The sequence below is a fragment of the Miscanthus floridulus genome, chromosome 9, assembly GCF_019320115.1.
Source record: "Miscanthus floridulus cultivar M001 chromosome 9, ASM1932011v1, whole genome shotgun sequence".
NCBI lineage: Eukaryota > Viridiplantae > Streptophyta > Magnoliopsida > Poales > Poaceae > Miscanthus > Miscanthus floridulus.
In genome coordinates this window covers 107177279-107249367 of record NC_089588.1, presented here as the reverse complement: position 1 = coordinate 107249367, position 72089 = coordinate 107177279, and the positions used below count along the sequence as shown (strand labels likewise).

The 72089-nt window shown below is 45.6% G+C and overlaps 2 protein-coding genes, 1 non-coding gene and 1 pseudogene across 6 annotated transcripts; 3 read left to right on the top strand and 1 right to left on the bottom strand.

The window, feature by feature from the left end:
- The first annotated feature begins 24833 nt into the window (after positions 1-24833).
- LOC136484656 (small nucleolar RNA R71) lies at positions 24834-24940 on the top strand. The gene has a single exon (XR_010766157.1). It is a non-coding gene; the product is annotated as a small nucleolar RNA R71 (small nucleolar RNA).
- Positions 24941-29422: 4482 nt separating this feature from the next.
- On the top strand, positions 29423-34509 carry LOC136484069 (transcription factor BHLH062-like). 3 transcript variants are annotated; one of them, XM_066481230.1, is made up of 5 exons: positions 29423-29599; positions 30421-30522; positions 32009-32103; positions 33214-33341; positions 33733-34509. In XM_066481230.1, the coding sequence occupies exons 2-5, from the start codon at positions 30437-30439 to the stop codon at positions 34249-34251; spliced, it is 828 nt and encodes a 275-aa protein (XP_066337327.1). In that variant the 5' UTR covers positions 29423-29599; positions 30421-30436; the 3' UTR covers positions 34252-34509. The 3 variants fall into 3 exon arrangements, with proteins under 3 accessions (XP_066337327.1, XP_066337328.1, XP_066337330.1); XM_066481231.1 differs by having other exon boundaries at positions 29424-29599; positions 30421-30510; XM_066481233.1 differs by lacking the exons at positions 29423-29599; positions 32009-32103 and having other exon boundaries at positions 30430-30510.
- Positions 34510-36902: 2393 nt separating this feature from the next.
- On the bottom strand, positions 36903-43877 carry LOC136484068 (vacuole membrane protein KMS1-like). 2 transcript variants are annotated; one of them, XM_066481228.1, is made up of 8 exons: positions 43691-43877; positions 42032-42243; positions 41724-41802; positions 40426-40728; positions 38891-39048; positions 38498-38614; positions 37492-37677; positions 36903-37393 (listed from the first exon to the last, which is right to left on the bottom strand). In XM_066481228.1, the coding sequence occupies exons 1-8, from the start codon at positions 43764-43766 to the stop codon at positions 37223-37225; spliced, it is 1302 nt and encodes a 433-aa protein (XP_066337325.1). In that variant the 5' UTR covers positions 43767-43877; the 3' UTR covers positions 36903-37222. The 2 variants fall into 2 exon arrangements, with proteins under 2 accessions (XP_066337325.1, XP_066337326.1); XM_066481229.1 differs by lacking the exon at positions 38498-38614.
- Positions 43878-49132: 5255 nt separating this feature from the next.
- Positions 49133-60680, top strand: LOC136480515 (xylanase inhibitor protein 2-like; annotated as a pseudogene).
- Positions 60681-72089: the final 11409 nt, after the last annotated feature.

Genomic DNA, 72089 nt, shown 5'->3' with positions numbered 1-72089 from the left:
TTTTGAAGAGCGGCAGTGCCACCCTATAGGCCGGTAGTGCCGCCCTCTGTTCTGATAGAGTTTTGAGTTGAATTTTACAGGCCTATTCACCCCCCTCTAGGCCTTCTTTATCTTCCTGGAGATCCTATAGACGACATAGATGCAACCTAGGAGGTGGTGGTGAACAGACAAAGCAATGGGAGGCTAACATAGGGGTCCATAGGTCGGGTGGCCTCTAGGTAGGGCTGTCTGGCCCCACATGTTAGAGACATGGGCTCTGCTTCGATGATTCACCTTCTGGAGTCTTCTAGAGTCTTCCCACGTCGATTACGCGATGAAATTCCGTAATTTGCTTTGACGAATAGGTCCCCCTTGACAGTTTTCTAGATAAACCCTGCTGAAAACACAGATTCACCAAAACTCATGGAATTTATTAGTTTAATCCCCTATACCTATGTTTGGTGATGGAATTAAGTATAAATATAGGTTATGTTGATGATTTATAATTGATGTTAGTGACCGTCAACAGTTATATAGGCCGAAGCGTCAATCCTGAGTCCTTGGATCAAACCGACTTGAATAAACGACATAGATGCAATCTAGGAGGTGGTGGAGAACAGACGTAGCGACGAGGGCTGACATATGGGCCCTAGGGGCCGGGCGGCCTATAGGTGGGGCCGGCCAGCCACTCAGGCTCTGCCTCGGTGTGGAGTCCTCTCGAGTCTTCTAGAACCTTCTGGTGTCTGTTTTGCTGCGGATAAGCGCAATTAATTCTGACATCTAGGTCTACCTTGACGATTTCTGAATAAACCCTATAGAAAATATAGATTCACCAAAAACTCATGGAATTTTTTAGTTTAAACCCCTAAGTCTTTGTTAGTGATCCTTTTTTATGCATTTATTCAAGTTATGTTGACGGTTTATAGTGGTTGTTAACTACCATCAACAAGCTCCCTCAAGCTTAACCTTTGCTAGACCCTTAGCAAAACTAAATTCAGCAAATGGATCAGGAGTTGCATCAAATATTTTCACTCCTCAAAAGTACACATGCGCTCAACAAAGAATTCTCCTCTGGATTAAAGTCCACTGAACTGACTTTCAAACTTACCCATATTACCTTCAATCATGCGGCTTTTGAGCTTTCACTTGGGTCTTGAGCAATTGAAAGATAGAACAATCAAGTCAAGCACTATGTCTCAAGTTCTTTGTTTAACCTTTATTTAAGAGTTTTTGTAAGTTTTTAAAATAAAACTCAGAGATTACATTGTATGACACTCTGAAGTCTCTCATATATATGTAGTATTTATGGATCCTTACCAAGGCAATAATGATGTTATGTCTTTTCTTCTCTTACATCTAAGGCTTATATGGAGCTCATAGGAGTGGTAAATGTATAAGAGAGCATACTTGCAATACATATATTGTAAAGTCAAACAATGGATCCAAAGAAAGTTAAGTCATACAATCAAATCATGATGTGCATGTGTGTGGAATATGGTGGATATAAATATGGTGGCTAGCCCAATTCTACTATGCTCCTTGAAAATATCTCTCATTTGAAACTTGGAAACATTTGCTAGAGAGCAGGTCGATCTATGCAATGTGAAGGTTTTAGTCATGGATTTTTGTTTCTAGGGGGAGTATGAAGGGTTTAGAAAGGTTTTTGATGATTAAATCAAAGTGATTTTGAATTTCACCGGTTGGATGATTTTGGGGAGAGCGGCAATGCCGCCCAAGGGACCATTAATGGCACCCCTAGCAGATTCTAACTGCTATACTCAATCTCATTAAAATGATGAAGTTCAGAATGAGTTGGATTCATTTATCAAAATTGTTTCTAAAGTTTTTCATACTCAATCTTTCAAATCCAAGGCTAGGGTTTCATATATCTATTTTTAGACTGTGATTATGAAATTGTGATGATGGATAGACATTGTTGGAAGTAGAATTTAACCAGAATGAGAAGGTTGAAAATGAACTAGTGAAGCAACTGAGGGAGGCAGTGCCGGCCTCGGGGGCAGCAGTGCCGCCCTACCATGCTGATTCCAAATCTAGCAAAGCTTCCTGTGTCATTTTCAAAATTCTTTTCTTGTTAAAACCTGCTTGCAACTGTTTCTAACTCATTATCTTATATAGTTTCTTATCAAGTCTCATTTAATTGCATAGATGGACCGAGGAAAAAGGAAGGTGATGTCAACTAAGCAAAAGGTCAAGAGAGGCAGGGGACAGGCAAGCTATATTCCCAGTGACAGAAATCTTGATGAAGACCTTGCTGAAGAAGAAAGAATTCAGAGGATGGGAAGGACCATTCGTGTGTGGCCTGATTCTCCTCTGCACATTTCAGAGTTTGATAGCAGCTACATGAGAGAAAACACTGATAGGTTCAACCTCAATCCTCCCCAAAACAGTGACAATCATATAGTTCTTGATTATTCCATGAGTTGGAAGAAGACAAGTGAAGCTAGAGAGATTGATCCTTACTCCTCTAACAGGTCCAGTGGAATTGATTATAGATTTTAGAATGATTTCCAATCAGATTTTTATGCCACAGCCATCCTGTCTAAGCCAAAGGGCAAGATCAACAAGATGCACTACATTGATTTTGGTGACTTGCAGAGCAGGGATGATCATGAGTTTGCTGCAGCCATCAAGACCTGTGACCGCTTTGAGATGACAGATATCATGAGTTTCAAGCATGATTGGAACATGGAGATTCTTGCACAGATCCATGCCACTTACTATTGGAACAGGGAAGTGGATGACTGATGGGTGACATTATCGCATTGATTTTGTCACCTTCTGTCGTATTCTTGGTTTTGGACACATCCACAGGGGATATGAGAGGATTCATAATGTACGTCGTCTTGAGCCAGTGGAAGTAAGCTTCATGTGGGAGAATCAAAATCTTGCAGTTCCTGATTGGTCAAGGACCAAGCTCAAGAGCTTCTATTATATCATGAACAATCTTTTTAGGATCACTCTTAACCCCAAAGACAATGCAATAGATTTGAATGGCTACATTGCTAATGTGTTGTCTAGGTTTCCTAGTAGTGAAAAGTTTAATGTTCCAAGGTTTATTTGGATTGAGCTAGCATATGCTATGGATGATGGGAGGAGATCTTTGCCCTATGCTCCTTACCTCATGTTTGTGATTGAGAGAGTGACTGGCATGTGGTTCCCTAAGGATTGTGAGCACACTGTTCATAAGATCAAAAAGACCCATGGTGACTTAGGGGGACTTGGGTCAGCTACTCAGCGCACTTGTTCTGGAAGACATGGAGATAGTGGGGCAGTAGGCTTTCACTCTTCTGGAGCTACACATAGAGATATTCCTGAGCTGTCCAGGGCTAGGGAACAAAAGAAGAAGTCAAAGTGGGGGAAGATGAGTGCATGGATGAAGGCAATCTTTGCTCATTGTGCATATGCTTCACAGACTGCTTATGAGGATAGAATGGAAAATAGGGAAGCAGTGAGGCATGCTAGGGAGATGGTAGGGCTACCACCCCTTCCACCAGTGCAGTCACCACCTCCGTTTCCTAACTTGCCTCGCCTTTTTTCCTCTGACGAGGAGCAGGATCAGCCACATAAGCACCATTATGAACTACCAGATGATCAGCAGTATGGGCACTCATATGAGTTGTTCAGTCAGTACTACGGGTACCCATAGGGGCAACATTTTGAGCAGCCCCAAGGCAACAGGACCTTGGTGTAGAGATTCACTCCACAGAGGCCGATCCATAGGTTCAGGTAGCCTTATTTTGCACATATTCTAGGAGACCGTGTCCTCCGATGGATCAGCCAGGTCCTTCTACTTTAGCTGGGGCAACTCCTCCGCGACGTTCAGCACGCTTCACTTCACACACCCATGTTGCAGGACATGCCCGCGTCGACTCCGACAATGACGAGTGACTTTTCTTCTTTTTCTTCTTTTTTGGTACTTGATGCCAAAGGGGGAGAACATTAGAGGGATCAACAGATTTTCAACGCCATGAGTTCTCTGCAGCTGCGCTTTATGTCCAGATCCTATGAGAAGTAGTTGTTAGGTTGTGAGTTTGAGAGTCGCTCAAAACTCTATTTTATGTAATAAGCTACTTTGTGACTTAATTTGCTTCGGATATGGACATGTATTCATGGTTACTATTTTAGCTTGTCATATTCTGAGTTTAGATTGTTTTATATTTAAATGATCTGCTATAGGAACCTGATTGCTACCTGACCAATATAGTCAGGCCGGCAGTGCCGCCCTCTGAGGCCGGCAGTGCCGCCCTGTGCTATATCAGCCAGGGTCTTGTGTGCTTGAACTGATATAACCTGTCATATGCATCACGTTTATTCCTGTGACACTTTGTTCAACACCCCACAGTAGGCATGGATGTAGGGGGAGGTTCCCATCACACCTAAAATGTGAATCATGGCCTTTCATGCCAAATTGAGAATTCAAATCTCTATTCACATATTTAGGAGGAGGCTCCTACACCCATGGTTTGAAAATCTTAGTTTAGATTTCATATCTTTTGTAAGCTCTAATTGGGTTGTCATCAATTACCAAAAAGGGGAAGATTGTAAGTGCAATCAAGTCCTATTGTGGGTTTTGGCATAGATGACCACCAAATTAGAGGACTAATGAGATTTATCAAGATGACAAGCAGGGAATCGAAAAATGAGGATGATGTATAGGTTGCAGGTGTCCTAATTACAAAAGGTGGCTAGACCTAGCTCAAAGGAGGTTTAAATTCTTTTATGTTTTGAAATTGAGTTTAGGGAAAGTCGTACTATTAAGAAGGATTTTAGGACAGTTGGTCAACTGTTGAACCAGATGCTCAAATTCTTAGAGTTACATCCTCTCACCTAGTCAAAATAGCCAGCCAAATTTCACCTCAACTTACCTATTTTAGCTAGGGCGGCAGTGCCACCCTTAACCGACCGTTGGACCCAAGGGGTATTTATACCCTTCAGGCTCAGCCCACAACGGTCATCTACTTCACTCAGCCGTTCTGCTCAAAATAGAAAGAACCAAAGCTCACCCTCTCTCCTCCATTGTTGCTCCTCCATCCCTCAAGCAAATCCTTGATTCTAACCATCAAAACTTGAGAGAAAAGGCAGCAAAACTCGATTGGAGAGCAGATCCACTGATTCCCAAAGTCTAAGAGCATTTGGTTCATGTTTGGCTGGTGGTTCTAGGGTTTGTTACTCTTGGAGCTTGCTCCTAGCCAGCTAGGAGTCGCCCTTGGGATTGCCAACTCATGTGGTAGCCTTGGGAGGTTTGTAACCTCATTCTCGAAGCTAAGAAATTACCTCTCACTTCAAGAGATCATCCTCTTGATTTGAGATCAAGGGTAAGGCAAGCCTTTGTGGCAAGCCCAAGCCTTTTGTGGCTTCCTCAACAACGTGGACTTAGGCAAACCTTTGTGGTGAGCTGAACCATGGGATAAATCTTGTGTCTCGCATGCTTCATCTTGTTTATTTGCTGGTTTAGCTCTTTGCTAGCTGGTGTTAGGGTTTTGGTTGCTCGATCCACTCTTGTGTGGAGTTTCTGTGGTATTCAGTCTTCGAACTGGATCTTATCTTTCTATTGTAGGATTAAGCAGCTAATGGGGTCAGGTTCATCTCTGTAAAATCTCAGCTATGTTAGATTTATTTTTGAAGAGCGGCAGTGCCACCCTATAGGCCGGTAGTGCCGCCCTCTGTTCTGATAGAGTTTTGAGTTGAATTTTTACAGGCCTATTCACCCCCCTCTAGGCCTTCTTTATCTTCCTGGAGATCCTATAGACGACATAGATGCAACCTAGGAGGTGGTGGTGAACAGACAAAGCAATGGGAGGCTAACATAGGGGTCCATAGGTCGGGTGGCCTCTAGGTAGGGCTGTCTGGCCCCACATGTTAGAGACATGGGCTCTGCTTCGATGATTCACCTTCTGGAGTCTTCTAGAGTCTTCCCACGTCGATTACGCGATGAAATTCCGTAATTTGCTTTGACGAATAGGTCCCCCTTGACAGTTTTCTAGATAAACCCTGCTGAAAACACAGATTCACCAAAACTCATGGAATTTATTAGTTTAATCCCCTATACCTATGTTTGGTGATGGAATTAAGTATAAATATAGGTTATGTTGATGATTTATAATTGATGTTAGTGACCGTCAACAGTTATATAGGCCGAAGCGTCAATCCTGAGTCCTTGGATCAAACCGACTTGAATAAACGACATAGATGCAATCTAGGAGGTGGTGGAGAACAGACGTAGCGACGAGGGCTGACATATGGGCCCTAGGGGCCGGGCGGCCTATAGGTGGGGCCGGCCAGCCACTCAGGCTCTGCCTCGGTGTGGAGTCCTCTCGAGTCTTCTAGAACCTTCTGGTGTCTGTTTTGCTGCGGATAAGCGCAATTAATTCTGACATCTAGGTCTACCTTGACGATTTCTGAATAAACCCTATAGAAAATATAGATTCACCAAAAACTCATGGAATTTTTTAGTTTAAACCCCTAAGTCTTTGTTAGTGATCCTTTTTTATGCATTTATTCAAGTTATGTTGACGGTTTATAGTGGTTGTTAACTACCATCAACAAGCTCCCTCAAGCTTAACCTTTGCTAGACCCTTAGCAAAACTAAATTCAGCAAATGGATCAGGAGTTGCATCAAATATTTTCACTCCTCAAAAGTACACATGCGCTCAACAAAGAATTCTCCTCTGGATTAAAGTCCACTGAACTGACTTTCAAACTTACCCATATTACCTTCAATCATGCGGCTTTTGAGCTTTCACTTGGGTCTTGAGCAATTGAAAGATAGAACAATCAAGTCAAGCACTATGTCTCAAGTTCTTTGTTTAACCTTTATTTAAGAGTTTTTGTAAGTTTTTAAAATAAAACTCAGAGATTACATTGTATGACACTCTGAAGTCTCTCATATATATGTAGTATTTATGGATCCTTACCAAGGCAATAATGATGTTATGTCTTTTCTTCTCTTACATCTAAGGCTTATATGGAGCTCATAGGAGTGGTAAATGTATAAGAGAGCATACTTGCAATACATATATTGTAAAGTCAAACAATGGATCCAAAGAAAGTTAAGTCATACAATCAAATCATGATGTGCATGTGTGTGGAATATGGTGGATATAAATATGGTGGCTAGCCCAATTCTACTATGCTCCTTGAAAATATCTCTCATTTGAAACTTGGAAACATTTGCTAGAGAGCAGGGGCTATCTTATTCATTTCTTTATTTCTTTTTTTCAGGCAGGCATCTGAGTACCATTATTTTAATATCTTGGACACTTGTCCATTTTTTCTCAATTCTTTTTATTTTTTTCTTCTCTTTTCTTTTTTTATGAATAACTTTTGCATAGTCCATGCCTTTTTCTGCAACAAAACTTTTGAGAGATAGCAACAAGAACTTGGAACATTTATTTGGTGGAAAACCTATCAAGCATGTTTTTGGCATTTTCTCCCAGTGTAGGAGTAGTGCATATATGGGTGATGTGTACATGATCTTGATTTTAAGAGCATGAAAAACTCTCATAAGGCATCAACAAAGCTTGACCAAACTCAATGCAATTCAAGCAGCACATATGAGTGGAAGTTTTCCTAGTCTAAATATCATATTTGGCTCTGGTAGAAATTCAAGTTTTTTCATACAGTATCTCATCATGTTACATTTTTATATTTTTTAAAAGATAAATCTCCTAAATTCAAGTGTCACTTGGAATAAGATAAATAGTAGCTCAGACCTTCTTATATCATATGCGTCAATTACCTAGACTTAGATCAAGCATATGCTACCCACGAGTTTCAAGTTCAGAGCAAATTCCCATATCAAATCAATTTTATCTAAAACTCGGGAGAATTCAAGACTAAAAACTAGGTACTTGAAAGGAATTATAACAGAGCAACTATTCATCATTTCCATCATGTGAAATCATCTTCAAGTTTTTTTATCTAGCTCTTAAAAACTAAAACTCATCTTAAACAAACTTAATTAAACTTAAACTATATACACACTCTTTTTATTTTTTAACTTGAAAAATAAACTAAAGAAGACAATAAAATGCTAGGAAGAGACAACTTACCTTTGGTAAATGGGGGCTCCTCCCCCAAGCTGGGTATTGCTACGGTCTCTCAGAAAGGTGGGTCGATGTGGAGACCCTGGAACAAGTATCGCCAATTCTTGTTTTCCTACTCCTGGTGCTGTTGAATGACGGCGAGGCATTCTCCTGCTTTCGCTTTTCATTGGGTGTGTTGGTGAAGTTGGTTTTGGATGTTATGATGTGTCTCCTCGATGGTGGTGAGCCTGTTATCGAGGTAGGGGCGCTCCATCTGCTGCTCATGATAGCCCATGGGCTGGTCATGGTAGCCATAGGTAGAGAAGGACATACGTCTTCCCTGATGGCCACTTGAGACTTCTTTATATGGCTGCTGCTGATAGTAGTCGAAGTTGCCATCCTACCATTGCGCACTTGAGCCCTGATGCCAGGAGCTCTCAGTGTGCTAAGGAGTGGGCTGTTCCCAACCAGCATGCTTGGGCTGGTGCATGTGGGAAGAACCCCGCTAGTCCCTGCCTAAAGGCAGGTCCTTCAGGAATGGGGTCGTCGACATAGTACCGGGGCTACGGGTTGCGCGTGAGTCTCGCAGAAGCGCTCCGGCGAGGCGCTGCTTCCTTTTTCTGCAAATCAAAGACAAAAGACTACACCATATGCAGACCAAGGTTTTGGTCTAGTAACAGGATTTCATTTGTATAATCCATATACATCATGACAAGCTTCCCGTTTTTACCCTTTTTTAACATGTGTGCTTGGTTAAAATATTCATAATCGATAAGCCAATGGGGAATGCCATCGATGTAAGCAACAGAAGCATTTTCTAAAAGACCCAAATTTTTAGCTATGCGGGTGACTAAAGAAGTACACCCAACATCTCACTTAAGATCAGGAATTTTTTTCCATTGTTTCATCATAAACTGGACTAGTGAAACCTTTCTTCTTTTGACCATGGCATAGAGTAGCTTAAGTTCATCATTCCTAACAGTGTGAAAATCATTCATAGGAAAAAGAGAAAAACCTAGCCATTTATGCATGAATTACAAAGTAGGGTGATGAATTTCATTAGTATGGGGATGGTAGCAAGTAAGTTCTTTAGATATTTCCCTCCAAAATTTCATTCTATCAAAGTTTTGTATAGCAGTGTCCACATCAATCACACATTGTGCATGAAATCCTAGAAGTTCACTAAACTATTTCCATGGGATAGAAAAATCTTTTTCAAAAAGTCTAAATAATACTTCCGAATCAGTGGGTTTCAAGGTGCATAAAAATTCAGTAGTCCAAAGCTTAGATCCTGGCTCATTAATTTCCTCAACATCCTCCCATCCTGCAATCTTAAAAATGAGTTCAAATTTAGTCTTCAGCTTCTTGTAGATGTCCTATGTATCATCCCGGAGCTTGAGCTACTTCTCTTGTAAGAGAATGTTTCTCTTCGCGGGGGCTGAACGGGATGACGCTCTAGCAGCGGGAGATGGAGGATCAACCTCCATGTCGGTGCTTGCCCAGGACAACGAACTTCTCGTTGAGCGGAATGACACCGCACGCTTGAGCTTTCCGATGATCTTGCTCATTTTCCTACAAAATAGACAAAAGACAACACAACTCGTGGAACGGGATTAGGAGAATAAAATGTTAGCGGTTAGCCGTCCAAAAGTCACTTGTCTAGAGGGTTAGTCGTTCGAGATTGCCTAAAGAATTTTTCTAATCAATATTTTGGGATGACTTCCACCCTAATTCTTTTTTTAATTTTCTCTCTTGATTTGGACAGCATTACCACTCTTAAACCCTCTCTTTCTTGCTCAAATTTTAGCAGCACCTCTCTCTCTCTTACTCAAGATTTTAGTAACACTTCCACTCTCAACTTTCTCACCCTTTTCTCTTACTCCAACACTACATCTACCAAGAGAATTTTCAACTACAAGATTTGGAATTGGAAATTTGAACTCAAGAAGCTGGATTGCGGTGTGAGTGAGTGAGTTGAGCAGCTAGGAGGGGAGGTATTTATAGGGGGGAGAGCAGTAGACCGACAGGCCAAGTGGTGGGGCCAGCTAGCCCCACATCATGGCCAAATGGCCTCTCCATTTTCCTGATGATCTCTTGCTTCGTGGTTAAGGAAAATATCTGCTCCTTTGGTGCTTCTTTCGATGGAGATACGACCAGAATGGCTGGTGGAGAGATGATGGAAGTGATAGTGGTGGTTGAGTGGAGATGGAGGTAGAAATGGAGGTAGAAGTGATGGGTGGTGGTTGAGTGGGTCCCATGTGTCTCCTGTATTTCTACCGTATACACATGTATATAAATGCAATAAAAATATTTTATGAAACTATGAAATATAAGAAGATGAATGATGGTATTTTTAAATTTTTATGCCTCCATGATAAATATTTCTTATAGGGTTTTTACACTCTGTAAGTTTATTTACATGGGGCTTGAATTTTCATAATGCCATGATGAGAATTTTTTATATTTTTATAATGCAGGTGTGCCAAAGTAAAATATAATGCAAAAAATAATTATAGATAACTACCGAGTTACCTCCCGGCAAGGGTTAGGAATTTTGAGTCTGCCGAACCAGATTTCTCCGTTCAGGTTTATTCCTCAGTTGCATTAGTAGGTCTCGGAGATGGAGACCCTGATACTTGCTTCTCACACCATTCCAAATTGGAGCATTGTTCCGGTCTCGGTTTGAAAACGAATTGGTCTTTCTTGCCATTGATATGGAATTTGATTTCTCTAGCTCCGACATCAATGTACATATTTGTAGTACTCAAGAAGGGTCTTCCAAGTATGAGGGGTGTCTTCATGTCCTCCTGCATGTCAAGTACTACAAAATCCACAGAACAAAGAAGTTTCATATTTTTTACCAGAATATTCTTGGTGATTCCTGTAGGGTAGTGGACCGATTGGTCGGCTAGTTGCAAACACATCGATGTTGGTGTAAGTGTTGAGTAGTTGAGCTTGTCGAAGACCTTCTTGGGTATGACACTAACGCTTGCTCCAAGATCGCATAACATGTTCTCAAAGTTCTGGCTTTCGATTGAACAATCGATAGTGGGACACCCCGGATCCTTCTTGACAGGTGATGTGTTTAGGATGGCCGCACTACACTCCTCCATCAACTTGATTACTTCAGTGGTGGGCAATGGTCTTTTGTTGTTGAGAATGTCTCAGAGATACTTTGCATAGGTGGGAACCTGTATGGCATCTAGTAGAGGAATATTGATATATAACTTTTGAATTACCTCTATAAACTTATCAAACTACTCATCCATTTTGGCTTTTTGATTTCTGCATGGAAACGGTAGGAACGTAGTGTCATGAAAATCTTGTTGTAATTCTCGCTCTTGTGGCTCAACTTCTTCAACTTCATCGTTTCTCTTCTCATCTTCCTACATTACCACTTGTGTCTTACATGTCCTTGTCGGATACGACGGATCACGAGTAGACTTGCCACCTCTTGTGGTTATAGTGTTGACCTTTTTAAGGTTAGTAGCAAAAGGCAGAGTAGTGGCCAACTGTCGACAGAATATCATCGGCAGTCCACCGAGGGGTATCCTGCGATGGTAGATTGATCGGCAGAGGAGCGTGTAATCAAGAACAAGAAGGCAACAGAGACACACGAGTTATACAGGTTCAGACCGTCAGTATGATGTAATACCTTACTCCTATGGTCTGTTGGTTTGTATTAGCTATCGTATGATTTGCCGTGATTTCATAGGGGTCCCTGCCCGCCTTATATAGTCTGGGGGGCAAGGTTACAAGTCGGTTAGATCTGAGAGATAACCGGAAAGTAATAACAGATTACAAGAAACATGGGATCGTACGTATCCTATCAGATCTCGTAACGTCTTCAGGATATCCTCTCCGTGCCTTGCGAGCATCGCCGAGCAGAACCGTGCCCCATAAGGCTCCTTCTTGCGGGCTGGGCCACCCCTAGAGGCATAGCCCATGTGACCTGCTGTGGGTATCTGGGGTCGTACCCCCCACAGCTAGTCCCCGAGCGCCTTGTACCTATTGTGCAACGCCGTCTTGAGACTTTCTGAGCAGGTGTGAACCAAAACCGAGCTGTCCAAATCGTGGTCCGACCACCATAAGGAGTCGCCGAGCGGTTGTGAGCAGCTGCCGAGCAGCGTATGACATCGTCGAGTAGTGTGTTCTGAGCACGGCTTGTCATAAGGGTGTAAGGAGCTCAAGTCCAAAATTAAAAATTCCTACATGGTAAAGGGAAGTGTGCCCACTTAGAATCCGAAAACGAGGGTAAAGATACCTAGTTTTACCTTTTAGAGGCTCGGAGTCTTTCAGAAAAGCAAACACATTCACCGCAAGGTGAAGTGTGCCCACTTAGTCCCCGAGCCTGACAGTAGGTGACGTAGTCACGTGGTGCCAGGCTCAGAAATTAGCAAACCGTCCGAGCAGGCAGCCAGTCCCCGTGTTTCTAGCGTAGATATCAGATAAAGCAAACCGCGGCGAGAAATTCGGAGTAATGGCTGTATAGTATCAGTTACTAAGCCTCAATAAAATGCGGAGAATTCGAAGAATAAGTGGCGGCGATAAATGAGCGGCGTGGGCTAGTGTGACGTGATAGCCCAAGTTTTGGCCCATTAAACCATTTTGGAGGAGTCGAAGTAGCGCTGATCGCGGGAACGGTTTCCCAAAAACCCTCAGATTCAAGGGAGAGTGGGGAAAGTGCTTTATAACCGCGCCGCCACATACATTGCCTCCTACCTCTGTCAAGCCGTCCTATTTCCTTTCTTTGCACTCCCTGCGCTCCACATTCCTCACCAATCGCAATCATTCGCCTCCAACCCTAGGACCAATCCATAGGAAATGGCGCCGAAAAAAGGAGCCGCAAAGCCGAAGAAAGTGGCCACCGGAGCCAGCCACGACGAGGAGTGGGTGCCATCGAAGACGTCGGCGGCGAATCTCGATAGGATGGTGGCGGCGGGCGTTCTCCCAGTCTGCCTCACTGCTGGATGGCGGCCGGCTAGTGGTGAGCCCTTCCCAACACCACATACTGATGAGGCTGTTGTGTTTGAAGATTATTTCAGGCGAGGGTTAGGGTTTCCTGTCCACCCCTTTCTGAGGGATCTTATGGAGTTTTGGGCGATTAGCCTCTACAACCTACACCCCAACACCATACTGCATGTGTCCATCTTTATCCATTTCTGCGAGGCATTTCTTGGTGTTCTTCCACACTTCAACCTCTTCAGGCATCTGTTTTGTCTGAAGAAGAAGGGGGGCAGCGATTCAAAGGTGGTCGGCGGCGTGTACCTACAGCTCAGGGATGGGATGGCTAGTGAATACATCAGCGTTCCGCTCAATACCTCCCTGAAAGGTTGGAACTCTAGATGGTTCTATATCAAACAAAGTCACCCAATGATTCGATGCGACGTCCATCACATCCCGGTTAACCATAGTAACTGGTCGGAGAGACCCAACAACGCTGACATGGAGCAAGTAATGGAACTTCTAGAATTGATTAAGGGCGTGGAGCTTAGGGGTGAACTGGTTGCAGCTAGCTTCATAGTGCGGCGCATCCAACCCTACAAAGAGAGGGCCCACCCGGCATTCGACTTTAAAGGTGATAACGACGGTACCCGTGAAAGCACGGACCGCCTGACGAAGAAAGAAGTAATAGATCGTGCCATGGATCTATTTACTTCCAATGTCTCATTCAGCTGGCCAAAAGGAACGAAGGCTTTCAACTGCGGCAATCCACCTCCTCAGGTAACCCTTTCACTTCGCATCGACTAGGCATCAATTACCGAGCATAGGACTGACTTACTTATGAAAAGATCCATTCGCAGGATAGGGCAATATATTTTTCAAACGTGCCGAGAGCCGATTGGCCGAAAGGAGTAGATCCTCGGCGGCCGCTGCAGCCCGAAGAGGATGAACCGAGCTCCTCGTCGGATAGTCCATCCCCAGTGTTAGAGAAGGTCCACGGGAAAAGACCGGCAGTAGATGAGCCGATCCAAAAAAGGAGAAAAACCGCCAGCTCTCATGCACACAAACCAGGCGGCATCTCTCTTGGAGAGGACCGAGCAGTTCGGCCATGACGAACGGCTGTGCTTGAGTGGTCGGACGATGACGAGGACCAGTCAGCGCTTCCGCCGAGCACGACGGAGGCACCGGCGGATGCTGACGCTCCCAAGCATCGAGCACAGGAAAGATATGGTTGGGCAACGACGGATGTCCCCGTGATGCAAACTACCGAAGTCCCCGAACAACGCACAGAAGGGGGTGCCCCCGGATACCAAGAAGAGCGGCAGCCCGCTGCAGAGGCGCAGGACTCCTCCCATAAAGCCGACCAAGCAGCCGCGCCTAGAGGGTTAGGCAGGCATCGCCGATTCAAGAAAATCAATCGGAAGAACAAACCGTAAGTATATTTTCCTTGGAGTAATAATATTGTTCCTTGATTTCTCCTTGTTACTGAGAAGCCGATATTACGTAGTGCGATGCCGAGGCCCGTGACCTCAGAAGAAAAAATGACGACTGCTCCCGTCCTGGAGTCCCCTAGTGCTCGATGAACAGAGGACGGGCCAGCCGCCGCTCCCAGTAGACCTGGCGATGGTGAATCGTTGGCGCACACGACGGGCGCGTCGGCGACCGCAACCACGGCTACGACTGAAAAAGTCGTTACCTTGGAAGCGGAAACTGCGGCTGTTGTTGATGCACCGGAGGTTACAGATGCGACTCCGTCAATGGCTGAGGAGCAAACGTCTTCACCCGCAGGGATGCTAGGAGTGGTCGGAGCGGTGGTCCGACCACGGAGCCCCCCGGTGCTGCCTCAAGCGACGGCGGAGGAGGATGAGGTCGTGGAGATCGAGCGTGCCGCACCTGAGCCCTAGTCCGTCCGGATTCTCCGGAAATGCGGGGAAGAGGTGGTAGTCGTGGAGGAAGAAAACACCACCAGGGAGATAAAGAGGTTGAAATCCACCGTCGCTGGAGTTATGACTCAAATCGAGGTGAGTGCCGCGCCAATAACACCGATATATGTTGTCGGAAGATCAAGGTTTATCTCTTTCATTGTTAATCCGTAGGGGATAGCTTGGACAGCCGATCAACGGCACCAACTGATAAAGAGGATGGAGCCCCTCGCCGAGGAAAATAAGATACTCCGGGAGGCGTTAAGTCTTTCGGAGAAAAGTATTCAGAGGGCCCAGCGCAAGCGGGACCTTGTGGAGTCGAACTCGCGGGACTTTGAATATCAGAATGGGGTTCTGTCCGAGCGACTGACGGCTTCGTCCGAATAGCTAAAGAAGACATCCGAGCAGCTAGCGATTGTATTCGAGGAACTTAAGAATATGTCCGAGCAGTTGAGCAAGAAAAACGGAGAACTCCATGGTAAAACTGAGCAGCTCGACCGGAAGTGCCAGCAGTTGGAGGATGTATCCAAGCTGAAATCCGATATTCTTTTTCACATAATGTGCTTTGCAGTAATTGGCCGTATATATTTTTTTCCTTTTCTTATCTTTTGTGCTTGCAGAGCAAGATGCAGAACTCAACCAGCTTTGCCAGACCGTCGAACAAATCTGACAAGAGAAAATGAAGGAGTCGGAGCGAGCAGATAAACTGGCCGAAGAACTAAAAGGTAGGTTTCCCCTGATCGGAAGTGACGTCGTAATACTTTTTTGCCGTGACGAACCATTGTAATTCTTGCAGATTATCGACATAAAACCAAGGCACAGTTCGATGTGCTGGTGCAGGAAGCCAAAGTCTAGAAGGACAACTTCAACACTATAACTGCCACAATAAAACTAGTGCTTGACTGCGTCGACGTTGAACCGGCGCCCTGTCCTGATGGTAGGCAGCAAGGGCCAGACACCATCGTTCAGAGATGCAAGGCAGCGTGGGAGAACTTCAAAAACTTCAACCGCGACGCCGTTTTGACCGCCGCTACTCATGCCCTTACGGTGGTTCGGTCCCATTATCCGTCTGTCGACATCCAGTCGATAGGTGGTGGGTTCGCCGATGGGCTGAGCGACGTGCAAACCCAGCAGCTGGAGGATGACGTTGAGGATGTGGCGAAAGTGCTTGTCGGCGATATAGATCTGTTTGGCGAAACAGAAACTGTTGGCGAAGCTTAACGAACTGCCCAGATATTACCGCCTGTAATACTTGATTTATCTGGCTATGAAGAATCGTCGTATTATCAACCCGATGTAGTTGTGCGCAATATAAGCTTTGTTCGATCAGTTAGTTTTCACTAAACTTGATGCCTTAGTTAGGTCGTGATCCGTAACGCATAACGCGGAGCCCATGCGTATGTTGGAGAAACAGGCATTGTCATAAGACCGTGGCCTATCGCCCAACACGCAGAGCACCGAGCTCATAGTACGTTTGGTGGGATGTTGGAGCCTTGGTGTCCCCCGGAGTTACTATTGCGAAAAAACATGCTGCCCAGCAGCCAACTTGAGTAACGTGGCGAGAGAAATGGCTAAAGCGGCGTCCGAGCGTTTAGTTCATGCCTGAAATCTAGGCCTTGACTAGCCCATAGTCCATAACGTCGAGCGCAGAGGCACTGACACGTGTAGGACGAACAGGCATGGCCAAGGAACCACAGCCAACCAACCGTAACGCAGAGGGCGGAGCCCCTAAGCATGTGTAGGAAGTAGTCAGAGACTGTGTCATTTCCATAGAAGACAGAAGGAAAAAGGTGTGCTGCTTGACGATTGGCGGGCTATGTTGCGAAAATTGGAACACAAGACCGTCGTTGTTTTTGTAGAAAAACCTATGCGACCCGGAGGAAGCATAGTAGGCATTTTTGGAAAAATCGTGTTCGGTGATTGGGAGTTAACGTGTTCGGCGAATTGGAGAGGTCGTGTTCGGCGATCAGGAGTTAACGTGTTCGGCGAATTGGAGAGGTCGTGTTCGGCGATCGGGAGTTAACGTGTTCGGCGAATTGGAGAGGTCGTGTTCGGCGATTTGGAGTTAACGTGCTCGGCGATTTGGAGAAATCGTGCTCGGCGTTTTGGAGTTAACGTGCTCGGCGATTTGGAGAAATCGTGCTCGGCGATTTGGAGAGATCGTGCTCGGTGATTTGGAGAAATCGTGCTCGGCGTTTTGGAGTTACCGTGCTCGGCGATTTGGAGAAATCGTGCTCGGCGATTTGGAGAGATCGTGCTCGGCGATTTGGAGAAATCGTGCTCGGTGATTTGGGCGTACTTGGCGAGCGTTTTGGAGGCCGTTACGTAGTGGCGTATAGCCCGCTAACGGTAAGTGAAGCTTATGATGAAGGAAAAAATGGGGAGAAATTATGGAGACCAGAACTTTATTAATATTAAAGTAAAGAATACATATCTATGTTATTTCAGGGGTAGAAACGTATAAAGTGCTCTATGTGCCAGGAGTTGGGAACATCAAGTCCATCTAAGTCGCATAAGCGATAAGACCCTGGTCGAGTAACACCTTTTACGACATAAGGGCCCTCCCATGGTGAAGACAGCTTGTGAAGCCCTTCGGTTTTTTGTTTCCGACGTAAGACGAGGTCACCGATCGTGAACGAACGACCTTTGACGTTACGGTTGTAATACCTCCGTAGACCTTCGAGGTACTTGGATGTGTGAACGCAAGTAATCAGACATTCTTCCTCGGCTCGATCAATGTCTTCTGTCCGAACAGCTGCGGCTTGGTCTTCATCATAGTTTTCTACTCTGGGTGCTCGGAATGCAATATCCGCTGGAAGTATGGCCTCTGAGCCATAGACCATAAAATATGGAGATACGCCGGTACTGCGACTAGCTTGAGTGTGCAGTCCCCAGACCACAGCTAGTAGTTCTTTGAGCCATCTGCCCGGATGCTTTTCTTCTTTCTGATAGAGCCTTTTTTTGAGGGCGTCGAGGATCATACCATTGGCTCGTTTGACCTGGCCGTTAGCTCTAAGATGAGCAACGGAAACGTATTTAACAGAGATGCACTGTTCTTCGCAGAAGTCCCAAAAATGATGGCCGGTAAAAGTTGTCCCGAGGTCGGTGATGATGCTGTTCGGGAGACCAAATCTGTGTATGATGTCTTCAAAGAGCTCGACTGCTTTCTTAGCAGTAGCTGCGACGAGTGGTTTGTACTCAATCCACTTGGAGAACTTACCAATGGCGACATACACATACCGGAAACCTCCTGGCACTGGTTTGAAAGGTCCGATCATATCCAGTCCCCAGCATGAGAATGGCCAGGAAGCTGGCATGGTCTGTAGTTCCTGTGCCGGTACATGTATTTGCTTGGCAAAAAACTGACAACCCTCACATCGTCGAACGAGATTTTCAGCATCGTAGATGGCCGTGGGCCAGTAGAAACCTGCTCGGAAAGCTTTGCCGACCAGTGTTCTCGAAGCCGCATGATTGCCACAGGAGCCAGAGTGAATTTTAGATAGTAGCTTCACACCGTCATCTTGGATGATGCACTTCTGCAGTATCCCTTCCTTGGCACTTTTCCTCATTAGGCTACCATCCACCAACACGTAGTGCTTACTTCGGCGAATTAGTCGTTCGGTTTTGATTTTGTCGGCAGGTACTTCGCCGTTGGAGAGGTATTTCATGAACTGTTCCCACCAATCGGCGACCTGCGAAGGTATCGTGAGTACCAACTGCTCGGTAGGGGGTACTTCTACAACTTCCTTGTCTTCCTTAATGGATGGTGTCAAGAGGTCCTGAACGAAGACCCCCGATGGAGCCGTGGTGCGAGAAGATCCTATCTTTGATAGCTGGTCGGCTATTTGGTTTTGATCCCGTACCACATGGTGGTACTCGATGCCGTAGAATTTCCCTTCAAGCTTCCTGATTTTGGCGCAGTAAGCGTCCATCTTCTCACTGGAACATGACCAATCTTTATTAAGTTGATTGATAACTAGCGCGGAATCCCCGTATACCATGAGGCATTTGACGCCGAGCTCGATGGCTATACGGAGGCCGTGGAGACATGCTTCGTATTCCGCGGCATTGTTGGAGACCGAGAAATGTATGCGAAGAACGTATCGGAGTTTATCCTTTGTCGGTGTGATGAACAGAATGCCCGCACCGGCCCCATTGATATTAAGGGCGCCGTCGAAGTACATCACCCAGTGCTCGGGGCAAGTGGCGGCGATGGGTTCTTGGATTTCGGTCCACTCAGCGATGAAATCGGCGAGCGCCTGCGACTTTACGGTCGGCCTGCTTCTGAAGTCAATGGAGTAGGTGCCAAGCTCAATAGCCCACTTGATGATACGACCATTGGCCTCTTTATTGCAGAGAATGTCTCCTAGAGGGAACTCAGTGACCACGATGATCTTGTAGTATTCGAAGTAATGTCGGAGTTTGCGTGAGGTGATTAAAATTGCATATAACAGCTTTTGCACCTGAGGATAATGAGTTTTGGGCTCATTAAGTACCTCGCTGATGAAATAGACCGGACGCTGTACCTTGTAGGTGTGTCCAGTTTCCTCGCGTTCGACGACAATAGCCGTACTAACAACTCGAGAGGTGGCGGCGATGTAAACCAGCAGAGTTTCATCTGGTCGTAGCGCTGTCATGATTGGAGGTTTTGTTAAAAATAATTTGAGCTGCTCGAAAGCTGTGTCTGCCTCCTCTGACCAAGAAAAAAGCTCGGAGGCCTTGAGGAGCTTGAAGAAAGGTAGCCCTTTTTCACCGAGACGCGAGATAAATCAGCTTAACGCAGCCATGCAGCCTGTAAGCTTCTGTATATCCTTGACACACGTCGGCCGTTTCATGTTGGTGATGGCGGAGACTTTGTCAGGGTTTGGTTCGATGCCCCGAGCGCTGACGATGTAGCCGAGCAGGATACCGGATGGAACTCCAAAGATGCACTTTGAAGGGTTCAGCTTCCATCGGTATTTGCTTAGGTTGGAGAAAGTTTCTTCAAGGTCGGTGATAAGATTGTCGGCGGTTCAAGTCTTGATGACCATGTCGTCGATGTAGGCTTCGACATTGCGTCCGATCTGTTGGTCGAGGCACGTCTGGATAGCCCTTTGATAGGTCGTGCCGGCGTTCTTTAGTCCGAAGGACATAGTGGTGTAGCAGTATGCATCGAAAGGCATGATGAACGACGTTTTAACCTGGTCTTCCTCCTTGAGGGAGATCTGATGGTAGCCTGAGTAACAGTCAAGAAAGGAGACGGTGGAGTCTACAACCTCATCTATCCGAGGCAAGCCGAAGGGGTCTTTAGGGCAGTGTTTGTTAAGATCAGTATAATCAACACACATTCTCCATTCTTTATTCTTTTTCTTAACAAGAATAGGATTAGCTAACCAATTTGGATGATACACTTCTTTTATAAATCCGGCAGCTAAGAGCCGTTTTATTTCTACCCTAATAGCCTCCTTTTTGTCCGGTGCGAATCGGCGAAGTTTCTGCTTGATCGGTTTAGCGGTCGGCGAGACATTCAAGGAGTGCTCGATCTTCTCCCGTGGTACCCCCGGCATGTCTGCAGGTTTCCAAGCAAACACATCGGTGTTGGCACGTAGGAAGGAGACGAGTGCGCTTTCCTATTTGGGGTCAAGGTGAGCCCCAATTTTCACCGTCTTGGAAGGGTCGTCGAGGCCAAGGCCGATCTCCTTGACTTCCTTGGACTTGGCGGAGGCCCGGGGAGGCTCTAGGATCTCCATGTCGTCAGCAGATGCGGTCTTGGCTTCGGCGACCACGCTGGCCATCTAGATGGAGAGGTCTGTGGCTTCGGTGAGGGCGAGACTTTCCATCTCACAGGCGTAGGCGACGGAGAGGTTGGCTCGTAGAGACAGGACTCCTGAGGCGAAGGCATCTTCAACACCAAATACGCATAGTGCGGAACGGCCATGAACTTGGTTAGAGCCGGACGCCCTAGTATGGCATGGTAGGCGATGTCAAAGTCGGCGACATAAAAGTTGATATGCTCCACTCTGTAGTTGGTTGCCGTGCCGAACTATACTGGTAGGGTAATTTCCCCAAGTGGTCTGGATGCCCTGCCAGGTACCACACCCCAGAAGGAGGAGTCTGAGGGCGTGAGGTCTGTTGTCCTGAGTCCGAGTTCCCTTAGGGCCCCGGCGAAGAGTAGATTCAAAGCGCTCCCACCGTCGACGAGGACTTTTCTAAAGAGCACCTTCTGGACAGTCGCGTCAAGGACGAGGGGAAAACGCCCTGTGTAGGGTATGTCCGCCCACTAGTCAGCCCTGCTGAAGGTGATGGAGATTTTGGACCACGGGCGATAGCTGGGGTTGGCGGTAGTTTCTTCTAAAACTACGGTGAGCACTCATCGGGCGGCGAGCTTCCGTTCCCTTCTACTTTCGTTGGAGGCGAAACCCCCGAAGATGGTGGCGACCACCTTGTCGTGGTCCTGGAAGGCATTATTATTATCCCCTGGTGGTCAGCGTCCTCCGTTCCCACCATTGTCGTCGTTGTACTTTTTCTCCTGGAACTCCTTAGCCAAACCGAGGCAATCTTTCATCTTGTGTTTGGCGTTCTTGTGCAGGGGGCACGGACCGTCGAGGATCTTCTTGTACTGCTCATCGTAGTTACGCTTTGCGCGCGGCTCATTGACGTTGGCAACAAAGTGATCTAGTCGGCGGTGGCGATTCTGACCAGGTTTGAATCCATCTGGCCGATCACATCCGCTGTCCCGGTGGAAACTACGGTCATCGTAGCGGTGATCGTTGTACTATCGGTTGTCGTTGCAGTCATCGTGGCGGTGAACGTTGTGTTGCCGGTCATCGTTGCGGTCGTCGTGGCGGTGAGGCGGGCGATTAGTGCCCGCATCTTCGTTAAAACGTACCTCCGCTTCCTCGGCATCGGCGTACTGGTTGGCGGTTGTGATCATCTCGCCGATGCCGGTAGGTGGCTTTCTATTGAACTTAGAACGGAGTTCTCGGTGATGAAGTCCTCGGACGAAGGTGGTGATGACTTCGGCCTCCGTGATGTTGGGAATAGAATTCCTCATCTCGGAGAAGCGTCTGATGTAGCTGCGGAGTAGTTCGGATGGCTTTTGGTTGATGCGGTTGAGATCGTGCTTGGTGCCCGGCCGCCAGCATGTGGCCATGTAGTTGTCGGTGAAGACTCTCTTCAGATCTTCCCAAGAGCAGATGGAGTCCGGGGCAAGGCTTGTGAACCAGCTCATGGCGGCTGGCGTGAGCATGACAGGGAGATAGTTTGCCATGACGTTGGTGTCTCCTCTGGTGGCGCGGACGGCGGTGGCGTAAGCCTGCAGCCACTGAGTTGGGTTCATCCTTCCTTCATAGGGCTCGACTCCGGTGATTTTGAAACCACGGGGCCACTGGAGCGTTCGGAGTGCCCTGGTGAACGCAGGGGGCCCTTCCGGGCTGTTGGGGCCAACATCGGCAGTATTGCCGGCGACGATCGGCTCTAGAGCTGAGTCTGGGTTGCCGTACTCTTGCTCGTACTCCTAGCGACGTCATACTTCATCTTCATGGCGCTCGAAACATCATTGATCGATACGCCGTCGTGCATCCCGAAGGTTGCTGAGGTGCACTCGGGCGTCCTGTTCGACCTCTTGGTCATGCTGGCGATGATGCCCGGTGTGGTGGCCTCCAACTCCCCCCCTGGGGAGGTGGTGACTGGTCGGCGAAACAGCTTTGACTGGGGCAGTGATTAGATCTAGGATCAGCTGATCGGTGGATCACGCTTGTGGAGCATGAAGGTCTCTGAACTTCTTGGATCTCGTTAACTTGACAGTGTGCCACTTTAAGCATAGCGGCGACCTTGGCGAGCTCGGGCGTCTGCGGGAGGTGAGCAAGTTCGTTGGCAGCCATGGCCAGATTAGCGCTCAGAGTCTTGAAAATGTCGTGGCCGTCAACGCGGAGGAATTCTTCGTTGAGGTTGCGATGGAGGGGCCTTCCTTGTGAATCGAATTGGTTATCACGAGCGGCCTCGGCCATCACAATGGCGCGTTCGTTATCACGCCGCTGCGCGTGGTTGGCGTTCCTGTTTTCACGGGCGGCGCGTTCCTCATCTGTTTTGCCGTTCCGAGGGGGGCTGTCGATACTGACGTTGAAGATTGCGCCACCCCAGAAAGGCAGGAGAGGAGGTTGCTTGGTGAAGGTCTCGGCGAGGGGCTCGGTGGATCCTTGAGATTCGGAGTCCGGATTTTCCTCAAGGATAGTTTGGAGAGATGCTCCGAGACCCTGGCCGACGTGCAGCATGTTGACAGTTGGTGGAAGCTGGTCGGCGAATTTGCCCCTCAGGGCGTCCTGATATGTAGCTGCGGTGTTGGTGAGCCCGAAGGGCAGGGCGGCGAGCCCTGGAGTTTGCCGAGCATTGAACATCGATAGGTCAGGATCGGAGGGTGCTTGGTGCTGAACAAGGGTGTCTAGAGCCGACTCAGCAATGGAGAGGCAATCGGCGAGTTTCAGGCCGACCCGATCGATAGATTCGATCAGATCGTCATTGTTGACATGCCTCCTCTGGTAGCAAGGAAGCGAGCGGCGAGTGGCTGATGGAGTCGACCCCGGAAGTGGTTCTGAGATTGGATCTGCGGTTGCAGGTGCGAGGGTGGTCGACGCAGAACGGATCTGCACCGGCTCGAGAAGCTCTCCAACTCCGTCGGCGTTGATGACCCACGTGATGGATCCGACTGTGAAGATCTGGCCGGGCTGCGGGAGGGACGAAGAGCCTGCGGAAAAAACCATCTTGTTTGACAAGGAAACAGCACGCACACCCCTACCTGGCGCGCCAACTGTCGACAGAATATCGTCGGCAGTCCACCGAGGGGTATCCCACGATGGTAGATTGATCGGCAGAGGAGCGTGTAATCAAGAACAAGAAGGCAATAGAGACACATGAGTTATATAGGTTTAGGCCGTTAGTATGACGTAATACCTTACTCCTATGGTCTATTGGTTTGTATTAGCTATCGTATGATTTGCCGTGATTTCATAGGGGGTCCCTGCCCGCCTTATATAGTCTGGGGGGCAAGGTTACAAGTCGGTTAGATCTGAGAGATAATCAGAAAGTAATAACAGATTACAAGAAACATGAGATCGTACGTATCCTATCAGATCTCGTAACGTCTTCAGGATATCCTCTCCGTGCCTTGCGAGGGTCGCCGAGTAGAACCGTGCCCCGCAAGGCTCCTTCTTGCGGGCTAGGCCACCCCTAGAGGCATAGCCCATGTGACCTGCCGTGGGTATCCGGGGTCGTACCCCCCACAGGTAATTGAGATTCTATCTTTTTATTATAGCTAAGTTGGTCTTTTATGGCAGAAGAAAAACTATCTATCTTAGTATTTATGTTTTATAGAACCTTATCATTAAAAGCAAGCTTTTTAGAAATGTTCTTATTAATCCTAGCTTGTTCTAAGATTAAGTCTCTTAGGGATGGTTGCTTGGGATTAAAAGAATTATAATTGTTACCTAGGTACTTACCTTGGTAAGTTGACCGTTGTTGTTGATTCCATCCAGGTAGGTTGATCGTTGTTATTGATTCCATCCTTGTCTCTGTTGTTGTGGACCTAAATTGTTGCCAATGATGTTTACATCCTCTTGATATTTAGGGAATTCAAACCCCAAATATTCTTCACATATGTTTTGAGCAATGAAAGCATCTTGAATGGCCTGATGATCTCTCTTGTAATTGGCTCGTTGTTCAAGCCAATTCAATAGTACGTCCATCTGGGTTGACAATGCACACACCTCTTCTGGTACTTCTCTACTCTTATTGCATGATTGGATATTGCATGATGACCAACCTTTATTAGAGGCTATCTTCTCCATAAGAGTTTTAGCTTTTCCAAGGGTGAGTGACATAAATGATCCTCTAGTAGTGGCATCAAGTTGTTCATGAGCTTTCTGAGTTAATCCATGGTAGAAACTTTGCATGAGCAACCAATCTTCTATTCCATGGTGAGGACAATCTGAAATATATTCTTAGAAACCTTCCCATGCTTCTGGAATGGTCTCTCCCTTCTGCTATTGGAAGTTTGAAATCTTTCCTCTTAAGGCATTGGTCTTGCCTACTGGGAAGAACTTTTCTAAGGCCTTTGAACACTTTGCCCATGTATTGATGTTATCTTTGTTGGTGTAGGACCATTGCTTCACTTTTCCCACTAAATAGGGTAGGTTGCACCATGTTGATGAGGCTTGGCTTGAGCTCAAACTCAAGGTTGTTGGTTTTGAGTTTTGGTCCAGTGCGAATGTTCTCGGTGCTCGGAGCAAACAACTCACGTAGAGTTTTGTCAGCCATAGCTCAGAAACTGGTGTTGAGCTTCCTTTTGATTAGGTTGATTCTGATTGGAAGTTATTGATGAATCACAACCAATTCTGCAATACCCTGTATAAAATACAAACAACGACAAACAAGGGTAAGCCTACTAAAGCAGAGTTGTTATGGTTTATCAATAAGTATTTATTTGATCAATTCTCTATAGCCATGTGCCCCTTCCCCGGCAACGGCGCTAGAAATGCTTGTTGATATTTCTTAGCATCACTCTTTACTAAGTTGTCATACCTAGCATGATACCAAAAATGCATGGTTGGTAATTATTAATGACACTTGTAAACTCAGAGAAAATTATATATGTTAAAGTAAAGTATCCGCAAGCGCGCAGATAATATACCATTGTAGCATTTCACCTAGAAGTATACCAAGTATTGTTATTTATATTTTATCCATAGGGAGGAGCTATGGGATTGTTGGCATAGAGATATTGACAAATATGTATACTTATGATAAAAACCACTCTCATGCTATGGCAGGGGTAAGTCAAATGATAAATAAATGATAAGTATAAAGCATTGATAATAATTCCAGAGATAGAAATAAAGATTCATAAAATGTAGTATGGCTAGGTAGGAGATTCGGTAAGAGTAAAAGATTTCTAAGCCATTCCTTATTTACTAAGTCTTTTGTACACTCAAGTATATACACTCTCATCTATAGCATAATTAACTCTAAATCTATGCATAAGGAACATTACTAAGGAAGATCAAGAACAGAGCTTGTCTCCCTTCGCAACCGTGTTCTACTTGCTCTACAAACGGGGAGTGGACTACAAAAGACTCAATGGGAGTGTCACATTCGTGATCTACCACATGACCCAGAGTATAGAATGCATCCGCAGGTAAACAATATCTAAGCACCATCCTTACATAATGTCTGACCACTTAACCCACGCACGTCTTGGGCTAAGCGCTTTGCGAACATATGCATAAACTCATCATCAATCACAACTATATCAAGTATATAACTAGAGCAAACTTGGAACATAATAAATAGCAACATAATATTGAAGTAGCACAAAGTCATAAAAAAAGAGATACAATAGCTATACCAGTCTCTAGACGGCGGATCCGAAATCCTGAGCAATAGCCCACACTCTACTTGAACCTTGCTAGCTAGCCTTACTAGAACTTTGAAGAACTGGAGCTCTATTCTCTTCTCTCTAGAAACCCTAATCTCTAGTCTGATCTTGACTTATGGTAGTGTCTCTGGAGGGGGGGGTAGGGGCTAGTTATATAGGCTAGAGCATCAATCCTAAACCCTCGGATCAAATCAACTTGAATAAACAACGTAGATGCAATCTAGGAGGCGGTGGAGAACCGATGTAGCGACAGGGGCTGATATGTGGGCCCTAGGGGGCTAGGCGGCCTACAGGTGTGGCTGGCCGGCCCTAGCTGGTAGCCACTCGAGCTCCGCCTCGGCGTGGAGTCCTCTCGAGTCTTCTGGAATCTTCTGGTGTTTGTTTCGCTGTGGATAAGCGCAATTAATTCCGACATCTAGGTCCACCTTGACGATTTCTAAATAAACCCTGCAGAAAATACAGATTCAGCAAAACTCGTGGAATTTGTTAGTTTAAACCCCTAAGGCTTTGTTGGTGATCCTTTTTATGCATTTATTCAAGTTATATTGATGGTTTATAGTGGTTGTTAACTACCATCAACAGAAACCTAAACTCAAAACAAAATATGAAACTTTGGAGAGCGCTTTGAGTTCGTCCGCCTTTTAACTTCAAAGATTGAGGGACACCATTTCATCTTAGATCAACTCTTTAAAACTTTCAAGGGACTAAAGCTGCAATATATCTCATTAAGATCTCATTAGTCCCTAATTTGGATGTCATCAATACACCAAAACCCACATAGGGGGCAAATGCGTTTTAACCTTACAAACACCCGCCTCCGTAAATGATTTATTGAGGCAGACATTTTTGACCGCCTCGGTAAATAAAATGTCCGCCTCGGTAAATTGATTTTGCGAGGAGGTTATTTGTGACCGCCTCGGTTAATAAAAGTGACCGCCTTGGTTAATCCCAAGCATTAACCGAGGCGGTTCAAATGTGCGCCCACCTCTGAGGCCATTTTCTAAATGCCTCACAAAAGTTTTTCTGTAGTAGTGACCATTTGCTCCCGCTGCCGTCGGGAATGAAAGAGTGAGGGTGGGAGTGGAAGAAAAGATGATGGATGAGGCAAACAAACATAGTTAAGTTAAAAGGGGAAAGGACAAAATGGACTTTTCATGTGCCTTTACGTCTGGACCTCACCACCATCCACGCTAGCACAGTGATCTGGCGTGCCATATCAGCAAAAATGACAGGAATGTAATGCAATTACTGTTTTCATGACAAATATGTTTTTGCCCGTTTAAACCTAGCAGTCAGAGATTAGTTAAATATCCCCATAACAAGCTATACATGCCATTTGCAACAGATAGGCATGCTTTGTTAGTATAATATAAAATTAGTTCGTTTGGATACATATTACTAGTTACTAATTGGGGCTAAAAATTAGTTCAAATTAGCTATGGTTGTCTAGATAATTAGCTAACAACTAGTCGAAGACTTGTCTAAAAAACTATACCACCTATTAGCCCTCCTGTTTGGGAAAGACTAGCGCTCGGATGCTCATGCCGCATGCCTACGCTGCTTCACATGGGGCCCACGCCGCTCCGTGTCCCACGGCCGCATCGTGTCTCGCGTTGCTTGGTGTCCTGCGTCTGCTCCGTGTCCCACACCGCTCCATCTCGATATGCGCCCACAAGGTTTCATACTAGCACCCCTCCATACCCACGCACATGCAGACAGGCCCAACAGCTGCAGCAGGCAGTTGCTGCAGATGGGTCCCACTGTAACATGTGCAACATCATCTAGATCTACTTTTGCAACATCTAGAGAAAACATTTGCAACATACGTCCGACATAGTTGAAACACTTGCAACATACGTCTAAAACACTTGCGAAACACCAGAAAAACTTGAAAACCACATGTGTAGCCATTGCAAACATTTAGATGAAACCACTTGCAACATACGCATGAAAACATTTGAAACACTTGCATATATATATGCAACATGTAGATCTACTTTTGCAACATCTAGATAAAACACTTGCAACATATGTCTGAAACAGATGAAACATTTGGAACCTACACTTGAAACATACGTGTATAGCCATTGCAACATGTGCAACATCTCGACTACTTTTGCAACATCGATGTGAAACACTTGCAACACACATCTGAAACATCTGAAACACTTGAAACATATGCTTGCAACATGCGCTTTCCAGCGCAATATCACCTTACTGCTTGGACAAATGGAGGCTCATTGTTACGGAGCTCAACGCCGATGCAGAGGTCGATGGCGGCGCATGGAGCTCGTCGGTGCCCCAGCGGAGGCACTGCGCTGGGCGAGCACCTACGCGAGGAGCAACTGGCAAGCACGGCGGCCTACTCGGCGAGCACCCCCTGCAGCACCCCTGGCGAGTGGCTAGTAGTCGACGAGCACCCCCTGCCTGGTGAGCACGACACCACCTGCCGCGCTAGCAGCTAGCGAGCACCCCTTGGCTGGCAAGCACGCGAGTTCAAGATAGGGAGGAGAGTCACAGTCTCCACAATGGAGAGACGGAGGAGAGAGAGAGGGGATTAGAGAGAATAAGTCTGGCCACCTGAAAGGAGTAAATATTTGTGTGGTTGGAAAATACGTGGACCACCGACAACGTGAGGTCACGTAGTGCCCGTTTGTCCGGGCATGGGACGGATGCTCACGCCGGAGCATTTCCGCTCCTGTTCAGATGCATTAGAGCTAATTTAGGCTAATTTTTGCTAGCTATTAGCAAATAGCACTTGTATCAATCAGGCCCTATACATAGATATAATAATGATTTATGTAAACGTTTTTCCAGCTGGTTGTTTACACGTCATGACGTTAACGTGGCACAACAATGACAAAATCATGAAGGATCTGGCTTAGTCACAAGGGGAGACAATTTGCCTCCCCATCCCCATCCCATCCCATCCCAATCCATTGGGAGCTAGTTCATCATCGGTCCCAATCCAATCTTACCAAAGCTTTTTCCTCATCCATATCTACGTCGACCAGGGAATTCCCGTGCCGGTGGGACCGACGTGCGACGCCATGTGTCGCCGCGCTGCCGCCTGGGTCACACAAGTGTGCGGGTGGGTGGCCGCCACACGCTCGCTGCGCCCGCGTGCGTGTGCTCGCTTCCCTCCCTCCCTCCCTCCCTCCCCGCACTAGCTCTCCACTTCCCCAGCCAGCGGTCCCCTGTCGCTGACCGTGCTCATCCGGCCACCTTCCATCTGCGGCCGCCAGTCCCCCGTTCCCCACCGCGGACCAGCTGTCTGCGGATCAAGATCCGTCGAGGCTGAGGTACCCGCGTGCCAAAGATCGTTTCTTGATCTAAATTTGGGTGGGCGTGGGGGATCAAAGCTCGGTTCTCTGCGGTGCACTTGGGAGGGGTAAAAGTTGGCTTGATCTCTTGAGGTGTTTGGGTGTCAGAGTCGAATGGGTTCAGTGTGAAAGCTGGTGTCTTTATAGTTGTTCGATATGATGTTAAAAATCTGTATTGGATTCTTTGTGTATTTTCCAGTTTTCCAATGAGAATAATTAGATGGATCAAATTGGCTTTAACTTCGTGATGGGCTGTATGACGCATGAGCAGTTTAAGATTTTTGCTGTTGCTGTTCAGTCAAGAGAAAGAGTAGGTTGCTAGCTTGATATCGTTTCTTGGACTGTCTATAGTGTTCTTGTGTTCTTGGATTGATAAAGCTGGCCAATTTGGTAGGTTAATTTAGCAACTGTTTTTTATAACATCGTTTTTATAAAAAAAGATGTATTGAGTTCTTTATGCAGATTCAGATAGACTTTTCATTGTTGATCTGATCCTTGTGCATAGTCCATACATAAAGTTGATCATTTTTTATGTAATTATCTGCACTCCATCATCGTCAATCAGACATATGGTGCTTCTTGTTTATATTTCTTTCCTAGCGAGGTTAAAAGTTTAGCTTGTTGTGGTATTGTGAGCATTTGATGCTTCCGTGGTACAGCTTCCTTAGAAACTCCACATTTTTATGTGGATTGAATTTGTGTTCTGAATTGTGATACCTTGTAGCCCAGATTAGTTGCCCTTTGTTGCTACACTTGGTTTTAACTCTTTTAATGCTTAAATACTCAATTTTGTGACGCAGGAACAATATTCTTGGCATGGTGGCTGACACAGAAAGCTCAGATTCACTGCCTGGCAGTTCAAATGCTGCTTCTGAGAAGCCTGCTAATGGGTTAGCCTCAAAGTATTTTTTTTATCCAGTTTTGTACAACTAATTTCATAGCAGTAATCAGTATGACCCCATGGCCCACAGTGTGCATGGCCATATTTGTTTCTAGAGCCTGAAGTATCTGCTCTTAGTTAGCTACCTATATTGGGTGTACATAAAAATGCTAGCATCCACAGTCCACCAGATGAGTACTATGTCCCCACCCTCTTCATTTGACCCACTGCAAGCAATAAGATCCGATCAAAATGAGCAAAATATAAAGCAGACTGTGATCTAGGAATAGATGTTGCAGAAGGTACAGAAATATGATTTAACCAGTAGTTTATGGCTGAATCTTCTTTATTTGCATTCATTTCTCTTGTTCAGTTTAATTCGTGTCTTCACCAGTTCTTTGGCTAATCATTGTGCTGCTTGCTCAGTTTCATGTCATATGGAGTTCTTTAATAGGCCAGTAAAGGACCATAACTTGAAGTTTATGATCTGTGAGAGAGACAGATGATGTATGCTATTAATTATCACTACCTCATAAGTAAAGCAGTGTCATCTGCTCCCATAGGCATATCAGTTTCACCTGCATAAATATAGAAGCTAGACTAGCCATCAATTCATATGGTATGAGACCACAGGAAGTTGTGGCTCTTTTCTTTCATTTTTTTCTCGGGTCTTGATTCTGAACTCACAAAAAAAATTGAAATAGAAAGTTTGCTATATATAAAGCAGAACCTGCGCATATATAAAAGCAGCTAGAAGAAACCCTCAAGAACGAAAGAGTAAAGATTGTTTAGGACAAGAGCTGTGCAGATGGGTTCCCGCAACTAAATCCTGTGTAGGACCTCTGAGACTGGGACAGAGTCATAAAAAAGGTTTGCAGTTAGGCACTCCCCACTTGCCACATTAGAACAATGCCCATAGCTCATAGTTGTTAAGTTTTAACAGAATCCTAGTGTATTAAATTTCAATTAACTCAAGCTCATAGTTGTTAAGGCTTTGTTGTTGTTGTTGTTGTCAAATTAACGAGTGCTGTGGTAGTAATTTGCATGCTATTAACACTCAGTATATGTTTTGTTCGAAGTTTATATTCAGATACCTAGGGGAGTTAAGATTTCCCTAGTCTTAGTTGATTGCACCTTCAGATTGTTCTGAATAATGATGTTGTCTATTCTTTCTAATACTTATTTGCCCACATTAGGCTTTGTTGTTGTTGTTGTTGTTGTTGTTGTTGTTGTCAAATTAACGAGTGCTGTGGTAGTAATTTGCATGCTATTGACACAGTATATGTTTTGTTTGAATATATGTTTTGTTCGAAGTTTATATTCAGATACCTAGGGGAGTTAAGATTTCCCTAGTCTTAGTTGATTGCACCTTCAGATTGTTCTGAATAATGATGCTGTCTATTCTTTCTAATACTTATTTGCTCTTGCAGTGTACTCCCTCACTCAGCCTACTCATGTTTTTTCCCGCTGCACTATTTTCCTGTTTTCTGAAAATTCTTCTGCTGCAGGTCTATTCACCCAAAGAAAACACATAAAGCTGAACGAGAGAAGCTTAAACGTGATCAGTTGAATGACCTTTTTGTTGAGCTGGGCAGTATGCTAGGTTAGTACAGTAGGTCATTAACCATTGACTATTTGTAATAGAAACAATTTACGCTCTTGAGAAAGACATCAGTATCTGCACTTAGATTCCATCATTCTGTTCTCCATTCGAGCTCATCTGTTAATGGTGGCCAGCATGATGTGCCCTCTCAGTGAGGACTGAAATTATAACATACATTAGCTTATATTATGTTTACAGGATCCAGTACATAGTATATCTGCATCATTCGGTATACTAGGGCGTGTTTGGTTCCACACCCAGGCAGCTTTGCCTGCTAGGCAACAATCTCAGGCCGTCGATTTTGGTCACCTGGCGGCCAGGAGCTGCCTGCCAGATCGTGAACCAAACTGGCCCTTAATGTATCACCTTAGAGAACTCATCTCATATATACCTTCATTGTTCTGTAAAAGGTCTACTGATCCCTTTCTTTAAATTGCTAAAAAAATCCCCATGCGAACTGCTCGCTTTCCTTCTCTATTTCATGCTTCCCTTTGAGCGGTCCATCATACATTAATGTTACTAAGCCAAAAGCTTTTTCTGTTGTTATTTAGCCCCTAAAAAGTTTTTTTATTGATTTTGAAACTATTTGCAATCCTTTTCTTCTGTTGTTTCCATTTTCTTTACGGGTCGTCATAGTATTGACCTTGATGAAGGAACTATGCCATTATGGATATCCTAGCTTTGTCTTACTCTGGCATCAGCATGTTAGTACCATTTCTACTGAGTACGTTTGTGGTTGTTGACATGAAAGGAACTGCTAATCTGTCCGCCAAATTCTTCAAAATCAATGTATGGTTAAGCTATTAATACTATGCTGTACTTTGAAAGTTTGAATGGAACACCACTGTGGATAATTCTTGCTGATGTACCATGCAATCATGTTATTCTGATGACAGGTAGGGAATGCCATCTGCTGAACTGCATACTTATGATGAACATTGATGCCTTTTCCTTTGTATTCCTGTGCTAGTAAATATGACTGCATAATCATCCTCATATGTTCCTGTTGTTTGCAGAATATTGCCTTAGTTTTACAGGTCTGTATGTTAGGGTTACTGATTTTTGCTACAGATATCTAAGCCATTGATCTATATAGTTCTGCTATTACAGATCTTGATCGACAAAATACTGGAAAAGCTACAGTGTTAGGTGATGCTGCACGAGTACTGCGAGATCTAATTACCCAAGTAGAATCTCTTAGGAAGGAACAATGTGCTCTTGTATCGGAACGCCAATATGTGAGTTTCCAAATTCAAGCACTTATATGATTTATAAAAAAATCAACATGCATGAATTCTTATGTTTCTCAACTGATGGAGATGACCAAAGGGATCTTATTGCACATCTTTGAAAACCACCAAGTCCTCTACAGTTATTACTTATTCAGAATTATAAACATCTAGCTTGAGTTGCTCTTACACATATCTGCTGTGAATCCTGTAATTGATTCACTGAAACTGACTGTAGATGCGAAACTCACTGATATTCAATTGACTCCCGTTAATGTTTCATATTTACCAGTGGAGACTACTACTGATAGCACTTGCTTGCTTGATTTAGTTCTTTGGTAGATGTTTCAGCTTATTATCTGCATTTCACCTGTTAAGCCTAAAGTACGCTTATTGACAGGTCAGGTCAGAGAAGAATGAGCTGCAAGAGGAGAACAACTCGCTCAAATCACAAATATCAGAACTACAAAATGAGCTCTGTGCAAGGATGCGGAACAGCAGCCTCAATCAAAACAGCCTTGGGATGTCACTTCCAGTTGCGAACACTGTAGGTGCTGATCTGGCAACTCACCCTATGCCACAGCAGATGTGGAGCAACATTTCTAATTTAAGCTCTGTGGCCATGGCACACCCAACAAATACAGCAACTCTGTTACACAGCCAGGACCACTCTGCTGATGTTGGTCAAGGCTATGCGCCCCAACCTCGGGAGCTGCAGCTGTTTCCAGGTGCATCATCTTCACCAGAGCGTGGATGTTCCTGGCTAGGAAGCGACCAGGCCACATCGTCGAGGCTGACAGATTCCTTGCCAGGGCAGCTGTGCCTAAGCCTTCCACAGTCATCTCAGGAAGGAAGCAGCAGCGGTGTACCACACAGCAGAAAGGAACGGCGGAACGGTTTGCCAACTGACAACACTTGAATCAGTATTTGGTGGCTGCGATTGTCCTGTAAATACCAAGAATCCCCTCCCTCAACTGATTCAGAAGTCAGAACTAATGTTGTATTGCTCTACGTTGAATACTTGTGATGCGGGCTGATCAATCTTGTGAGGTGGAACTCACCGGTCTTTTGCTATATGTTTTCCATGAGGTTGTAAGAACACCTTAGTATTACAGAGAGTGTGCTCCTTAGTTGGAATAGAAAAGCAATTTGATGGCTATGATGCCTTGATCTATCATCTTCCTGCTCCCAGTGAAAACAACCCTGCACATGTAATCTTCGAATAAAAATCATGCCATCTTTCAAACAATGAGAAGAGCAGATGTTGCCTGCTAGCATCATCTGCTACGGAGTGCTGAACTATGCACCCAGCAAGCACAACGTCGCAGTTGCATACAGGTGCAAGTCATGCTACACAGCCGTGTGCCGAATAAAAAGCCTCGCTTCGTTACAAATGCAGGTGAAGAGGTCATCCACAGTTCTGAACGCCGCGATGAGGCCCTGTCCCCAATCCAACAATCCAAGGTTGCAGCACAGAGCACAGTTTACTTAGCTTGGTTTTTGCCTGTCCTGGTGGAATTAATTATGCCTAGAGACATTGTTATATCGGCAGCACTAGCGCCCAAACGTCCGAACGAACCCCCCGCGTCTGAACGCCCGGGCCTGCTGCATGGGCAGGCGGGGCCCGCCCGTGCCACTCCCCATGTCTCCCTGCTTCCCGCGCCCCTCCACACTTGCTGCGCCGCTCCCCTCCATGCATGGCGCCCCAGCAGCTGCGGCTGGTGGCTCACACTGCAAGATGTATAACACTCGATCTACTTTTAAAACATCTAAATGAAACAATTACAACATACGTACGAAACAGCTGAAACATTCGAAACATGCGTCTGAAACACATGAAAAACACTTGAAAAACAAATTGCAAACATATGCAACATCCAGATAAAACACTTGCAACATATGTGTGAAACATATGCAACATTCAGATAAACACACTTGCAACATATGTCTGACAAAACAGATGAAACATTGAGAACAGACACTTGCAATATACGCGTACAATCATTGCAACGTATGCAACATCTCGATCTACTTTTGCAACCTCCGAATGAAACACTTGAAACGTACCTACAAAACATCTGAAACACTTGAAACATACGCTTACAACCTTGGGGCGCCCAGGGCGGGGCGATTCCAGCCGTTGGGGTCGATGCCGGCGCCGCGCATGCACCACTACCACCACCATCGCTAGTAGCACTGGGCTTGGTTCGACCGCCCAGGCGGCGCGCGCGACGGGCGGGAGCGAACAGCACGGGATGGGTGAGTGCGGCGGGTAGGAGCGAGCAGCGCACAATGGGCGCACGACAGCAGCGAGGCGGAGTGGACGCGCGGCGTCCGGACGGAAAGGCCGCAGCTAGAGAAGGCCGCCGCATTGGAGAAGGCTAGTGGCGGGCGGGCGGCGCGGTGGATGGGCTCGTGGTGGTCACATGCGTGTGGCAGCAGGGAAAGGAGATGTCGTGTTTTTTATTTTTTAGAGAAACCGCGTCTTCCTGAAGGTGAAGTGGAGGAGGCCCGATCGGTGGGCAGACCCGGAAACGAGTTGTTCGGACGGAACACACCTCGACGGACGCCCATGTAACATCGTTATCATTTATAATTACTATACGCTTAGTATATAAATTCATCATGAAATATGAAAGGGGTATAGTTTTTTTTTATGAATCTCAGCACAAATACAAACACTCGTATACATATATGTACAGCTTATCCCAATAAGCTCCAGCAGACAGATCTAAGATTGACAGTCACCATAATTATCTTCTTGTCGATGGACAGTTAGGCACGTCACATACAATAGAAAGAATAGTACCATTAAATCTAAAAAAAATATGAACATCAATGCAAAAGTTGAAGACTTTCCCTAACCATCCATCACAATATGTCAATGGCTGGATGGGTAGTAAGGCCATTCTCAATGAGGAATTTCATGGTGTTATTTTCAAGACCGTGACATTATGTAGAAATATGGATAAAACATCCGTCTCAATGCAAGTTTCATTCTATAGTTTCATAGATATTTAATTTCACAGCTCATCTAGATCACTTCTTCTCTCTTAAAAACATTGCCATGTCATAAAAAACAATCATGTGACAACCTATTAAATACAGATGAAACTCACTGAGACTAGACTAAGTGTCTATTTCTTGATGTCTGTCACAAAGACTAAACTAAGATAAAGTGTCTAATTCTTGATGCCTTGACAGTGCATAATGCGGAAGCTGGATATTCCCTACAGGAAGTGGATGTGAATAAAAAAACATTGTGTTTCAGGTGGAGAATCTGTTGATGGTGGATGTGATACAAAATGATGTGTTTCAGGTGGACAATGTCAAGCCAAATTCGGGCTAGTGACATTCATCACCACGATCAGTGGCATGCTTGACAAGCAATGTCTTCTTTAGGAGGTTTTATTTGCCAAAGGAAATAGATGAACTAATGTTTGCTCTTTCTGACACCAATTGCAAACCAAATACATAGTAAACTTGACAACATAGCGTATCATTGTTGAATCCTCACATGTTTCTATAGCAACTCAAAAAAAAAAAAAAGAAACAGCTGAGTGCTAAATCTCGGCAAAAGCCAACCGTGCTTCATAAACAATCCCTACTGTCTATCCGTGTAGATGTCCCAAAAAAGAATAGAATGATTCTCCTACAGTCGAGGAACTGCCAGTACAGGCTCAATGACAGAAGGTCACAGGCTCACAGCCATCACCCGGCCAGTTACCAAGCCCATGTTTTCATTGACTGTACAGATGAATAACTAGTAATACTAATTGATAGTTGTTGGAACTTGGAATCATCTGCAGGGGCTTAGCCAGTTGTTAAGGATACAGAGAAGAATCTTTGCAGCTAGCAGCTGAAATAAACACCACTAGTTGCACCACTAGTTAGTTTTGTTCCAGGGTCGGGAAATCAGAAATACATTCCATCTCCATATCCTGCTGCTTTTTGAGATAATCCTGTGCTGTAGACGTGATTATCTTAATGAAGAAGTTGAGAAGCACAAGCCACACTATAGAGTTCCAAACCAATGTAAAAGAGAAATTCCACTGTTTCTCCTGTGCACATGGTAAAATTATTAAACCAATAAGAAAAATGAGATGAATAATCAAGAGAGGCTAAGAGACGGTCAGAGATTTTAAATGATGATACTAACCTCCATTTGTGAGGACGGCGAGACTGGTGTTGGTGGTGATAGATACTTGTCCTTGGCAGTATTGAGTTTGGCAATCACAGATGGCAGGGTAGCAGAAAGCCCAGGAATGTGACCAAATATCCAGATTAACTCCTTTTCCATAAGATACAGGAGCTGGTTGTTGCATAAGGACACAATAAACAGTGTCTGCGAGAGAAAAAAAAATGAATATCAGGAAAAGGGATGCTGAAACTACTGGTGTCAAACCACCTGACAAGGCACTAAACCAGCCAACCAGGTATGGAGAAACTAAAATGACTCAAAAATTGAGGAAGTCAGGCACCATAATAACCTTAGCAAGAGAGGTTTCACAATTAATTTCACTGTTTTTTTCAGGTATAGTCTTCAGTAGTTTTATTCTTCTATAATTATGGATACCAAATAAACCTAGAGAATCAAACCGAATCCAGTTCATCACATTATATTTCATTAACTATCATTAGGTTTATTTCATTTTCTGGTTCAGTTTTTGTTGAATTCTTGTAAAAAGAATAGGAATTTAATTAGGGGGAGGAATAGGACAAGACTTACTAGGGCACTCATCCTACTAATATATCAAATCAACTTATGCAAATACTGACATAGTTTGTGCTGAAATCATACCCAGGCATTCTAACATGTCCACGTCCTAAAAAAAATCAAAGATTGGCATGCAGTCTAAATCTACTTATCCTGATGGGCTTTTGCTGAGATGGTTGGTAGGATTTCAAAATTTGAATCCAAGTAGAGAATAATGATCACATACAAGCATAAAACAATACCACATCGAAGAATAGTTTCATCTAATTAAGTTAATAAAAGACTGTCTTCCCAAACATCAATGGAAAATTCTCCAAAAGATTGAACACACATGTGCAGCCAAACAATGAAGAGTGTGGCAACAAGTAGAACAAAGGCACACACGAATCACAATAAACACGATTACCGATTATTAACTAAGATAAAAGTATTAGGTTAGATGCCTCACCTGAATATGAGTCTTGATGATGGCCTTCCCAATCAAAGTTGCAAAAAAAAACTCCCAGAAAGGTACACCGAATTGGCCACACATAATACCAGCAAGGTCAAAGAGTGGGTTCGGAACCTAACAAGGGCCATCAAAATTAGGCAATTTGTTTTTTATTCAATGAAAATCCTCTTAAGAGGAAACTTATGGTAACTGCTGTACAGGAAATGTTCCATAAGCTTATCTCTTGGTGCCATTTTATCTAGACAGCTTTAAAATGTGGACCTAAAACCTTGCAAATGGTCCAAAGGTGATTTTGAAGGAACAGAGTCAAATGCTTAATAAAACAAATACGGTTGTAAGATATCGACAATGAAGAAATTGGTAACAAAGGATGGCAGACAGGGGACTAACCGAAGCAAGTATCAAGATAGAGAAGAAGTTGAGATGTTGAGAGTGAGAAAGAAGCCAACGCTTGGTACGATTAAGACTGGATGCTACTGTCCCATCTTCTTTGGAAGTAGCGACATCAAGCTCCTTAACAGCTTTTGACTTGTTTCCTGATAAGCGAGCTGCATGACACGATATCCATTTAGGATAGGTAGCTTAAACCAATCAAAGGAATAGAAACAAAAATGCCAGAACTATCTTTCCTACCCTTCCCAAGAACTCACATCACAGGCATAACACTTCTAGAAATGTTTTTTTTCCTAAAATCCATCAAACAATTGAAGCTCCACAGCACCAAAATGTTACCTAAATACGTAAACAGCTAAAATGTCAAGAAAAATGGGCATTGCCCTGTTCCCAGTTTTAGGAATTTAAGAAAACAACAACAAAACAAAACAAAAACGCAATATAGCATGTACTATTAGGCGCCTCTAGAAGAACATGAAGTCAAAAGTTAAATGTATGGTGTAGATAGAACGCTGAACTGTATGGATGTCCTCTTCTGTGGCGTCTCATCTCCCCACAGCAGCCCACGGACACCCATCCTAGGCCCGGCCACCTCCTCCGTCGTGTCCTCTGCTAAACCGGCAACCCAACCCAACCCTCAAGCGTCATCCACCTCTCTCACCTCCTTTTCTGACAAGCCCCAGCTAACCGGGCATTCCAAGTCACAGCACTGGTGCGCCGCCAGCCCTACTAGTCGTGGCGCACCAGGCCCCAAGATGCGGGCAGGAAGTCCATGGAAGGTGTCATGGCTACCTTGGCTTTGGCTTTGGCAGGCAGGAAGTCCATGGAAGGTGTCTCTTTAGAACTGGCAGCACAATACCCTGTTGCCAGTCATGCCACCTGCTCTGAGTTTCACCGTGGCCAGACATTGGCGAGGTCCAGAGACAGACAGTGGTTCATTTGGCTTTCAATAAACAATCGTTGTTGGATGGCTGATCACCTAGCCAAGGGACGACTCCCTCATCCGGCTGCTTGTCCCCTTTGTGACCAGGTGGATGAATCAATCCAACTTATGTTGATCACTTGTGTCTTTGCACATCAAGTCTGGTGCATAATCCTTCAGAGACTAGGCTCAACTGTGTGCAACCAGATTCTCAAGCTGGTGGTGTCAGGCAATCAAAGAAGTTCCCAGGGTGATCAAGAAGGGGCTCAATTATCTCATTATTCTAGTGTCCTAGGAGATTTGGAAGCATCGAAAAGATTGCATGTTCACGAATATTTCAATGGTGCTGCAGGCAATAACAAATAAGTTTACCCTTTGGTGTTCTGATGAAGCAAAAGCACCAAATGCTGAAAGCTCCCACACTAGGTGGGGGTATGGGGAAGGTTTCTAGATAGCCTTACCCCTTGCCAATTTTGCAAGGAGGCTGGTTTGAACCTGGAACCTCCAGGCCACAAGGGCAGAAGCTCTACCACTGTGCCTGGCCCACTCTAAACTATAATAGGACATCATTACTTAATTTCAGAAGGAAACTAAAGCATTGCAATTTTACCTGCTCGTGATATAAAATAAGGGGGAAGCTCGCCAAGTGCAGTCCCAATGCCCCAAAGAACTGCTTCCAACTGTATCTGCGGTAGTAAGTCAAAGACTGGGATCCTAACAGAATGAGCTGATGCTGGATACACAGGCGGTCCAAATTCTGAACATTTCTTGTCAAGCCATGACGGTCCAACCTTAAGCTGTATGGTATCATATGGAGCCATTTTCAAATCAATTCGACCACACTGAACAGCTTTAATAGTGAACAGAGCAATATGAGGACCTAGGTACAGCACAAATGTATGCAAACCAGAACCTGCATGTTAAAATTTAAACCATCAGCTTCTAAAATGAGTTCTCTCTGTTGCAGCAATAAACATTCCAAATTTAGATGTGTTAGTTTCCAACTTTAACAAGGATTAATTGTAGGTAGTAAAATCCCAATAACATACAGATTACATGCCTAGCAGAAAAGCCATGACTACTTGTATTAACCTAAGAACATTATAGAAGCTTGACAAAATCACAAGATAATAAGAGGCTAACTAATTCACAGATGCCATAAATAACCTTCCAAAGAAAGAAAAGAAAAAAAGGCATCTGTTTTCTGAGTACTTTTTTGATGCGGCATTGTGGCAATGTGGCCTTTCTTCACAGGCAGCTAGAGACATGCAACAAAAAAAATTCCAACACAGTAAAATTGTTGGAGGGCAACCAAATCTTGTGCATCGAAACAAATGAAGGATCTAGTACAAAGGAACAAACTCCATGGTCACTAATTTTAATAATTGGCTAAAAGGATCACTCAAAACGTAGAAAAGAAAACAAATCTGCAAACTGGCAAGGATCACGTGACAATATATTGAGAAGCAAATAAACAGGGCATCAAAAAGGCAAACAGTAAAATCACTATTCGTTGGAAGTGTGTGCCAGTTATTTTTTATGTTATCTGTATTAGATATATATAATCTGGCAGTTGATGCTCACTTGTCACCTTCAACTGTTTTTTTTTTCAAGTCCTAATAAGGTTGCAAACACGAACTAAGCGGAACAGGATGGTTCATAGCATTCCTTGAAAACACTAGGTTTAGCAATGAAAACCAAAATAAAGTATCTTTTTTTCTGCCTTGTTACAAATTTATTGAAATACATATGTTTCGAGCCTTCAAGCATACCACAGACTGTACGGTTAAGACATGATAACCGAAGAGATCGGTAAGTAAACTCCAGCAAAATTTAATTAATTCGTTTTATTTTCTTTTATTTGTAACTAAACTCCAAGATGTTGAGAGGTTCAATAATAAAACTTGCCTAGTCCAATTGACGAAGCCACACCTAATGAAACCCACCACAACACAAATTTAGCATAATTAAGGAACTCCTGCACATGCTGCATACATGTCAGAAAAACTAAATTAGTGTTCAAATACAATACCAAGATACTAACAATAAATTATTATCTCACAAAGATACAGATCTTCAGAGCATGTATCTTCCTTGAATATTTAGGCATTATAGGGCAAACTCTATGACAAAAAAAAAACAGTAACATGTGTTCTTATGAAAATGACTAGCCTATCCCACAGATTAATAAAAAAAGCATTAGAATGAGAGCACACCTTCTTATGCACGCCATCTGAAATAGTGAGTAAGATTCCAGGAGCTACCACCAAAACAATTAAGAGAAAGAACAAACTACCCTTGCTCAGGATATATTTTGCTAATCTTTTCAAGTATTGTAACACGGCTAACAGGAAAAGATGTAATGTTCTGAGTGGTTGTTTTGTGAGCGTCAAATTCTCCAAGTCCATTTTGTGTTTTGCCCGGAGTTCTGCAGAATAAATAAATACATGAGACAAAAGAAAAACAGAGCAACAGCACCAGTCATCAGCTAAATGCCAAAACAAAAAACTAAATTACTTCAACTCTAGTAATATGTCTGGTTATCAAGAACAAAATTCATCATCACTGACAAATCAGAACATAGAATGTTTGTTGCTGCAAATTGTCTTGATCTGGAGAGAAACAGAGGTTTAGTGTAGGCAAGCAGCTAGGACCTGTATGGTTTGTCCATTCAGGTAGTAACATTGCCAACGGTTAGACAATATTTTGCAAACTTGCTAAAGTTAGGTGATAAAAGAAGAAATCTTTCCACACTTTTTTGAGTCATTGACGCCTGGGAAAGTGACAGCATGAAAGGAATATTTTACACAGCTGCAGCTATGAACCAGGGTGGTCAGGCTCATTAACATGATGCAACATTTACACTTTGGTCATGAATTCACAGTACACCACAGCAACCTAGACAAATTGATGAGCTATTATCTCACTTCAGAGTTTGAGTTGTGCGCATCATGCTATATAGCAGATATAAAGTCCTTTTAACAGTCAAGCTTGCTGCTAATTCATATAGACTGGTATGCTATTCAGTTATTTTCAGCAATCAGTTCATCTGTCATAAATAACTAACTAAGCTATTCACCAACCCAGACCTAGCATTTCAAAAAAAAGTATGTACAAGAATATTTGCTACAATGACATCAAATATGTGTTCTGATCATACTAAATTAATGTATTCCCTCTAATACAAATTCACATGTATCAAATGAAAGACATTTCCAGAATGGGATTTCCATCTGTACCACAATTTGAGGCACACTTTTCATCTATACCACTAAGCTAGTAAATGACATTTGGGGTCTGATCCTGCATGTCATTTTAGACAAGCCGATGGTAATGATAAGTTCACCTCAAGTGATGGTATAGTAGGAAATGTTTTTAACTTGCAGAATAGCCACGCAGAAACTACAAACTTTTCACAAACATATATGCTGATATGCAATGTCCACGATTGCCAAGCAAAATAATGGCCTTTGATAGCATAATAAACACCTCGTATATTCCTCTCTTGTAACTCAATTCTCTATACTATATAACTGATTAGTAGCACAGCTCCTCAACTAACGTAACCTTCAAATTGAAACAGCATGCTCGTTGGAAAGCAATAGCACAAAAGATACGACACGGTATATAAAGCACGCACAATGCATTGATCCGCGCTTGAATACAATCAAGCAAATCAACACAAGCATCACAGTGCACACACCAATGAAACCCCTTCCAAGGTTATCCCCGATCTCAACATACCTATTCATTCCCCTGCCCCCACCAATTACACACCGATTTCAATCAATAAAAAAACACAAGCTACCAAGCTTCGATCCACAACGCCTTAACGCCAGCCACCACGCGCATTAAACCAAGGCCACGGATCTCACCGGGGATGACGCTCCCGCCGACGTTGGACCAGCTCCGTGACGGTGGTGCCGCCGCGGACATCTTCCGGCGCCCCATCCTTCCGCTCCCACCCCCGCGGCGCTCGGCTCGACAACCCTAGATCTCAACGGTAGTCGCCGGCGTCGGCTAGTGGGGGCGTTTTGCGAGCAACGGATATGACAAAGCCGCTCTTTTTAATTTAATGATTATTAATTAATGAGAAACCAGTTTCTATTTTTGTTTGACTCCTCTCGTTTGGATGCTTCGCTGTTTGGTGGGGCCCGCGCGGTTCCGCCACTTGTTGCTAGCAACGGATGGAAACAGTCCGGAAAATACTCCAGTCGCTCGCAGTTTCACAGGAGTATTCTACAGTTTACACGGAAACCGAAAACGAAAATACGGAATGCTGCTCGTGATCGGAAAAATGGGGATATCAAATATCGGTCAGGAATCGGTAACTCCAACCAGGAGGGCATACTGGCATAGTCGAATATGCATTTAAAAATACCTGATATTTTTTCGATAACAGTCGCGATACAGAGTCTTTTTAATTATGAACTTAGATATATATTATGATTTAACTTAAAATTAAGAGAGTAGATAAATAGCTTAAAACATTAGATAATCACAGTCCAAAAGAGGAAAAATATTATTTTCTCCGTCCCAAAAAATAACCGAAGTATCGCTTTTCAATGAGTCAAATCATCCTCAGTTTGACCAAATATATAAAACTATTAATTAGTATTTACAATCCCACAATACATGTCATTTGATTTCTGTAAGATATTATTGTAATAAGTATATTTAAACATATATCAATGTTGATATTTTTTTTACGGTAATGCTCTCTACCGAGCGTCCGGCTGATTGGACAGGACGGACCCGCCTGCCCCCGCGCCTCGCACCTCGCGCGCCCCACCGCGTCGCGCGCTGCTCTCGCCTCGTGTTGCTTGCGCCTCGCGCTGCACTCCGCCACACCTCACGTCTCCCACCCCGGACTCGCGCTGCGCACAACCGAGGTCCGACCTCCGCGCCGTGGCCTTGAGCACCGTGCTAGCATCAAGCTCCGTGTCATGAGCGTCCATCGGGGGCAGCAAATAGATGAGCACATGTTGTAACAATATGTTTTCACGCGTTTAAGATGTATGTTGCATGTGTTTTCATCTGGATGTTGCAGCAGTAGATCTGATGTTGCATATTTTGCAATGACTATACATTATGCTGCAAGTGTATGTTTCAGCTGTTTCAAACATATGTTGCAAGTACTTTATCTAGATGTTGTATATGTTGCACTGGCTATACACGTATGTTGTGCATATATCTATCAAATGTTCCAGCTGTTTCAAACGTATATTGCAAATGTTTTATCTGGATGTTGCATATGTTGCAGTGTCCATACACGTATGTTGTAAATGTTCAATTTGTTTCGAACGTATGTTGCAACAAATGTTTTATGTTGCACGTGTTTCACGAGTAGGGGCGGCGAGAGGGCGTAGGCGAAAGTGGTCCCCTCGGGCGCAGCGGTCCCATGTGCGGAGCACGAAGCTGTATCCATGGATGTGGTAGCAGGCGCGGAGCACGAAGCTGTATCCATGGATGTGGTAGCAGGCGCGGAGCACGAAGCTGCATCCATGGACGGGCAGTAGACGCGGAGCACGAGACGAAGCGGAGCACGAAGCTGCATCCAACAGGCGCGAAGCACAAGGCGAAGCGGAGCACAAAGCTGCATACATAGACGCCCTAAGGATATCATTATTATTATTGAAAACAGGCGGGCAACAGGCACGGGCGTCTGGACGGACGCCGCGTTCGGACGTCCGGACACTAGTCTCTCCGTACTTTTTATAAACCTCCTTAGATTTGGGATTATTTGTATCTGAGGAAGTGAGATTTCTATTTTCTTTTAACAAAGGAACTATATATAAAGAAAAACACTAAGTGTCTACTTGGATGATGTTGTTTTCGAAAACTATAGTTTCACCAAACTGTGGTTTTATAAGCCAAGGAGATACAAAATTGTTGTTTAAAAAAATAGATCACGAGTAGAGTTTCTAAAACTCCAAGACTAAAGTTTTGACAAAACCAAGGCTTTATAGGCTAAGATTTGTTGCATCCAAAGACTCGGTAGCTTTTGAAAACCAAAGTACTCCCTCCATCCTAAATTATAAGTCATTTTTGGTTTTTTCTAGATACATTACTTTTGTTATGTATCTAGATATACATTATGTGCAGTGCATAGCAAAAGTAATATATACAGAAATGCTAAAACAGCTTATAATTTGGAATGAAGGGAGTATTTTATAAAACCATAGTATTTCTCCAATAATTCAAAAATACTTTACATATAAACAAGATCTAAGGCCCTTTCTACCATTGTCTACTGCTATGTGTATCTAGAAAAATCAAATTTGGACCGGATGGAGTATATACAAGTGTGAAATATTACGGCACCTATTGGAATCAGACCATGAATCCATCGTCACTGGGTGTAAGTTGTTCTAACTTGTATAACTATGTGGCATAAGTCTAGATCAAGTCCAGAAAAGTGGGACGAAAGAAATTGTACACCGACCGGTTAGTTGGGAGGACATGGATAAAATTTGGGCCTGTCCGTTTTCACTAAAAGTTTACTTGGGTCTCAATCTCGGAATTCGATCACGCATCACCGACACATTGACACATGCCCGGGTCTGTATGTGCAAGCTCGACTACGCCACAGAGTCGTGTGTGTACTGTCGGCGTGTTAGACCGTACGTCCTCCCCTGCACTCCTCTTCCAGTACGCGAAGATTCTTCCGTGCATTACCTTGTTTTAGTGTATACATTATTATACTTTTCTGAGAGCAACTTAATTAGATTATGCATTTATATTACACAATGGTCAGCTAGCATGTGCAAGCTCAACTGCTTTCTGCAGTGATCTGTCTTACACTGCACTCATTCAGTCAGGAAAGGAACTTCTGTACATTTGCTTCGTTCTATGTTAAAGTACTAACATAATCCTTGTTATCAACGAAGAACATGTGTATATATATATACAACACTAACGTGTGCATTAGCAGCTACCAATCACGTCCCTCTTCTTCCCTAATCCTCTATATAAATACACGAGCTCCGCACCTGCAAAGCTAGTTAGCTAGCTTCACACATCCATCATCACTTCTTCATCACCAGTCCCAAACCACACCACACCACACCACAATGGAGTTCTGGCAGCGTCCCCCTCACTAGTAGAGAACAGACCTTTGATCCTCGGTCAAAATAGGCTCTAGTTCCGGTATTTCTTGCGCCCGGGACTAGAGATATCTTTAGTCCCGGTTGGTGGCTCCAACCAGGACTAAAGGTCCCTCCCAACGGCTACTGCGCCAAACAGAGCTGGCAGGGACCTTTAGTCCCGGTTGGAGCCACCAACCGAGACCAAAGGTAGACTTTTACTCCTGATTGGTGGCTCCAACCGGGACTAAAGGTCCCTGCCAGCTCTGTCTGGTGCAGTAGCCGTTGGGAGAGACCTTTAGTCCCGGTTGGAGCCACCAACCGGGACTAAAGGTCCCCCCTTTATATCCCGGCCGTCTCCTTCTTCCTCCCCGAGCCCGAGCTCAGCACATTTTGAAGCTCACTGCACTAGTGTTCTTGCTTCCTCCCTCCATTGTTCCTACATCCATTCTTCGATTCCTTCGTCGATTTCTTCGATTCCTCCATCGATTCTTCAGTTGTAAAGGTTACCAATCTCATACTCTCATTTTTCACCATTGTCTTATCTCATTTTGTTCACTATATATATGGTTCTTTATTGTGGGTTTTTTCATTTGTAAGCAATTTGAGCTCAAAATCACTTCAAGCTTGCATATTTACATGAAGAAAGGTTAAAGTAGCTATTAAAAACTAGTATTCACCGTTCATTTGTAGCATGCATAGCACACTTCATTGTTTAGAGATATAGAGAATTTTAGAGTTTTTTAATTTTATTTGTTTGTAAAATGAGAAATTTATAGTGTATTAAAAAATGAGTATAGGGACTAGTGCCTCCGACTGGTATGACAGATGCAATGCAAGGCCGTGCAATAGGAAGCAAATTCGTTCTCTTTTGACGATACGCTCGAACAGCCAGGCCTGACAGATTTGGTGGTTGAACGGGTCCGTCGGCCGTCGCCGTGCGACTGTACGACAAAGAACGGCATCGATCGACCATAGTATTTTATTGTCCGGAGTCCGGTCCGGGGTGCAATGCAACGCAATGACAATTGACAATGCGTTGCTAGGTCAAAATATGGTCATTTCTATGGACTCCGCGACTAAACATTTTATTTTAACTTTTTATGAAATGAAAAACTTAGAAAATAGTTAAAAAATTATAGAAAATCCGTACTAGTTGAACTTGCGGACCGTGTTCAGCTCGGCGAGCATGTTCTCTGCCGAGCGGTAACGGACATCAAGGAGGAGCTTTGATTCTACGAGGGAGAGCGGCAACAGTCGTGGAAGACCGTGTTCCCTTCCTCGTAGAATCGGAGCTCTTCCTTGACCAAGTACGGTGCCGTCCGGTGGAGAAATGCTCACCGAGATGACCACGTAAGCAAGGTCAACTAGTACGGATGGTTATTTATTAAAACATGTTTTTGAGCTATAAATCCTGCTGGCCGTCTTCTTCCTCCCCGAGCCCGCCCGAGAGCTTAAGTTCAAATTTAAGCAGTGTTCTTGCTCTTTCTCCATCCATTCTTCGATTCCTCCATCGATTTCTTCGATTCCTCCGTCGATTCTTCGGTTCTAAAGGTTACCAACTTCATACTCTCATGTTTCATCATTGTCTTATCCCATTTTGTTCACTATATATATATATGGTTCTTTATTGTGGTTTTTTCATTTGTAAGCAATTTGAGCTCAAAATCACTTCAAGCTTGCATATTTACATGAAGGAAGGTTAAAGTAGCTAGTTGAACTAGCGGACCGTGTTCATTTCGGCGAGCATGTTCTCTGCCGAGCGGTAACGGACGTCAAGGAGGAGCTTTGATTCTACGAGGGAGAGTGGCAACGGTCGTGGAAGACCGTGTTCCCTTCCTCGTAGAATCGGAGCTCTTCCGTGGCCAAGTACGGTGCCGTCCGGTGGAGAAATGCTCGCCGAGATGATCACGTAAGCAAGGTCAACTAGTACGGATGGTTATTTATTCACACGTCCCGATATCGTTGCAGTAGTCTGTCAATCACCGTACCCAAACGTAGTATATATATAAATATAAACGATAATCGATTGTTATGTGTGTACACTCCCATTCTTCTATTAATTTGCGGAAATATCATGTGAATTACTTACCTGCCGCAGTAAAAGACGAGAACACAATGACCATTAAAAATATCATTGTTTAGAGATATAGATAATTTTATAGTTTCTTAATTTTATTTGTTTATAAAATGAGAAATTTATAGTGTATTAAAAATGAGTATAGAGAGTAGATGGCAACTGCTTCCGGGTCCTCGACCTCTCATGGGTTTCCAAAGCGACTTAGGCCGGGCCTCCCTCTTATTCTATGTGGCAAGTGTCGTGATGAGACGAAGATTGTGATGGAGTACCGAGTGAAGAAGGAGGGTTCCAACAAGGATCGTATCTTCTACAAGTGTCCGGATCGCAATGTGAGTTATTTTATCGTATTTAATGATTATGGTTAGTTTATACCTATTTTCATGATGGTTGTGATTAAAGTTCTAATTTTTTGTTTTAATTTCAGTGGGATGGCAGTGGACGGTGTTCAGGCTTCTACTGGGAGGAAGAGTATGTTGAACTCGTGCAAAAATATTTTGCATAACAGGCAGATACGACGGCTAATGAGGCAGTGATCCAGCTGAAGAAGCCCAAAGATGTTGCACAATCGGGGGATCTGTCTGTTTTGGTTGAGATTGGTCGCAAAATCCTTGTGCTCCTGAAATGTATTTTACCTTTAGTTCTTTTAGTGGTAGTTGGGATTGTCTATATTGTAGCGATGCTTTCATAAATTTGTACCTTTTGTGGTGGCACGCATGTTGTATAAATAATTAATTATGATCTAGGTTTTAATATGGTATTTATGTCATGTAATGCAGATGAGCCGGCATTGGATGTACAATGCTGATCGCCGCTCCCAAGAGTTCATTGACGGCGTGCATTCTTTGTTACGTGCGGCTGAGGCAAACAAACGCGACGGTTTCATGTGCTGCCCATGTGCCATATGCAAGAATACGGTGGAATATCCTTACTCAAGGACTCTTCATTCACACTTGTTCAAGTCGGGTTTCATGCCAAACTATATTTGTTGGACGAAGCACGGAGAAACCGGCGTTGTAATGGAAGAAGGTGAAGAAGAATAATGGGACGACAATGATATTATTCCCGATGGTGCATGCTTCAATGATACTGCAATGGGAGAAGCTGAAGAAGAGGTAGCCGCAGAAGATGAGCCTGCTGATGATCTTTGTCAGGTCATTCGTGATGCACAAAGAGAATGTGAAAGTGAAAAGGAGAAGACCAAGTTCAAGCAGATGCTAGAAGATCACAAGAAATTGTTGTACCCAACTTGTGATGCAGGGCAGAAAAAGTTGGGAACCACACTAAAATTGCTGTAATGGAAGGCAAAGAATGGTGTATCTAACAAGGGATTTGGAGAGTTACTAAAAATCCAAAAGAAGATGCTTCCAAAGGACAATGAATTGCCCGTCACTACCTACGAAGCAAAACAGGTTGTCTGTCCTATGGGGCTAGAAATCGAGGAGATCATGCATGTCCTAATGACTGCATCCTGTACTGTGGCAAAGAGTACGAGAAATTGGATGCATGCCCGGTATGCCATGCATCGCGGTATAAGATCAGGCGAGATGATCCTGGTTATGTTGAGGGCGAACGTCCGCGGAAGAAAATCCCTGCCAAGGTTATGTGGTATGCTCCTATAATACCACGCTTGAAATGTCTGTTCAGAAACAAAGAACATACAAAATTGTTGCGATGGCACAAAGAAGACCGTAAGGTAGACAATATGTTGAGACACCCTGCTGATGGGTCCCAGTGGAGAGCAATCGACAGAGAATTCCCAGAGTTTGCAAATGACGCAAGAAACTTAAGGTTTACTTTAAGTACAGATGGTATCAATCCTTTTGGAGAGCAGAACAATAGTCATAGCACTTGGCCTATTACTCTAAGTATCTACAACCTTCCTCCTTGGTTATGCATGAAGCGGAAGTTCATTATGATGCCTGCGCTCATCCAAGGCCCGAAGCAACCTGGCAATGACATCGATGTGTATCTGAGACCACTTATTGACGAACTTCTCATTTTGTGGAATAAAGAAGGTGTACGTGTGTGGGATGAGTACAAACAGGAACACTTTGATCTGCGAGCATTGTTGTTCGTAACAATCAATGATTGGCCTACTCTAAGTAATCTTTCAGGACAGTCAAACAAGGGATATAATGCATGCACACACTGCTTCGGTGATATTAGAGGTGTATTCTTGAAAAAATGTCGAAAGGTCGTGTACCTTGGCCATCGTCGATTTCTTCCTGCAAATCACCTCGTAAGAAAGAAAGGCAAGCATTTTAAAGGGAAGGCAGACCACCTGACTAAGCCTCGCAACCGAACCGGTGAGGATGTACTTGATATGGTCAATGATGTGAAAGTTGTCTTTGGAAAAGGACATGGCAGCCAACCTGTTCTGAATGACGCTAACGGTCACGCACCCATGTGGAAGAAGTCCATATTTTGGGACCTACCCTATTAGCAAGTCCTAGAGGTCTGCAACTCGATCGACGTGATGCACCTGATGAAGAATGTTTGTGTGAACCTGCTAGGCTTCATGGGTGTGTATGGAAAGCCTAAGGACACATTTGAAGCACGACAGGACCTGCGTTGTTTGAGAGAAAGAGACAACCTGCATCCAGAGAAGGTAGATGATGGACGCCATTACTTACGTCCTGCCAGCTACACTCTAAGCAAAGAGAAGGAAATCATGTTTGAATGCTTAAACAACATCAAGGTACCATCTAGATTCTCCTCGAATATAAAGGGTATTATAAATGTGCCAGAGAAGAAATTCTGTAACTTAAAGTCCCATGACTGTCATGTTCTCATGATGCAATTACTTCCAGTTGCATTAAGAGGAATTCTACCTCCAAATGTATGTCTAGCCACCGTGAAGCTATGTGCATTCCTCAATGCAATTTCTCAGAAGGCAATTGATCCAACTGATCTAGCTAAACTACAAAATGATATGGTTCAATGTCTCGTCAGCTTTGAGTTGGTGTTCCCTCCTTCCTTCTTTGATATCATGACACACCTCCTAGTTCACCTAGTCAAGGAGATTTTCATTCTCGGTCCTGTGTTCCTACACAACATGTTTCCCTTAGAGAGATTCATGGGAGTCCTAAAGAAATATGTTCACAACCATGCTCACCCAGAAGGAAGCATCGCCAAGGGCTATGGAACAGAAGAGGTCATTGAGTTCTGTGTTGACTTTATTCCTGACCTTGACTCGATTGGTGTTCCTGAATCGAGACATGAGGGGAGACTAAGTGGAAAGGGGACACTAGGGAGAAAAACATATATTGGTACGGAGGATGATTATTTCAATAAAGCGCACTACACAGTTCTACAGAACTCCTCTTTGGTAGATCCGTATATTGAGACACATAAGGATCTCTTACGATCCGAGTTTCTAGGGAAGACTAAAGCTTGGATTACACGTAAGCACATGGAAACTTTCGGTGGTTGGTTGCAAAAAAATGTCAAGGTGATGAGAGCATCCATGAGCTACTGTATTTATTGGCTATGCAATCATCATGGCATATCATCACATACAAAGGGTACGAGATAAATGGGAACATATTCTACACAGTAGCCCAAGATAAAAGGAGTACCAACCAAAACAGTGGTGTCCGCATAGATGCCATAGACCCGAATGGGAATAGGCAGACATATTATGGCCGCATAGATGAAATATGGGAACTAGAATATGCACCTACTTTGAAGATCCCATTGTTCAAGTGCCAATGGGTCAAGGTGACCGGAGGTGGGGTAACAGTAGACAACGAGTATGGAATGACAACAGTAGACCTTAGTAATATTGGGTACAAAGACAAACCATTCGTCCTTGCCAAAGATGTGAATCAGGTGTTCTATGTCAATGATATGTCTACCAAACCAAAAAGAGGGAAAAACAATAATGACTCAACCAAAGAGCCAAAGCGCCACATAGTTCTTTCAGAGAAAAGAGTCATCGTGGGAATTAAGGACAAGTCGGACATGTCAGAAGATTATGAAAAGTATGACCGAATTCCGCCCTTCAAAGTGAACAAAGACCCTAGCATCTTGGTAAATGATGAGGACACTCCATGGTTACGACGCGATCATAACCAAGGGACATACATAAAGAAGAAGTTCACTGCTGTGCCCACTTGATGATATAGTGATTTAACGTAGTGTGTGTTTGAGATATTATGTAATAATTGTGAATTCAGATATTTATTATGTCGTGTTTCAAATTAAATCAATGTTTGATTTGGTGGGATTTCTCTCTCGAAAAGTTAAATTAGGATATTGAGTGATGAAAAATTAAAATATTAACGTTAAAATGATGTGAAAACAAATTTCCTGTCCAAAACCAATAGTTTTAATAATTTTAATTAAACACTACATTTTTGCATTAACGAAATAATAAATATTAGTTACATTATGTTTTATAATTATAACAAAAAATAAAAAAGTTAGGTTATAGATTTTTCCTATGTGCAATAAAGAAAAAGAAAATCCATATTTTTAACAAAATAATTTTATGCCTTTTATTTAATTTACTATGTATTTAACAAGAAAATCCATATTTCTATTAAAAAAATTTGCTCAAAACAGGCGGGAAACGAAACTGCAGCCCACCTTTACTCCCGGGTGAGAAGCCCACCCAGGAGTAAAGGTGGGCTGCAGTTTCGTGGCCTACCAAAAAAACCCTTTACTCCCGGTGCATGTTACCAACTGGGAGTAAAGGTTACTCCCGGTTGGTAACACGCACCGGGAGTAAAGGGACCTTTACTCCTGGTTGGTAACACGCACCGGGAGTAAAGGGGTGTGGCATATATATACCAGTGCCATCTTCTTCCTTGCGTTCTTCGTCGATTCCTCTTCCCCTGCGCCCACGCCACCCGGCCCACCACACTAAGGACGTCGCCGCCACCCCGCCCGACGCCGGTCGTCGCCACTGCCTCGCGCGCGTCCACGGTCCCCACGCCACCCCGTGCGTCGACGACCTCATGGCGCCAGCTGCTGCCCGCCCCGGCTAGACACGCGGGCCACACCGTACCCTCCAGCGCGCGTTGACATGGCGCAACGATGAGGCTGCCAACGCGCGTGGCTTCCTCTCCTCCATTCCCAAGGTACGTACGTACGTTCTACGATGGCAATGATTCTCCGCGACCGTCGTATGTGCGTGCTTGGTGGTTCATAATTTTGTTCGTGATTTGGCGATCTTGATCGAACAATGTGGTGGCGGCGCTGATGTCGGGCGATCCTAGATATAAGTTTCATGGCTAATTAATTCGTACGTGTATGTGTGTTGTTAAAATTTTATTTTATAAATGGAAAGATCAAAGGTGGAAGTTTATTGCAATTTAAAATGGAAGGTAGTTCGATGGCATCTCAAAATGCGCGGCATCTACTTAAAGAGCTAGCGAAATGGAATATCGAAGTTCTCTTATGCGACCCAGCTGGGCTGCTTGAGTTATTATATATTGTTACAGTACATAACTGGTACAACAACATATAGTTGGGGTCTAACGGCATGGAATACTAGATAGTTGGACCATAAGTTAGGGCCCCTTCAATTAGTCAGGAATGGAGCTGGGAATTATTCCGGCTTACCAACATTATACAAATTAGTGAACCATTTCAACCGAGTACTGCCGGCTGGTGGCTGGCATATATATACAGCCCCTGGTATATAAGCGCCATGCGTTTCTATGTATACGGCGGAGCACCGCCGCCCTCGTTCGCCCTAGGGTTTATACGGCGAAGCACCGCCACCCTCGTTCGCCCTAGGGTTTAGGGTTTATACGGTGGAGCACCGCCGCCCTCGTTCATCCATGTGTACAAACATATATACGGCGGAGTACGTGGAGCACCACCACTCTTGTCACACCGTCCTCTCTCGCGGCCTAGTCGATCAACATTCGTATTATCGTTATCGTTAACGCTAAACAATCACACTAGGGCGAACCGCGTTGTTGATGTCACCGACGTGGTTCGCCCTAGTCACCGACGCAATTCGCCCTCAGCCATTTATGTATAGCCCTAATTCGCCCTAGTACCAACGCAGTTCGCCCTAGTGTGGCGAATTGCGTCCATGACCGAGGGGCAATATTTAATAATGCATATTATTCGTAGATTTTACGCATGTAAGCAAAGATTTGACATACTATATATTGGTTTTGTTTTTTGAAGCTAGATGGCTGACCCGAGAAACATGGATGAGGAGGAGTTGATGATGAATTTGATCAACACTGGCACTCAAGTTGCCGGCGATGATGGTGCTAAAAATAACATGCAAGAGGATGCAGATGACGGGAGTCAGTACTTAGCTCTTGAACAAAATGAGCAACAACATATTGGCCAAGTATATATTTTTTATTATTAGCTATATATATTATCATATGTCTTATGTGTGCTCATGACATTAAAAATAATGTTTATGTTTTGTAGCCCTCTGGATCGACATCAACAACTACAACGAAGAGTAAAAATGTTCGAGGTCCTAAAAAGCCATTGGAGGGCCACTTCATCATCTTGGAGTTCAATGTGGATACAGGCGAACCGGGGGGGCAAAAAAAATGAAATTCGTGCACCACTGTGGTTACCTTGTACAGGACTGGCACTCGATAAGTACCCGCGAATGGAAGAAGAAGACCAATGCTCCTCATATCAGTTTTATCTCCAATCGTGACAAGACATTAATTTGGAATGATGTCTTGGAACATTTCACGCTCCAAACAGATGGTTATGATGATATAATAGATGGTGATGAATTGAAGGAGCGAGTTAGGGATTGGGCAATGAAGAAGATGGCCACCCAATTTTAGACTTGGAAGAAACACCTATACATGACGTATGTCAAGAAGAACATAGCACCAGATTTTACTGTCCTAGGCCCGATCTCAAAGCAGAGGCCCTATTGGGATGAGTTTGTACAGTACAAGACGTCGGAAGAGGGTGTGAGTCGGGTGATAAAGAACCAACGTAATGCCCAACAGAAGACATACCACCATAACTTGGGATCAGGTGGCTACCCGACTGCCATTAAGAAGTGGAACAAAATGAAAGCAGACCTTCTAGCCAAGGGTATCACACCAGAATCACTTGAGTGGGGAGAGCGTGCAAAGAATTGGTTTTTTGCTCATGGGGGAACACTGGACCAGGAGACAGGGAAGTGCGTTTATGGCGTAAGACTGCAAGAAGCAGCAGAAAGATTGTTTTATGCTCAGAGAGCTACTGCTAGTGGTGCGTTCAGGCCCAACAGAGAGAAGGATGAACTGACATACGCCATCGGGACTATTGAACACGGTGGCCAAACTAGAGGCAAAGGAAGTGTCTCGTGGGAGCATGGATTCCCTCAGGACAGACCTTCCTATAGAAGCCGTCAGAGAAAGAAGGAAGAAGAGGCATAGCGGCTCCAGAGGTTGGACGAAGCGGTGCATGAAGCACAGGAGCGGGAAAAAAACCTTGAAGCGAGAATGCAGGAGGAAATCAGAAGGCAAGTGCAAATAGCAGTGAGTGCAAGCAAGCAGGCATCAGAGCTAGGAATCAATATTAGCCAATCTGTTCAGTTGAAAAGCAGCTACGCTTCCACAGAGATACCAAATCAAGGGGACACAAGACTGCGCTTTGCTGTGGATGACGTCACTGAACCTTGTACATCGTGTGAGCTACACATTCCGAAGGAGAATTCCACAATCAAGGTGGCTATCGGTCTTGTTAATCCTATCGACCGAACCAAGACACCAAGGATTCATAGGAATATAATCTAAGAAGGATATGCTACCATCTCGGTAGATAAAGCTGAAAAAGGTTTTAGTGATTTGCCTCTTGACATTCCTGGAGGTGATGGCGAGAAGACTCTAGGAGAAGCAGAGAAGACATTCATTCTATGGCGCAAGCACTACATCATCATTCCCGAGATGTCGCCTCAACCTCCTCCTGAACTACCTCACCATAGGTGCGGATGAAAACACTACATCATTAATTTATATTGGCTTAAATAATTAACAATCTACTCATAATAATATGTCATTCCTTTTTTTGTAGCAGATCCTCCCCCAACCTAAATCCAATTGTTCAATCGCCAGATCATCATAGTGCTCTGTATGATGACAATGTGTTGGAAGGCAAGGCTGCATCCACACCATCTCCAAGGAGGTCTCCAATGCTGCAGCCGCCACCTCCAAGGAGGTCTCCAACGCCGCTACCACCACCTCCAAGGAGGTCTCCAACACCTCCCCTGCCCCCGCCTACCAAGAAGCCAAGTACTAGCAAGAGGCCAGCCCCACAAACGAAGAACTAGTCCCCGTTGGCAAAGAAAGCCACCATGAAACCAATGGCTATTCCCAAAATAATATCTGAAGAGAAGGAAGAAGTAACTGATGCATATAAAAAAGATATGTCCAGATTCTATGACAATCTTAAAAAGAATCAAGAAGCAAGGAGAAACCCGGAGAAACCGTACTTCTTCGTAGCTCCAGATATTCTAAGAAAAAAGGTGGCTTCTTTCCAGCAACAACAGCGGGAATCTCGTAAGCCGTCCAAATCAACGTTAACGGACTATGATCGCACTCTCACCAAGTCAATTGAGGCGGCATAGAAAAAGAAGCGGGCAGGGAAAGGAGTTGCACAACTCGGACAACAATCGCACCAATCAGTCCCCCCGCTAGTTGTTGGTAATGAATATGGTTCGAATTAGGATTAATGCATCAGGCAAACATACCTCCGGATGTCGATTTGGATCACCTTGGTGAATTTATTGAAGAGACTGGTCTCGACCTTTACCAGATGTTTGGTGATGGAAACATTGAGAGTGCGGCGGAGGTTGATATTTGGAAGAAAAAATTTGTACTAGGCCAGAGTCTATACAACCCTCAAGCCGTATGTGATCTGGGGACGCAAATGTACCTGCTAAACAAGTGGTACATGCAGGCGTCTACCGGTGGAGACTTCTGCGTTGGTGTTAGAATTAGAGACGAACATTGGTTCCATGGCAATGATGTTATGTATATTGACTTTGCAGAATTTCATCAACTATGCCACCTGACCTCTCTGGACAAAGTTATCATTAGCTGCTATTGCCTGTAAGTAATAATTCTTTCGATCTATTATTAAACTCATCATATGTGTGTATATGCATATAAATTATCCTAACAAGTACTATATATATGCAGATTTACAATGATAGAGCTTAGAAAGGAAGGCTGCAATAAAATTGGTTTTGTTGATCCCCATATAGTATTCAAAGACCTAGTTACTCCAAAGCCTAATTGGAAGTCTGAGTCAGAGAGTAACCTCATGAACTTCTTAGTGAACCAATGCCACAAGAAGGATATACTCTTTCCCTACAACTTCAAGTGAGTGTTAATAATGTCGATCATCCTTAATGGCTCATATGTTGATTGTAGTTAATTAATGAGTGTTATGCGTTATATCCTATAAACACATGCAGCAATCACTGGATATTGATGGACATCGATCTGGTGAAAAGTCACTTGATAATCTATGACTCGATGAGAAAACCACAACAAGACTACCAAGATATGATAGATATTATCCAGAGGTAATTTCGGTATCTCTAGCAACTATATATACACACAAACATGATGATTAACTATATTTGATGACGTGACAAATTTTTTATTGGGCAGTGTTTGGAAAACCTTTATTGAGAAGCAACACATGGGAAAATGCAAAGCGCCACTGAATGTAATCCCTTTAAAAGTAAGTCCCCTAAATCGCATCATCTTTATTAATTAAACATATAGCTTTCACCGGATCACCAAATTGGATGACAAATCTTTTTCTCGTAAAGTGGTGTCTGAGGCAGGAACAGGGGAACAACTACTGTGGTTACTATGTTTGCAAGTTTATCAAGGTGGTCTCCCAAAGAACTCCTACAGAGAGACTCAAAGTACGTTAAAAATACACTATATATTCATTTAATTATTATTATTGATTGTGTTACTATGTCTTTATATATATATATATGTATGTACACATATTAATTTATTTTCCTTTAATTCGAACCTGTAGGTTCGATGGTTCGAGGAAAAGGTCATACAGCAAGACCAAATCAAAGCAATTCAAGAGTCTATAGCCGGATTTTTTAATAACCAGGTCACCGATTCCAAGAGCGAGTTCTACTTCGACCCAACACTGCCACGGAAGCCAAGCTAGAGGATGAGAGGAAACTTGTTATATCACAACAACTGTAATGCAATCTTTTGTAATATATGCACATGAAATAATATAATGTAAAATACACATATGCATGCATGCATGTAAATATATATGATACATGCATACATATATATATATATATATATATATATATATATATATATATATATATATATATATATATATATTTCTATGCTTGAATTGTGTGATTTAATACGTTCATTGTGCTTGAACCGAAACATACTATACACGCGTATAAATGTATAATTAGCAACGTACAATACGACTTCAAAAACCTATTTTGAAAAGAAAACAAAAAAATGAAAAGAAAAGGAAAAAGAAAAAAAACCTTTAGTCCCGGTTCGTATTACCAACCGGGACTAAAGGGTGCCGGCCATCGTGGCATGTCAGGAGGCACCTTTAGTCCTGTTTGGTGTTACCCATCGGGACTAAAGGTCCCCCTTTAGTCCCGGTTCCTGACCCGGGACTAAAGGACCCCCTTTAGTCCTGCATGCTTGCTCCCGGGTGGGGAACCGGGACTAGAGGCAGTTCCCCACCGGGAGTAAAGCTCTGTTCTCTACCAGTGCCTCCTAGCTACACTTGTCCTCGTCTCCCTACTGGCACTGGCGATCGGGTCACAGGCCGACGGCCTCGGCGACGTGGCTGTCTTCTGGGGCCAGAACAAGGACGAGGGCATGCTGCACGAGGCCTGCGACACGGTCGCCTACACCACGGTCCTCATCTCCTTCCTCCGCGCCTTCAGCCACGGTAGGTACTCGCTCGACCTCTCAGGCCACACGCTCGTTGACCGGCGTCGGCGATGACATCAAGCACTGCCAGTCCAAGGGCATCCTCGTGCTCCTCTCCATCGGCGGGCCCAGCGCCGCCTACTCCCTCCCCTCGCCAAAGTCAGCGGCTGATGTCGCCGCCTACCTGTAGGACACCTACGTCGGTGGCTCCCGCGCAGGCGAGCGCCGCCTGTTCGGCGACGCGGCGCTGGATGGCGTCGACTTCTACATCAACGACTAGGGCGGTGCGGCGGTAGCGCACTACAACGAGCTGGCAGCTCGGCTCTACATGTACAATAGGAGCTACCATGGCCGGCTTGGCGTCACGCTGATAGCCACGGTGCGGTGCACGTACCCGGACCGGCCGAGCGTGCAGGCATCGCTCACGACAGGGCACTTCGCCCGCATCCACGTTCGGCTGTATGACAGCTTTAACTGCACTGTTTTCGCCAGGGAGGACGCGGAGAAGTGGATGGCGGAGTACCCGGCCAGCTAGGTGTTCGTCGGCGTGTCAGTGGAGGAAAAACGTGGCCAGGAGTGGGGCACCGGGGACCTCAAGGACCTCTACTGTGGTATTCTGCGGTTCGTCGAGGAGCTGCCGAACTATGGAGGACTCATGGTCTGGAACAGGTACTACGACAAGAAGAACCACTTCATCCACTACACCACGACACCAGGATTTGCGATGGACGGTCTGACACTAAAAGCGGCTACTGCGATAGATAACCTGACACTAAAAAGTTATAGCGACAGACTTCTGCAGACAATGTAAGTCTTGTCGCTAAAAATGTTTAGCGACAGACAGTACATTTAGCGACAGATAGTCCATTGCTACTTTTTAGCGATAGATGCTCTATTACTAGGCATATATCGACAGATCATCCAATAGTCCATGTATTTATAGCGATAGATTGTTCTACAGGACAATATAAATATATATAAAAAATACAATGAGAAAACATGTAGCACATATCATACCCAGATTCAAGCTTAAGGTTCATCACATAAAATATAGAAACACATACATCACATGGAGGTCAATACATACATAAACATACAATCTTGTCTTGCAGAGTACATCATCTAACAAGATTAGTGTTGGGGACCAAATACTGGGGAACCCAAAGAGGAGGAGGTAATAACCATCAAACGTTGATGCTTCTGAACAAACAAGAGCGCAACTACACTCCTCGCCCGACCTCCGAGGGCCGGACTCCACCTCGCTCGACGTCTGGGGGCAGACTCTACCTCACCCGACCCCCGAGGGCTGGACTCCGCCTCGCTCGACGTCCGAGGGTAGGCTCCGTCTCGCCCGACGTCTGGGAGTAGAATCCGCCTCGCCCGACGTCTGGGGGAAGACTCCGCCTTGCCCGACATCCGAGGGTAGGCTCCACCTCACCCGACATCTAGGGGTTGGGCTCCGCCTCGCCCGACATCTGGGGTTAGGCTCCACCTCGTCCAACGTTTAGGGGTAGACTCCGCCTCGCCCGACGTCCAAGGGTAGGCTCCGCCTCACCCGACATCTTAGGGCGGGTTCCGTCTAGGCCGACGTCCGGGTATAGGCTCTGCCTCGCTCGACACATGTGCGCTGCTTCTTGATAACTACGCGTACAGATATGGCAGAGCACTCAAGTCAACTACAGTACCGAGGACCATACCCTGCACGCCTGCAGGAAGGTCCCACCAGGATATGACCAGACGGGTGATTTAAGCCCTTCTAGGCATGTCAAAGCCCAAACAATGTTGTGGGCGCCGACATTTGTCCTACAGTGTTATGGGCACCGGCATTTGCCCTCGGATACAAAACCCAACGGAAACATACGACAAACACTACGATCTAGGAGGAAACTCATGTCATCTACAATAATGAATGTGGGGCCTCTATGCCATCCGCTCATCGTAGGGTTGCGGCTTGGCACCCTGGCGCGCCGCACCGTCCGTCGGAGTAGGATGGGACGTGACCACTTGCTGAACGAAGCCAGAGCATGACCCTATCAGGATTAGCGAACATGTTATCCCTGGCACCGTCTACCATGTCAGTAGGGTAGGCTCAAAGGAAAGGGAAGACCCGGCACCTTCGAAGGACCTTCTCTACCTCTGGTTTTTTTCTCTTTCTCCTATCTGTAATCCCTGCTTCCCCCTTGATCTATAAAAGGGAGGGCAGGGCATCCCACTAAGGGGATGGATCAATCGTACACACCACGCACCACATAACACATAGCCAAGTAGCAACCGAGCTCTTAGTACTCGCTCAACTTTTCCATCAGAGACTTGGGACCTATCCCTCTCTCGACCGTTTGTACCCCCTACTATGAACCTTTCAGTGCTAATAACATGAGCAGCAGCAGCAAACTGGATGTAGGGACATTCTGCCTAAACCAGTATAAACCTTATGTCTTTTAGCACACCATCTGGGCCTAACGCGCAACAAATACAAATTTACTAGTTGGTGTTTATTCAAAACATCGACAGTTGGCGCGCCAGGTAGGGGACCTTTGCGCCTTTCGATGTTAACATCAGGCCACGGATGGCTAGCCATGGAATCAGCTAGGTCTTAGGCACACATGTGCGCTTTGGTGACTTGGACTTCATCGTCACGGTGGGAGGAGAGTTAGCATTGGCTCACGCCGCCATCCAATCTCTCCCCTCCATCAGCCTCAACTACGAGAGGATTGAGCGCCAGCTCGATGTCTCCCTAGGACCCCAGCAGTCCAGGAAGGACCAATGCCACCTCACCCTTTCCAACACCAATGACATGGCATGGTTCGCTGGAGGAGGATCCCTCTCTCTGGGACACCACATACAGAGCGCCTTGATAGTGCTTCCGTTGAGTCTCCACAACGCTGCGGTGACCGTTAGCCACCTTGTGGCACAACGCATGGTCCTACCGCCCACGAACAACGAGTTTGTGGGGGTGATCAAACACATCACGGAATCTCTCCACAACCTCCTCACAGAGGAGCCAGGGTCATCCTCTGGCTCTGACTCCAGCAGGAGGAGCCATCACCCCTCTCAGGAATGCTTTATGACGGGTACCCCCGAGGGACACGTCGAAAGCGTCCCCACAGAGGAGGCTACCCTGGCGAGCAACCTCGGTGACAAAATCAAAGGGGAGACAGCGGCCCCACCATGCATGGGGGTGGAGAAGCTTAAAGCCCGATAGCAGAAGATTGAAGAAGCACGACTCTAGCTTGTGTAGGAATGCGCAGAGCTCGATCGGGAGATCAAATGCCGTTGAGACGGTGGGCCCGCACGCACCATGGCTTGTGATGTAAACCGAAGGATCATCACCAATGACGAAGCCCTTCCTCGCTTCGCCCGGGTGAGCCAGAACATCGCCGTCGCCATGGCCTTGCTCCATGGCCTTCTAAAGGCCGCAATGCTCGAGGATCATCGGGCCCACCATGAGATTTGCACACTGCTCAAGCGTGCAGCGGTGCAGCAGGTAGAGAGCTCGTTGTCTCGGCAACATGAGCTTGACGCTAGCCAATGCAAGCTCTCTGGGCATCTCGACAGGGACACGTTGGTCCACCAGACACCACCGGGCGGCGGGCAGCGCGCTGCGGTCCCGGTGCTTCAGCGTCTTAGCTGTAACCGCAACGCACGTAGCACTCTCGATGGTCACAGGCGTACCCATGGCGATCCAAGAGAGGGAGCCAGCCACGGCTATCATCCTCATCACGGCGAACGCTATGACAACGACAAGGACTAGAGCCCGAGCCCTAGTCTACCAAGCCCTCAGGCCTTCACCCAGAACATCCTCAACGCTGCCTTCCCACCATGGTACCGGCCACCAACCAACATCCTGAAGTACTCTAGGGAAACAAACCCTGGACTATGGCTTGAAGACTATCGGCTTGCCTGCCAAGCTGGTGGTGTGGATAATGATGACTTCATTATCCGCAACCTTCCACTATTTTTGGCCAATTCGGCACGAGCGTGGTTAGAACACCTACTGTCCAATAGAATCCATAATTGGGCGGACCTAAAGGAGATCTTCGTGAGGAACTTCTAGGGCACATACAAGCGCCTTGGGAACCCATGGGACCTCAAAAACTATTGTTAGAAGGCTGGTGAGAGCCTTCGTGGGTACATCCGGCACTTCTCCCGATAGTGCAATGAGCTACCAAACATCATCGACGCTAATGTTATAGGGGCTTACCTGTCCGAGACTACCTATGAGTCTTTGGTTCATAAGCTAGGACGCAAGGGCCCACAAACCACCAAGGAACTCTTGGACATTGCCACCAGCCATGCCTTAGGAGAGGAGGCGGTCAGAGCAATCTTTGATCATCTCGATGGCAAGGCAAGGTGAGATGAGGGTGCCAACAAAGGCGCTTCCAATCATTCCGCCAAAAGGAAGAACAAAAAGCAATGGCGTGAGGACTCGCTCATGGCCGCTGCTGCCTGCAAGGGTGGTTGGAAGCCCAAGGAGGGCACTCTAAACCACTTTGAAAAATTACTCAAGGGGTCATGCCCAAACCATGCCTTCCCAGTTAAGCATCTATACAAGAACTATAGAATCATGCGGCGGTTCTTGTCTGGAGGCCCCAACAAAGGGGAGCACGGAAAGGACCCTGCCCCCACCACGGACAACACCGAGGAGAAGGACGATGGCTTTCCAACGCTGGACGGCTGCCTTATGATCTTTAGAGGATTAGCGGCCTATGACTCCAAACATTGTTAGAAGGTCGCACGCCGCAAGGTCTATACGGCCAAACCGGCCCCACCTCCCTTCCTCCGATGGTTAGAATCCGCCATAACCTTCGATTAGACCGACCACCCAGAGAGCATCCCACATCGAAGTAGATATCCGCTTGTGGTTGACCCAATTGTTGGCCCAAAGTGGCTCACCAAAGTACTGATGGATGGAGGCAGCGACCTCAACATCATGTATGCCAAGATGCTCAATGAAATGGGCATCGACCGAACATGCCTTCGCCCGACCTGAGCGCCTTTCCATGGCATCGTGCCTAGAAAGTAGGCCATTCCACTTGGGTAGATCGATCTGCCCATCACCTTCAGGGATCAGTTCAATTATAGGATCGAAACCCTCACCTTCGAGGTGGTTGGGTTCCTCGGAACCTTCCATGCCATCCTAGGACATCCATGCTACGCGAAGTTCGTGGTCGTCCCCAACTATACATACCTCAAGCTAAAAATACCGAGCCCCCATGAGGTCATCACCATTGGCACCTCCTTGCACGCCTATGAGTGTGAGGTCGAATGCTGTGGTCATGCCATAGCAATCGTCGCCTCTAGGGAGCTCGCCGTCCTCAAGGAGGAGGTCACTGAAGAAGCGCCCGATGCCAAGAAGTCAACTAGGTCATTCAAGCCTCTAGAGGGCTCTAAAGAAGTCCTCGTAGACCCTAGGAGCACTAAGCGTAAAATGGTGCGCGTTGGTACCACACTTTCCTCCAAATTGGAAGGCGCGCTCGTCAGCTTCCTCTATGCTAATAGAGACATCTTTGCATGGAAACCCTTGAACATGCTAGGCATCCCGAGGGAAGTCACCAAGCATACCTATAAGATCTGCCCAGGCTCCAAGCTGGTGAAGCAACGCCTACGTCGCTTCGATGAGGAGAAACGTAGGGCCATCGGTGATGAGATAGCAAAACTTTCGGTGGCCGGATTCATCACGGAAGTATACCACCCATAGTGGTTAGTCAATCCCGTTCTTGTATGAAAGAAGAGTGGAAAATAGAGGATGTGTGTTGACTATATGGGTCTCAACAAGGCGTGCCCAAAGGATCCGTTTCCTTTGTCACGCATAGACCAAATAGTCGACTCTACCTCAGGGTGCGAAACCCTCTACTTCCTTGACGCGTACTCCGGGTACCATCAAATCATGATAAAAGAGTCTGACCAGCTCACGACATCTTTCATCACCCCCTTTGGATCATTTTGCTATGTCTCAATGTTGTTTAGTCTGAAGAACGTTGGGGCTACATACCAGCGCTGTATGCTCAAATGCTTTGGGGACCTCATCGGGCGGACCATTGAGGCCTACGTTGATGACATCGTGGTCAAGTCTAAATAGGCTAACCACCTCATTGCCGATCTTGAGCAGACCTTTGAAAAAATCTGAGCGAATGGCATCAAACTCAATCCTGAGAAGTGTGTTTTCTGGGTCCCAAGGGGTATGCTGCTCGGCTTCATTGTCTCTAAGCGCGGCATCGAAGCCAACCCTGAGAAAATCTTAGCCATCACAAGGATGGGCCCGATTCAGAACATAAAGGGGGTTCAGCGAGTCATAGGGTGCCTCGCTACACTTAGCCCAGTCATCTCACGCCTCGGTGAACAAGGTCTCCTCCTTTATCGACTCTTGAAGAAAGCCGACCGCTTCGAATAGACATCTGAGGCCCAAGAGGCACTTGACATGGTCAAACTGCTTCTAACAAAGGCCCCAATCTTGGTCCCTCCAACCGATGGGGAATCCCTTCTGCTATACATAGTGGCCACCATGCAAGTGGTTAGCGCCACCTTGGTAGTAGAGCGAGAAGAAGAGGGGCACGCCCTCAAGGTGCAGCACCCTGTGTACTTCATTAGTGAGGTACTATCCGACTCTAAGACCCGCTACTCCCAAATCTAGAAGCTCCTATATGCCATCCTTATCACCGAAAGGATGCTACGTCACTACTTTGAGTCACACCCAGTGATGGTCGTGATGTCATTCCCCCTCAGTGAGGTCATCCAGAGCCAGAATGCCATAGGAAGAACTACAAAATGGGCACTCAAGTTGATGGATTAGGGCATTACGTATGCCTCTCGAACAGTGATCAAGTCCTAGGTGTTGGCTAACTTCGTCACGGAATGGACCGAGATCCAAATGCCACCAGCAGTCATCGACCAAGTGTATTGGACGATGTACTTCGATGGGTCACTGATGAAAAGGGGCACCGGCATGGGGTTGGTCTTCATATCGCCCCTCGGGGTACGCATGAGTTACATGGTTCATCTCCATTTCCTCTCATCCAATAATGTGGCTAAGTATGAAGCACTCATCAATGGCCTATGCATTGCCATCAAGTTGGGCATCTGACGCCTCGACGTCCGGGGTGACTCCTAGCTGGTCATAGACCAAGTCATGAAGGAGTCAAGCTATCACGATGCCAAGATGGCTGCATACTACCAAGAAGTCCGATGGTCTCAAACTCAATCACATCTTGAGGTGCCTCAATGAGGCGGTCGATGCGCTTGCGAAGGCAACATCCGGCCAAGAGCCGGTGCTAATAGGAGTCTTCGCCAGCGACCAACGCAAGCCCTTGGTGCGCTACAAAGGGTTGGAACAGGCCAACAACGGTCCGCCCGATCCGGCCTCGGGGGCTAACCAGCCGACGGCTCCATCCGACCCTGAGGTCATGGAGCTTGAACAAGATCCAGTAATAGAGCCTGACCCTCTAGTCGACTGGAGAACGCTCTACCTCAACTACCTACTCCATGACATGCTACCGACAGACAAGGCGGAGGCTCGATGGCTCGCACACCGTGCCAAGTCCTTCATTCTTGTGGAGGGCAAACTCTACAGACAAAGACACACTAGAATCCTACAACGCTGCATCCCCATTGAGAAGGGGAAGCACTTGCCGAGCGATATCCACAGTGGGGTCTGCGGTCACCATGCCGCGCCTAGAACCTTGGTTGGAAACGCATTTCGATAGGGATTCTACTAGCCCACTGCAGTAGCCGATGCTGAGCAGATCATGCGCACCTGTGAAGGTTGTCAGTACTACGCTCGACAAACTCACCTCCTGGCCTAGGCACTCTAGATGATCCCCATCATGTGGCTCTTCGTGGTTTGGGGGCTTGATCTGGTGGGACCTCTCAAGAAGGCGCTCGGAGGATACACCCACTTGCTTGTCACCATAGATAAGTTCACAAAATGGATAGAAGCTCGGCTGATCTCCGCGATCAAGTCTAAGCAAGCTGTGTTGTTCTTCGTCGACATCTCCATTACTTTGGAGTACCGAACTCCATCATCACGGACAACAGCATGCAATTCATTGGTAAGAAGTTCCTTCGATTCTATGAAGAATACCACATCCGGGTCGATTGGGCCACCGTTGCGCACCCCCGAACGAACAGGCAGGTCAAGCATGCAAACGGCATGCTCCTACAGAGCCTCAAACCTAGGATCTTCACCTGGTTGAAAAATTTGGCGCATGCTGGGTCTTTGAGCTTCCTTTAGTACTTTGGAGCTTGAGAACAACCCCTAGTTGAGCCACCGGCTACACATCCTTCTTCATGGTCTATGGTTCCAAGGTCATCCTCCCAGCCGACCTCAACTATGGAGTATAAGGATCAAGGCGTATGATGAACAGGGAGCCGAGGCATCCCACGAGGATGCCATGGACCAGCTGGATGAAGCACGTGACATCGCCCTCCGCCGCTCAGCTAAGTACCAACAGGTGTTGCGACGGTACCACAGCCGACGGGTGTGGGGCTGAGCCTTCAACGTCGGGGACCTAGTCATTCGCCTCGTCTAGAGCAACAAGGACCGCCACAAGCTCTCCCCGCCCTAGGAGGGGTCGTACGTCATCGTAGAAGTACTTCGGCCAGGCACCTATAAGCTGAAAACCATCGACAGTGAGGTCTTCACCAATGCCTAGAACATCAAGCAGCTATGTCATTTTTACCCTTAAATAAACGCATACGTTCTCTTATCAATTTTGTCATCAAAATCCCTAATCTTTCGTGACATCCGACCCCTGCAAGTGCGAGGGGTTGGACCTCACTCGGGGGCTGGTATGAGTATGTTTATCTTACAAACATTCTATGTGTTTTCCCTCTTTTTTCATGGTAAGTCCTAAGGGCTAGGATTTCGGGAACAAGCTTTGAGTATAACTGGTAGGACTACGGGAAACCCACGCCCCGGTAGCTACGGTCTCCTTGCTCACCAGCATGATCAGAATTGGCTTGCCCACACTCTGAGCTTTTTGCGACCTTAACTACGGGAAGGGTCGAAAGGCACTAAACCTCTTTTACAAAAAGAGGGAGAAGAGCTGAAAAGCTATTTGCCATAATGAAATTTGAGAACTTGATCATTTTTGCACAAATTCATCGCTTACAAAGTGATTTCATCATGAAAAGGGATTGTTGTATTCATAAATAAAAAAACTATTCACACAGGGGCTCCCCCACAACTTAAACAATTATATTTGCTGACTACTTCTACTCTAAATACTACTACGGCCACAGCGCCACGCTCTCCATTGGCAACGTCCTACTGCTCCGTGGGATCCCTAAGGGCAGTGTCGTCTACAACATCGAGCACCATGTTGGTGACCATGGTGTCTTCACTGGGGTGTCCAGGGACTATGCCATCATGATCAGCCACAACCCTGGCAATGACACCTCGATGGGGACACTGCCCGCCGAAGTATGGCCGCCATGACTGGTAGATGTCTCCGACATCTCATCAAACTTCATGAACTGGCCGATCTAAGTGGCTGCAAGGGCGAAGCCCTCCATTGACGCCGTCCTGGGTGGCTTCCCCATCGACAAGGCTCACCCGAAGAAGATTCACCAGAAGAGGTCTCCATACAGCTCTATCCCGATGAAGGCCTCATAGGCAGGGACAAAGCCGGCGATGTGCAGCACCCTCCGGTGCGCCTCCTCCTTTGGTGGAAGCGGCCCCTTCTCGGTGAAGGTGGCTAGCACCATCTCATCTACGTTGGATGACCTCTAGCTCGACATCGCGCTCTAAACTCACAAACGGATCTATGAGTTCTCCTCTCCCTCGCATTACCCTCTCTCACTTAAGAATCGCCACGATGCATGAATGCACTCGGCGAGGAGGAAGGAGGAGAGGCAGCAGCTCAAGAATAGGCGGAGGAATGGGACGAGAACCCTCTCCCTTCCCCTATTTAAGGAGAAGACATAGTAGTTGGAGAAACACAAAGGATTGGGGCGAAAAACCCTCTCCCTTCCCCTATTCAATGCAGGTGGGAATTCGATGCAGATGGGAATTCGAGGAGACGTGTCTTGACCGGCGGGATGGACCCTGCTCGATGAAATGGCGCCTGGTCAAATAGGACATGGCCTGGGCATGACCCACCACAATCGCACGCCAGGCGCGAGAAACAAGGCACAGCCGCATATAGGTGGCTCTTTGCTTCCCCAGACAGGACCTAGAAGGGCCCAATGGAAGAACCTCCATCAAGGGGAGACCAATGGGCCTCCTGGGTTGATCAGACGGCCCAGGCGAATGCCGAATAAACGGCCGTCGAAAGATAAGCACCCTTATTGACTTACCTTATGTATCAATTTCACTACCGAGCCTCCGACCCCTACAACGGTAGGGGCGCGAACATCTCTCGGGGCTGCCGAGAGTGTCTACTCATTTAGACATTCTCTTTACCCAACCCCTCCTTATGTTTAAAAATGGGAGGCACGGTGTGCGAGTGTAAACTTTGAGTAAAACTGGACGAACCGCTGGACCCTATGCCTCAACGGCTACGACGCTTTTGTTCACCAGCGTAATCGAATTCTTTGTCCTCGCACCCCAAGCTTTAGCATCCGCCTTCTCAAAAGGGGTTCGGAGGGGTCTACTTGTATCTCCTTTAGGGAGAAGCTGTCTGGTCGCCCAAATCGATCGAATGGCTCAGATCGCTTCCGAGAGATAGAAATGAAAAATTGCGATGCTCATGCAGGTTATGTCGGACCCGAACCCCGCACAGACATAGGTGGAGAGCGACTCATGACACCAAGGTAACATCACCAACCCTCACTCTCGTTTCCATTACATCGTACATTCATCCCATATATCCAAGCGTTGCATATGCAATTGCTACATCTCAACGCTTCGCGTCGCGTCACGAAGCGGTGGTCGCCTCGTTCGATATGAGCGGCAACTTACTGAGGTTCAGAGGACAGCCCACAAAGGGCTCAAGACCGCCTCATGTCAAACAGAGCCAGGGGAGAAAAATCAAGATGAGCCCCAGCGGCCTTGCCCGACCCCGCTCAGAAGCGGACAGGGATGTCTCGACCTTTCTTGTTTGATTCTAACCCCAAGCCAAACCCACAAAATCTCCATCGAGGAGAGGTCAACGGGCCACCCGAGCCTATCGAACGGCTCGGGCATCTGCCAGAAGGCGGGTTAAGAAGTAGTGGAATGCCACATGAGGGCTCTACCAACCCCATCAATGGATGACGGACCCAGATTGCAATCAAACATGCTCGTTAGCAAGCTCATTGAGCACAACACTCGAGCCATCGAGGCAAGTGTCGTTAGCTCAGCCCCTCTGGTTGCGTAAACCAAGGAAGGGGTGATGCGTGAAACATGGTTGACCCCTATCAGACCCCAAGGGGCTCGAGGGTGCGAGCCACCCAATCCAAGATCAAGAGACCAAGGTTCGAAGGCCGGCCCATGAAGGGCCCAAGGCCGCCTCATGTTGAACAAGAGCTAGGGAGAAAACATAGATGAGCCTTAGCGGCCTTTGCCTAACCTGCATAGATGTGGATAGGGTTTTCTCAACCTTCTCGTTCGATCCAGCCTCTAGCCAAGCCCATAGAATCTCCATTGACGGGGAATCTGTTGGAAGGCGGGTTAAGGAGCAACGGAATGCCACCCGAGGGCTTTGTTGACCCTGTCATGAGCGACGAGACTAGATTCCATTTGAACATCCCTGTTAGCGAGCTCACCAACCACGTCACTCGAGCCATCAAGGCAAGTGACGTCGGCTCCACCCCTCTGGTTGCAAAAACCGTGGATGAGGCGATAGTCACAAAAGTGAGCCAACCCTTGACCGAATCCCCACCACGCATGGGGGCTTAGGGAAGGTTGGACTTGCAAGGAGTGACAAAAGCACGGTCACAGAACGATAGCTAAAATCCTAAGGAAGGGGTATGTGCGAATACAAGAGCAGTTTCACTATCCTCTCTTCGGTCTCTAGTGACATTCGACCCCAGCAACTGCAAGGGGTCGGATCTCACTCGGGGGCTGGTAAAGGTATAAAACCCCCTTTTTTTCTAAATAGTCATTGCGTCGGACCTCTTCCTCATGCTAAGGCTAGTGGCAAGGTTTGTGGGAACAAATAACCGAGCGTGCCTGGTCAGACTGCAAAAAACCCACACCCCGACGTCTATGGTAACTTTGCTCACCAGCATAATTGAAGTTTTCCTCTTATACACCTCAGGCCCTACGGTCTTAACAAATGGAAGGGTTTGGATTGCATAAACC

Bases quoted from the DNA above. Each gene is read 5' to 3' on its own strand.
- LOC136484069 (XM_066481230.1), top strand. From the start codon at position 30,437: ATGGTGGCTGACACAGAAAGCTCAGATTCACTGCCTGGCAGTTCAAAT. The intron at 30,523-32,008 runs GTATTTTTTTTA...CTTCTGCTGCAG, and splicing joins GCTAATGGGTTAGCCTCAAA to GTCTATTCACCCAAAGAAAA. The intron at 32,104-33,213 runs GTTAGTACAGTA...CTGCTATTACAG, and splicing joins TGAGCTGGGCAGTATGCTAG to ATCTTGATCGACAAAATACT.
- LOC136484068 (XM_066481228.1), bottom strand. From the start codon at position 43,766: ATGGGGCGCCGGAAGATGTCCGCGGCGGCACCACCGTCACGGAGCTGG. The intron at 39,049-40,425 runs GTAAAATTGCAA...CGTGTCATGCAG, and splicing joins TTATTTTATATCACGAGCAG to CTCGCTTATCAGGAAACAAG. The intron at 37,678-38,497 runs GTGAGGCATCTA...TTTCTCTCGCAG, and splicing joins TCATCAAGACTCATATTCAG to ACACTGTTTATTGTGTCCTT.